The sequence below is a fragment of the Phlebotomus papatasi genome, chromosome 3 (genome assembly GCF_024763615.1).
Source record: "Phlebotomus papatasi isolate M1 chromosome 3, Ppap_2.1, whole genome shotgun sequence".
In the NCBI taxonomy this organism is placed as follows: Eukaryota; Metazoa; Arthropoda; class Insecta; order Diptera; family Psychodidae; genus Phlebotomus; species Phlebotomus papatasi.
Genome location: NC_077224.1, coordinates 26297594 through 26363635, shown reverse-complemented (window position 1 = coordinate 26363635; position 66042 = coordinate 26297594). Strand labels below are relative to the sequence as shown.

The window sequence follows — 66042 nt, the reverse complement described above, 5'->3', positions numbered from 1 at the left end:
AGTAGAGTCTCGCTATAAGCCATCGCTCTATAGTCCACAATTTATCGACTGTTGATTTCAAGTTACTGATTTTAAGTTAGGTTATGTTTTTTAGTATGCGAAATTCATAATTATTTTAATATTTTTGGCAAACTTTATTAAGTAGTTGTGATAATTGTGATCCACAATGAAGAGAGCAAAGACAAGTACCACAATCGCAAAGAAAGTGGAAGCCGTCGAGCAATTTCAATACTAAAAATCGTTGATAATTTTAAAAAATTACATGGACTATAGTGCGACCCAAGTGTCAAATTTGAAACCAAATATGGACTATAGCGAGACTCTACTGTAGTGAAAATCAGACTACTAGACTAGACGATGACTACGATAGACTTATTTCACCATTCAATCAAAAGCCAGTGATAAGCCTAGATCAGCTTATAGGGGTGCGATTCCTTCATTGCAAATTTAGATTGTGGCAAACCCGAACGATATTTTTATACATAAATAATGCAAATTTCGTTTAATAATTCTTAAACTGTATGAAGCATATTATCGTTATTAATGAGGAAAATTGGATGAAAAATGCATAAATGTAACTGAAAATCTTTAAAGTCGACTATCTTGGAAACTATGAGAGATAGAGGCCTCAAACTTTACATCCTAGAGCCTCTTTCAGGCTTGACATATGCAAAATTTCACTTGAAAGTAAGGAAAATTGGAAGAAAAATGCATAAAATTGTCTAAAAAACTTTAAAATCGATTTTCTCAGAAATTATGAAAGATCAAGCCGCGAAAATTCGCGAAAATTTTCGCAGCTCCCGAAAATTCGCGAAAAATTTCGCGACCCACGAAAATTCGCGAAAAATATGGTGCATGGATATGGCATTTTAGGTGAGATTCTTAACAATCTCACCTACTATAATCCTAACAAAATTTCATGTCGTCCGATCGACCTCAAATTTGGCCAAAATGTGTTTCGCCACTTCCTGATTCCGAATATATTTATGTGGCTAAATTACGTTCCCGGCCGCTCTTTGGAGCTTAATAGCTCCTAAACTAAAAAAGATATCGACTTGCGGTTTTCGGCAAAGGTTATATATCGGGTGAAAATTGCAACTTGGTGCATTGACCCCCCACCCCCCCACCCCTCCTTCCGCCATTTTGAAGACCCCCATTTTTTTTGTTTTCTCAATAGCTCCGCCCCTATGGCATTCAGCGGACTCAAATTTTAGTATGTTATAGCTGGGCCTTAGAGCTTTCCATCAATACCAAACTTAAGGTCCCCCGACCCCCCTGACCCGAGCTATAAGGGTCCAAAAAAAATTTCTTAAAATGGCCATAACTCCGGTTCTAATTGTCAGAATTTAAAAAGTGAGGGCTTTTTGGAAAGCTCTCATGAAATGCCACTTCCCCTTCTAACATCGCAAGTTCATAAAACCACCGCTAGGGGCGCTTTTTTTAAAAAGAAAATTTTTAAATCTTAAAAGTTAAATAACTCAAAAATTCCATTGTGCATCGGGCTGAAAATTTAGTATGTTGTAGCCGTTGATTATACCTATCAAACAAAAAAAACCTTAAGTCGATCTAAAACCCCTGACCCGAGCTATAAGGGGTCAAAGTTCGAACATTGACCGGCCTCTATCTCCGGTTCTAATTAACATAGCGACCTAAATTTTACCTTTTTGGTTTCGTATCGATGAGCACTTTCAGATGGAAGTTCAAAAAGTCACCACAGGTGGCGCTGTGATAGCGTCAAAATTCATCGAAATTCAAAGTCACTTTTCTCAAAAACGGCATTGTGCAAGTTAATGAAATTTTAGTATGTTGTAGTCCAGTCTAGGACGTTTCCAAAATGGTGCGTATGCGCGCTGTGGTTTCAATAGAACCGGAGATATGAGGGGTCAAAGTTCACGAAATTCAAAAAATCATATCTCCGGTTCTATGTGACCGATTTTGATGAATGAGGGCTTAAACGAAAGATCTCACCAAATGCTACAACTTTCTAGAATATTTGAACTTCGTGGGACCAACACCAGGGGCGCCACAGTCGAAAAACCAATTTCAATATCACATAACCTCAATTATCTCGACTGTCGCTGAACCGATTTTGATGATTATTTCAACATAATTGTAGAGCACATTTGTCTCTACATTTCGTCCATACATCATTTTCCACTCAGACTACGCTATCACTCCGATTTTGCCGTTTAAGTGTGAAAAAATTGATTTTTCCAATAATAACGCTTTGAAATCACTCAGATGCCAATTTGGCTGCCTCTACTCCACCAAGACACTTAAAATAGGGGTTTAAATGGAAAGTCCCGCAAAATACAACAATTCTTTGATATAGTTGAAGTTCAACAAATGACTACTTGGGGCACTTTGGATGAAAAAACGAGTTAAGAAACAAAAAACCTCGCTTATCTTGGCTTCTGAGTAATCGATGAGTTCAAGTTTTACGGCAAAATTATAGAGAACATTCTGGTCTACATTTCACCCATATAACACTTTTCTGTCAGTTCATCCAAATCCTTGATATTTTGGTTTAAATACAAAATTTGTATAATTTCACGAATTTGATTCAAGATAACTGAATGGCGTCCCTCAACTTCAGCTCTAAATCAAATTTGCATGCACTCCGAGTTAGCTCACGTTAAGAATCTCACCTACATAAGCCGGTTAGGATTATCTGTCCCTTTCCTGAAACAGCCATCGATACTCAAAGATGCTCACATTCGATCACAACTATTGTAATTGATCGCGAAACTGGATTTTTCTACCTACATATTTAACTTAATTTATGGTAAATAAAGTTGCAGAAGCATTAAAAAATCGTTTTAAAAGATGTGACTCCCCTACTTAGTAAGTTCAATGATGGTTTTAAAAATACTACAAAAAATTCTATTAGAAAAATTTTTATTAGATCAATGCTGTGTTGGTCTAATAAATTTTTGGATTATAAATTTTCTGAGGCGTATTTTTGTGCAAAAAATTACTTTTATTATCGCGGTATAATAGTAAATTAACAAATTATTATTTTTCTTAATACTGCACATGCACATATTCTTTTTTAAATCAAAAATTTATTCGATTTGATGATTTATTTTTTAAATTAAAATGACACGTGTTAATATTTTTTAAAAGAGACATTTTAAATACCTTTAAAGTCAGGAAAATATGCCAATTAGTTGGAAATCATTTTGCGTCGACTATACCATTAAATGAAAATCATATAGGCTCTAACAGCTGAATGTTGAATGGAAGTATAAAGATAATTCGAGGATGATCCACCGTTTTCTAATGTTTGAACAAGAAATAGAATAAATTTAAACAGTGGATTAACGTTTAAGCCAAAAATTAGACCCCCGATTTCGGAGGTATAATTTTTGGCTTAAAGATGGAATAAACCTGTCCACATCTATCCGTAAATTCTTCTCGAAAATACTGTTAAATGATACCAGATTAATATAATCTGCACTTTAGTGGATTTAATGAAAAGAAATAAGGCTTTCACTCTATTTACAGCTTCTTAAAAAGCCAATTTTGCCTGAAATAAAAAGAAACATCCACCATATGCAACTTCAATGAGTCGCCACTGAAGTAGGAGTCGCGGGAGTCGCGCTTTTTTGCACCCAGAAAACATGCACATTCTTTCACATCCACAATATTGATTCCTATTTTATTTTAGAGAATTTTTAGCAAGTCCGGTGGTTCAAGATTACCAAATAACGTAAAAAAAGCCGTGGAATCTTGCTAAATCGAACGAAAACATTGACGAATTGACACTTTCTGGCATGCCAGAAAAGCCAAAATATGGGGTTGCCGTATGAGAAAAACAGCTTACGCCAAAGCACTATTCCACGTTTCTGCATACGAAAAAATATTTAAACCTAGCTTAATTTTAACTCTAGATTAACGCTAATCTGAGGTTCAACTGAAGTTATTCTTCGTTTCAACATTCAGCTGTAAATTTCATATGTTCTTAGTCTTTATTAGGTGAGATTCTTAACAATCTCACCTACTATAATCCTAACAAAATTTCATGTCGTCCGATCGACCTCAAATTTGGCCAAAATGTGTTTCGCCACTTCCTGATTCCGAATATATATGTGGCTAAGTTACGTTCCCGGCCGGCCGGCCGGCCGCTCTTTGGAGCTTAATAGCTCCTAAACTAAAAAAGATATCGACTTGCGGTTTTCGGCAAAGGTTATATATCGGGTGAAAATTGCAACTTGGTGCATAGACCCCCCACCCCCCACCCCTCCTTCCGCCATTTTGAAGACCCCCCTTTTTTGTTTTCTCAATAGCTCCGCCCCTATGGCATTCAGCGGACTCAAATTTTAGTATGTTATAGCTGGGCCTTAGAGCTTTCCATCAATACCAAACTTAAGGTCCCCCGACCCCCCTGACCCGAGCTATAAGGGTCCAAAAAAAATTTCTTAAAATGGCCATAACTCCTGTTCTAATTGTCAGAATTTAAAAAGTGGAGGCTTTTTGGAAAGCTCTCGTGAAATGCCACTTCCCCTTCTAACATCGCAAGTTCATAAAACCACCGCTAGGGGCGCTTTTTTTAAAAAGAAAATTTTTAAATCTTAAAAGTTAAATAACTCAAAAATTCCATTGTGCATCGGGCTGAAAATTTAGTATGTTGTAGCCGTTGATTATACCTATCAAACAAAAAAAACCTTAAGTCGATCCATAACCCCTGACCGGAGCTATAAGGGGTTAAAGTTCGAACATTGACCGGCCTCTATCTCCGGTTCTAATTAACATAGCGGCCTAAATTTTACCTTTTTGGTTTCGTCTCGATGAGCACTTTCAGATGGAAGTTCAAAAAGTCACCACAGGTGGCGCTGTGATAGCGTCAAAATTCATCGAAATTCAAAGTCACTTTTCTCAAAAACGGCATTGTGCAAGTTAATGAAATTTTAGTATGTTGTAGTCCAGTCTAGGACGTTTCCAAAATGGTGCGTATGTGCGCTGTGGTTTCAATAGAACCGGAGATATGAGGGGTCAAAGTTCACGAAATTCAAAAAATCATATCTCCGGTTCTATGTGACCGATTTTGATGAATGAGGGCTTAAACGAAATTTGTATGTGCCGATTTTGATGATTACTTCAACATAATTGTAGAGCACATTTGTCTCTACATTTCGTCCATACATCATTTTCCGCTCAGACTACGCTATCACTCCGATTTTGCCGTTTAAGTGTGAAAAAATTGATTTTTCCAATAATAACGCTTTGAAATCACTCACAGATGCCAATTTGACTGCCTCTACTCCACCAAGACACTTAAAATAGGGGTTTAAATGGAAAGTCCCACAAAATACAACAATTCTTTGATATAGTTGAAGTTCAACAAATAACTACTTGGGGCACTTTGGATGAAAAAACGAGTTAAGAAACAAAAAACCTCGCTTATCTTGGCTTCTGAGTAATCGATGAGTTCATGTTCTACGGCAAAATTATAGAGAACATTATGGTCTACATTTCACCCATATAACACTTTTCTGTCAGTTCATCCAAATCCTTGACATTTTAGTTCAAATACAAAACTTGTATAATTTTACGAATTTGATTCAAGATAACTGAATGGCGTCTCCCTACTTCAGCATCAAATCGAATTTGCATGCACTCCGAGTTAGCTCACGTTAAGAATCTCACCTACATAAGCCGGTTAGGATTATCTGTCCCTTATTTAAATGAGTTTCCGATTTTTTTCACTATTTCTCGATTTTAGAATTCATGAAGTGTTTAAAATATCTTGAAAATTCCCAAGAATTTCTTTGGTTATTAATTTTCTGGAATAAGCGGACAAGAATTCTTGGCAATGCTATTTTAATTTAGGTGTATTATATTTTTTTTTGTAAATGGATTCATAATATTTATTTTTTTTTGATAAAATTAAACAATACCAATATTAAATTGGTCGGAAAAGGTTGAAGAATACATATTATTCAAAATATATTATAAATATAATTTTATTTAATTTTTGCGAATTTTAATTTTTTGCTTTATTTTTTAATGTCAAATGTGGTTATTGTAAGAATCATGGAATTGTAATAATGGAAAGGGTTTACATTTAGCTTTTACTCAATCCCGGCAACTTCAGCAAAGACAAAAACCAAATTCATTAAAGTCTCTCACTCGAATGGGGAAAAAGACTAACTTTGACTAATCGCCGCTGCGATCGGTAGTGTCACTTCAAGAATTGAAATCGCTTAGCATTTGGTGTTCGCTGGGTTCTAACATCGCAAGTTCATAAAATCACCGCTGTAAGCGCTATTATTAAAATCAAAAATTTTCAATTTTCTAAGTCCCGAAGTGAGCGACGTTATTCGGGAACGAAGACGGAATTATGCGATCAGGCTGCAGCAGCACCATAATCCATTGGCAAGAGATCTTTTCAGATCCAGGTCAACTACGGATCTTCTAGACTGAAGAGATCGCGCATACCAAATCTGTGAATCATTTGTGATTTTTACTTCTTCATATTTTATGGCCTCTACACACTAGAGAAATTTATGTCCATATTTAAGCAAATTCCCTACGCTTGTGTAGGAAAAACTCTTCAATATGGACATAAATTTCTCTAGTGTGTAGAGTGTAGAGGCTATAAGTCTTCTTTCACCAATCAATGTCTTCCTTTCAATCTTCATTGTTCCTTCGTTAAAATAGTGATAATAATTTGAATGTATAGATAGAGGTCGTGCCAGAGGGCATGCACACTCTCCAAGACTCTTCTCGTGAAAATATTTGCTGAATGTATATAATTCAATACAGATTGCAATAAACTTTGGGTCGAAACGAAAAAAATTGCATACTAGCGTAAGATGGGGTAATTTGGAACAATATCTATTTTCAATTTTTTGAGATATTTTCCCACTGTTTATGATCGTCAAAGAGAAAAGGGAAGCCAGAATGAAGTACAAGACTTTACATTCTCGAGTGCTTCTTCGTTGTTTTCTTCTTTTTGCCATTTAAAACTTTTAGGAAACCTCAATGTTCCAAATTGGCCATCATTCCAAAATACCCCATTTTACCCTACTTCCTTTAAAAAGCGTTTGTTTTACGAAAGTTGCTCCCAATGTGTAGAGACCTCAATAAACGTAAACTTTTTGATAAGTAAAACTCAATTTTGTTAGAAAAACTGCTCTGCATAATAGGCCACGCCTTCTGTATTTTTTGCACAATTATTGCACAATTACATAGAAAATTAGCCCAGGATTTTCTTTGTAAAGGCGTCTACACATTGAGAGCAATTTTCGTCAAAAATTGCGTTTTTGACAGAAATTTGACGTTTCCCCCTACAAGGCTGCAGGGAAATTCCTTCAAAAAAGCAATTTTTGACAAAAATTGCTCCCAATGTGTAGAGGCCATAAGTCACTTTTTTTCACTTCCCACTTTGGTTTTTGATTTTACCGCAAATGAGCATTAAGCTCGTTCATATATCCGCTCAAAATGAAAACTAAGCCACGCCCATTTCAATAAAATTCTGCGATCAAAATGATGAAAGATAATGTTATATAGGTTAAAATTTTGGTTTATTATAGCACAATTAATACAGTAAATAACATATTTAGGAAAGTATATATTCATCTGAATCGTCTGCCAGATCTATTGTAACAACAGGGTTAGTTGTAGATCTTCCACCTAATGCTTCCTGTGTTACGCTTTCAGGGTAATTGTGCGGGATATGTTGACTTCCAAGCCCATATTTCTCTTCAATTAAGTTATTCTTGATGTTACTCATTGGATTCTTAACATATCTCTTAGAAAAACATCTTCTTTTGTGACGCATCAATTTGTTGTGATGCCCTCGGATTTCTCTTGAACAAAATTCACATTTTGAGAGTTCTTCCTCGGGAAACTTAAAAGTTGAATTGCCTTCATAGTGTTCTTGGTGGGATTTCACATGGTTCACGAAATAATCCTTTGAGGCGTATGTTTTCAAGCAATAAGGACATTGGAATTTCTTGCGTCGATGTTTTGGTTTTGGCCGAACCCGAGAATGCACAAAAAAATGAAAATTCTTCCTGTGAGCAATGCACTCATCCCTGCTGCTAAATTCTTGGTTGCAGTGCCTACATTTGTAGGTTTTCTTGTCCGTTTTCTTATGCGTCAGCAAGTGCTTATTAAGATGGTCACTTGAGATAAAGGACATTCCGCAGAAGCTGCAGATTGAGAGTATCTCAGGAGTATGCATTTCCCTAACGTGAGTCGTTAGATTGAATAATTCATCGAAAGACTGAGAACAGATACTGCAAGTCAGACTTTCATCCTGACAATCCTTAGACCGTGCCACATGGTACGTTAGGGGCTTTTCGTAAACAAATATCCTGCCACACTTATCACAGGGAAAAGATTTTTTGTGTCCCAAGGACTGAATGTTGTTCAATTTCTCACTGAAATGAAAATTTATATTCGTTTTTTTCTTTTCTTTTGAAAATATAGGCCGCATTATCTTATTATACTTATTTAGGAAAGAGGTTAAATCAAAAAGTTTTAGGTTATGTAAGGTCTAACCTTAAAAATTCGTGAAATTTTTATGTTACAGTTTAATCTGCATTTGAAAGAAAATTGATCAGTAAAAACAGTAAAAAACTAAATTTTTAAATGCAATAAATCCTAATCTAAGAAACGTAAAAGGTTTTTGAAATTTAAAATACATTAGAAACAGAAACTATTAAAATAATAATCTTGGTGCAGATTCGTTAACTCATTTAAATCAAATTCGCATTAATGGTACAGTAGAGTCTCGCTATAAGCTATCGCTCTATAGTCCACAATTTATCGACCGTTGATTTCAAAACACTGATTTTAAGTTAGGTTATGTTTTTTAGTACGCGACATGAAATTTTGTCATAATTATTTTAATATTTTTGGCAAACTTTATTAAGTAGATGTGATAATTGTGATCCACAATGAAGAGAGCAAGGACAAGTACCACAATCGCAAAGAAAGTGGAAGCCGTCGAGCAATTTCAATACTAAAAATCGTTGATAATTTTAAAAAATTACATGGACTATAGTGCGACCCAAGTGTCAAATTTGAAACCAAATATGGACTATAGCGAGACTCTACTGTAGTTTGGCAGTGAAATTTGTTTGACTCAACGACTCAACTTTCATAATGTCGGAAATCGGTTTTTTAGTGGTGTTCATTTCTTGTCGATATTAATCCCAGAAAAGTGTGAACCTAGCCACTCTTAAATTCAGGATATATTCTCAAAATCGTAGAGATAATGTTGTACGTTAGTAGAAAGGAACCTGAGTTCGTCGGAAAGTGGAGTCACTCTTAGAAAAACGGCAACTCTTCCCAAAGCTTTCGGCTCGGTCTCCAAGCCTTCATCAGCAAAAGTAATGCTGTATAACAGTTTAAAGGGATTTAATTGCATCCTTTTCGGGATTTTTACTATTCAAGATTTTGGTCCGTTCGGGATTTTGGCCTTTTCGAGATTTTTCTGTCCGGAATTTATCTTTTCGGGATTTTGGCTTTTAGAGATTTTGGATTTTCCGGACTTTGGCTGTTCGAGATTTTGGGTTTTCGGGATTTTAGGTTTTCGAGATTTGGCTTTTCAGAATTTTGCCCCTTTAGAGATTTCAACTGACTCGGAACTTTGGCTTTCGGGGATTTTGGCCCTTTTGAGATTTTGACTTTTCAGTATATATTAGGCTTTTAGGGATTTTTCTGTTCGGGTTCGGAATTTGTCTTTTCGAGATTTTGGGTTTTCGAGATTTTGTCTTTTCGGGGTATTAGCGTTTCGAAATTTGGCTTTTCAGGATTTTGCCATTTTAGAAATTTCGACCCATTCGGGACTTTGGCTTTCAGGGATTTTGACCTTTTTGGGATTTTGGCTTTTGAGTATATTAGCCTTTTACGGATTTTTCTGTTTGGAATTTGTCTTTTCGAGATTTTGGCTTTGTGATTTTGGGTTTTCGGGACTTTGGCTTTTCTAGATTTTGAGTTTTCAGTGTTTTTGGCTTTTCGAGATTAGGCTTTCAGAATTTTGCCCCTTTAGATATTTCAACCCACTCGGGACTTTGGCTTTTGAGGATTTTGAGACCCTTTTGGAATTTTGGCTATTCGGTATTTTGGTCCATTCGACATTTTGAAGTTCGAGATTTTGGATTTTTGGGATTTTGATCTATTTGGGTTAAACACATTCGGGACTTGGCCCCTCTCTTAGATTATGGATTTCGGAATTTAGGCTTTTCGTGATTTTGGAATTCGGGATTTTGAAACATTCGGGACATCGACTTTCGGCATTTTGATCGAGACCTCATTTGACATGTTGATTTTTGAGAAGTCCTGTAAAATCAAAATCTAGAAAGTTGCTTAAAATGCTTTTTTTTAGACAGAGGAAAACGTAGGGTAAATGTAATAAATGTCCTAATTCAAAACCATTTCCAAACGTTTTAACCTTGACAGAAGATTCAACGCATTATGTTCATATTTTTTCTGAAGAAAATTGCATATATTTGCTCCTTGACTTTTCTAGAATGTTACTGTTTAGTGAAAATTCTTTAGATATAATTTGAAAACTTCTTAAATACAAGAAAAATACGCGAGCGTAAAATGTTTCTATTGGAAACAAATGAATCCAAATGGAGACAAGGGAAAGTTTCTAATTGGAGACAAGCAGTGTAACTGAAACCGCGAAATTGTAGAACGATACGTTTCTTATAAGAATTAAGAATGTGCTTAATCTGTTGTTCGGAAGAAGGGCTCTTTTTACTTACATGAAAATGAAAATATGATAAGTTCTTTTGTTCTGATCGTCAATAAGTCTTTCAAGGATTTCGTAAAAAAATCGCTTTGCTAAATTTGATCTGGGATTCTTGGTTTGTGAACTTGTGAAAAAAAAACACTTTTGAAAGGACTGAAAGTTCTGAACTCAAATATACTATTATTGATATTCTTATGAGCTTGGAATACTAACTTATTAATACACTGGTGGAAATAAGTATAATTCCACTCAATAAATCGAGCGCTAGGGTATTTATTTTTGAACAAATTTAGGTTAATATCTTTTAGTAATTTCATTTTTATTTAAAATTAATAAATAAAGTTCCATTTTCTAAACTTTTGCATTAATTTTTGCCGAAATATCATAGGAAAAATGTTTAACAAACAAAAATAAATGAAAAATTAAAGTCTTGGTGGCGATGAATCTTAGAAACTACGAAAAATGACTAGGTCCTGTCAGATAATTGTCAAATTTATCAATATATCCGCCTTACGTGCCTCTTAACTCTTTCGTCTCTTTTGGGACAGCAGTACCCAAAGAAGCATATGAATATTCTATGAAAAACAATGTTTTTTTAATTATTCAGAACTGATAAAAATCCGGATAGCAGTATAGTTCTCTCAATGATGAACTGGCGCAAATGATTTCAGAGAGGTGTTTCCGGTGATTGCCAGTGAGAATTTAGTCTTAGGGTGACCGCAGAATATGCTGCAAGCCAATTTCGCAATTTTTTAATCAAAAATATCTAAGCTCATGTATTAATTGAGGTTCTACAAAAAATATCTCACATTTGGACATCCTTATAGTATGTAATCATCCACAAGAATCGGATTTTTATCTCAGAGAGGTGTCTTCGGTGATTGCCAGTGAGAATTTAGTCACCCTAAGTTGAAAACACTTTTTTGGGTTTTCCCAAAGCTTTCGATCCTGATGTGGATCTTCTTCAGTGGCTGGAAGGGCATTAAATTATTTATTTGCAACGATTTTCTTTTTGACATTTTATAAAGGTCGTTTTTTGGACTATTTTTAGAACTCACTCAACTAAATTATGTTTTCAGAGTCTTTCTCAGGGATCGTGTGGCTCATGGGGTTCCAGATCATCACCAGCAGGTTAAAACACAATTTAGTTGAGTGAGTTTTAAAAATTGTCCAAAAAAACGACCTTTATAAAATGTCAAAAAGAAATTCGTTGCAAATAAATAATTTAATGCCCTTCCAGCCACTGAAGAAGATCCACATCAGGATCGAAAGCTTTGGAAAAAACCAAAAAAGTGTTTTCAACTTAGGGTGACTAAATTCTCACTGGCAATCACCGAAGACACCTCTCTGAGATAAAAATCCGATTCTTGTGGATGATTACATACTATAGGGATGTCCAAATGTGAGATATTTTTTTGTAGGGCCTCAATTAATACCGGAACTTAGATATTTTTGATTGAAAAATTGTGAAATTGGCTTGCAGCATATGCTGCGGTCCGGGAAGAGTTAAGGTACCCCAAGGGTCTAAAACCTTCTGTTATTAGAGGCCAAACGAGCTTTTGGTCTCTAACAGTGTTGCTTTTCAGTCGAAAAAAGATTTTTTCCGCCAAATTCGATTGTAAAACGATGCTTTCTGTTTAGTCTGGTTATGTTCTGATGCCTTTGTCCCAAAATGGCAGGAAAAATGTTCGTTAAACATTTTTCCTATGATATTTTGGCAAAAATTAATGCAAAAGTTTAGAAAATGGAACTTAATTTATTAATTTTAAATAAAAATGAAATTATTAAAAGATATTAGATATTAACCTGAATTTGGTCAAAATTAAATACCTTAGCGCTCGATTTATTGAGTGGAATTATACCTATTTCCAACCTAAAAAACAAAATTCTATTATATTTCTAAAAATACTTAGAATAAAAAATCAAAATGTCGATTTTTTATGTTGGTATGAAAGGACGTTATGGACTACGTATGATTTTTTTTTCAAAACTTCTTTTTTTTATTGAGTTTATTTAAGGATAACGGGGTGGAATTATACTTATTTCCACCACTGTATTAACTCGTCGAGCATACTGAAAAGCTCGAAAGCTTTGCCCTTTTCTTTTTATAATGCGGTTTTTAATGGTACCGTCTTCCCAGAAATTATGTGCACCTGCACCTTTTATCTTTCCCTTTCCCAATATTCATCCCATTCCCAACATTCTTTCAAGGAACACTTTTTTTTTTAGATTTTATCTCACTCAGAATCGGGGAAAGAAATTTCATAAAATTACTTACTTCTTGTGCTCCTGTTCGATGTGAGAAGCCTTTTCTAGTTTTGTTTTAAACATTAAATTGCACACATGACACTCATGGCATGCTTTTAGATGAGCTTGAAGACGTGTCTTCTTCTTGAGACCCTTCTTGCAGTAAGGACAATAGGATGATCCCTTCTTTTTGGAATGTGTTTCCATGTGAGTCTTGAGAGTGTAACGATTTGCATAGAATTTTCCACAAATACTGCATTTGCATTCGTTCCTATCAACATTCTTTGATTCTTGTGGCTTATTCTCCAGCAAAATCACATTCTTGACGTCTTCTGGTTCTTCCGGAGGATTCCTAGACAGAGAAAAAAAAAAGAATAGAATGACAAGGATTCCATGAAAATCTGAATTAAACTTACTCTTTCCATTGATTCTGTTCTATATTCTCTGGTATATCTTCCACGGTGTATTCCTCCTTCACAATAACATCGAGAAAACTATTTTCTGGCCTTTCTAAATCCATTTTTTCCACAATATAAATCACATCAATAAAAGAGAAATTTATCGGCAAAAAACAGCTGATTTTCTTCCTTTTCCAGCGGGTGTCAAATCAAGTCGCCGGCGAAAAAATAAAAGATTCGCCGGCAGAGGCGAATTTCAGCGGCTTTCAGTTTTGTCAACTATTGAAAGAAGAAGAAGATAATAAAATTCAGTGGAGTTGTGCAGGCGTCTTTTTTCTGATAAAAATAAGTGAAAATTGTGTGGAGAATGGATGTAAAAACGGAAAAAATGGACTTTATAGATGCTGTAGTGAAGGAGGAATATGAAATAGAGGAAATGCCAGAAGAAGCAGAGAGTAGGGAATGGGAAACATTGGACGCGTAAGTTAGAATCATCCATATTGACGGCGAAAAATTTGTCTCACCGTCTGTGTTTTTTTTCTTTTTAACAGGAATGCCCTTCCTGCAGAGGCAATCAAAGCTGAACCAGAGGAACCAGAAGATGTAAAGAATGTGATGTTGCTCGATACGAAACCGCAAGGTTTGGATTGCGTTTCGGATCTTGAGCAGAATGGCACACATCAATGTGGCATTTGTGGAAGATCCTTCAAGAATCGATACACACTGAAGAGTCACATGGTCAAGCACCAGAAGAAGAAGGGATTTCCTTGTCCCTATTGCACAAGAGTCATCTTGCAGAAGAAGCGTCTGATGCATCATGTGAAGACCAATCATGAGTGCAGTGTCTGCGGCGCCATGTTCCGGATGAATATTGAACGGACCACTCACATACAGCAAGTTCACTACGGCAGTAGCAGTAGGTAAGTCGATATCGATCCTTTTTAATGATTAAATGAGATTTAATATCGAGGGGTAACTCATTGAAAGAAAATCAAAACCTTTGACCCAGAAACGATTTTCAGAGCCTGAGAGAAAAATTTCTAGAAACGCGAACGCCCATCTAAAAGACATAGAAACACTTTTACGGCGTTATCACACACATTAAAATTTTAATGTGATTCACATTTATTGTCGCTTGTGAGTGTCCAAATATATTATTTGTGTCTTTGAGTCACTTAATATTTGGGGTTTTTCTATTTATTGATAAAGAAGTGGACTTGGCCTGCAAAAATAAGTTTAAATTTACTTAAAGCATATATATTTTTCACATTAAAAAATTAAAGAGAAAATCCCATTAATTTTTCGCATTAATACTATAAATTAATTTATATCAAATTTTGCGGGCCAAGTCTACCTTTTTATCAACAAATAGATCAAATGTTGAATATAAAATGATTCAAACACACAAATTACACATTTGGACTCTCACCAGCGACAATTAACGTGAATCATATTAAATTCTTAATGTGCAAGTGTGATAACACAGTTAGAATCCTGGGAACTTGTTAAAAAAACAGCAACTTTGATAAAACACGAAAACTTTCTAAATGGGAGGGGCCGGATCTGAGAAGAAACACAGGATTCAGTCTAGAATATCCCATTAAAAAAAACACAAAAATATTTATTAATTCGCAGAAACATCTAAGACACGGTGAAATATTTTTTTTTATAAAAAGGAAAATGCATTTATGAGGCATGGAACCTTTTCTCAAAGCGCATTATGTTTCTCAGTCAGAACACGAAATCTTTCTCTAAAAGCATAGAAACATCCGCGAAACACGAAAATGTTTCTAGATTATGCAGAAATATTGCTATGAAATTATAGGGTGGAATCGCCACTTCTCGTCACTGCCCCAGTTTTCGCCACTTATACATATTGCAATCGCTATTTTTTGCGATTTATGAAATAAATGAGCGGCAAAGTTACTCGTATTTTTACTGCTGATACGTATAGAGTCAGGGGGGTGACATTAGCTCTGAAAAACGCGACCAGTTTTAGTATAAATTTTTTCCTGTTTTCGTACGCATTTCACAAGATATCTTCAAAACTACGTAGGTTGTCAATTTAGGGTTTTCGGTTGCCTCTTCTTTATTAAATTGGCTTTTATTTTGTATTAGTATTTTTTGCTAATTCATTCTACAATGACAGAAAACAGCTAATAAACTCAAAAGTTTTTTCGGCTCGCTAGAAACATATGGGAAACATAGGACATGTCATGCCCCTGTATAGAGTCGAAAAACAGTAATTATTCGTTTTTACGATTTTGAGCATTTTTTAGAGCAATATTTTAAGCAAGTGCATCGAATCCAACATTTTTCACCCAATAATATTAAGTGCCATCAAATTTTCATCTAGTCAAATAAGAAAAGAACACCACGGATCGGAATTTTGAGAGACATGCCCCATATTTAATTGAAAATATATGCCCCGAAACATCTTTTTGGTATTTTTGTTTTTGCTAATTAATCTATGAATTATTCATTTAATTTATATCTGTGCATTTGATTTTTAAACATTTACAATAAAGTATTGAAAAATAGGAGTACTCGCAAACTTTCACTCTGTACCTCGGATCGTCACGAATTTAACCAGGTGAACTAATGCATTGTATTCTTGTGAGAGTTAAATGGTAAAAAAGTAGCTAATAATTTTTAAAAAAATAATTTTATTTGAAGCAACGATACGGTATTAATCTGGCGATCCGAGAAACACTGCCGATCGCTGGTACTCTTCCCTTATACCTTTTTGGATAAATAATTTGTCCATTGAATATTTAATTAGACTTGTGGAATAGATAAAATTTGTATTTAGTTAATTAATATTTCATTTTATTTTATTTTTATATAAAAATGAAGCATGGCGAAAAGATGGTAATATTCTGGAATTGATTTTACCACCTGTAGCCATCTCTTATCAATAGGCGACGCTAACTTCACTTTGTAGATTCTCAGTTGTCATATCTGCATGTTTATGCAATATAACTCAAAAAACGCGAAATTCAATAATAAAGTGAGGTGGGGCTCCTTTGAAGTGTGGGGCTAGATTGTTATACGACTTTTTCGCCTATTTCTAAATGAAGCTGGGGTCCTTACCGTGCTGTCACACTAGGATTTTTTCAATTTGTAAATTCAATTTAATTTTCAGATGAATTGTTTCTATGAGTTACTTTGCATTCAAAATCAATTAAATTGATAGATCTTCACTTGCTTGTTTATAAAAGCTAATACTTGGTCCACAAAAATCTGTTTAAATATGTGAAAATATCATAAATGTGGTTGCTCAAATTAATTTAAATTCAGCAAATTAAAATGTTAAAATTGCTCACTAGTTTCAATTTTATTGCAGTTTGGTGTTATCACACTAGAAAATTTTACATTAAGAGTAAAATCACACTGACAACAAAATGCTCGCCATAGCCTCACCGTATGTCGTTAACCCTTTAAGGACGATTGGGTCACCGGTAACCCAAAAATGAAACTTTTCCTACGGTCATCTAAAGTTGTGTTTTGCTCTAAAAAGTCAGAAAAAGTTATTTTTTCTGACCCTCGATTTTTGACCTTCTCGTCCTTAAAGGGTTAATTTACGCATTTTCATTGCAATTTTTACGCAAATTTTCCATTATCGTATTACCTTATCTCATACACGTTGCCACTAGGTGAATATAATATGAGAAAATTGAAGAAATAAAACGAAAATGCGATAAACGATTAATTTATCGTACAGTTTTTTTTTCTTAATGTTTATTGAATTTTCGTTCCATTTCCAAGTGGCGATTTTTTTGAAAAAATAATAATTTTCTCCGGATGACTTCGGAGTAATTTAAAGAGCTGCTTTAAATCGTAGGGCCTTATTTACAAAAGAAGACTACGAAAATGAGAGAGCCAATATTAGGTGAGATTCTTAACAATCTCACCTACTATAATCCTACCAAAATTTCATGTCATCCGATCGAGCTCAAACTTGGCCAAAAATGTGTTTCATCTCTTCCTGTTCACGAATATATATGTGGCTAATTTACGTTCCCGGCCGTCCGGCCGGCCGCTCTTTGGAGCTTAATAGCTTCCGATCTATGAAAGGTATCGACTTGCGGCTTCCGCCAAAGAGTATATATCGGCTGAAAATTGTAACTTGGTGCATTGACCCCTAAATCCCCCCCCCATCCCGCCTTCCGCCATTTTGAATTCCCCCATTTCTTTGTTTTCTCAATAGCTCCGCCCGTGTGGCATCGATCGGGCTCAAATTTTAGTATGTTATAGTTGGGCCTTAGAGCTTTCGATCAATACCAAAATTAAGGACCTCCCTGACCCGAGCTATAGGGGAAACTGGGGTACCATCAAACACGGGGTAGCACCAAACACTATTTTTTATTTCTAAACTACTTGGACTATCTCGACCGTTTCTTCCATGGACAAGCATCCCTATAGTGCCTATAAATTCCTATAGGCCTTGCCCTCAGAAGTCGAATGTCTGATTGAAAAATCGCAGTGTTTGGTGCTACCCCGTGTTTGGTGGTGCCCCAGTTTCCCCTAAGGGTAAAAAAAATTCTTACAATGGCCATAACTCCGGTTCTAATTGTCAGAATTTAAAAAGTGAAGGCGTTTTGGAAAGCTCTCGTGAAATGCCACTTCCCGTTCTAACATCACAAGTTCATAAAACCACCGCTAGGGGTGCTATTATTAAAATGAACATTTTTCAATTTTCTAAATTAAATAACTCAAAAATTCCTTTGTATTTTGAAATTTTAGTATGTTTTAGCCGTTGATTATACCTATCAAACAAAAAAAATACTTAAGTCAATCGATAACCCCTGACCCGAGTTATAAGGGGTCAAATTTCGAATATTGACCGGCCTCTATCTCCGGTTCTAATTAACATAGCGGCCTAAATTTTACCTTTTTGGTTTCGTCTCGATGAGCACTTTCAGATGGAAGTTCAAAAAGTCACCACAGGTGGCGCTGTGATAGCGTCAAAATTCATCGAAATTCAAAGTCACTTTTCTCAAAAACGGCATTGTGCAAGTTAATGAAATTTTAGTATGTTGTATTCCAGTCTAGGACGTTTCCAAAATGGTGCGTATGTGCGCTGTGGTTTCAATAGAACCGGAGATATGAGGGGTCAAATTTCACGAAATTCAAAAAATCATATCTCCGGTTCTATGTGACCGATTTTGATGAATGAGGGCTTAAACGAAAGATCTCACCAAATGCTACAACTTTCTAGAATATTTGAACTTCGTGGGACCAACACCAGGGGCGCCACAGTCGAAAAACCAGTTTCAATATCACATAACCTCAATTATCTCGACACGTGCTTAACCGATTTTGATGATTACTTCGACATAATTGTAGAGAACATTTGTCTCTATATTTCGTCTATACATCATTTTTCGATCAGATAATGCTATCTCTCCGATTTTGTCGTTTAAGTGTGAAAAAATTGATTTTTTCCATAATAACGCTTTGAAACCACTTAGATGCCAATTTGACTGCTTCTACTCGACCAAGATACTTAAAAGAGGTTTTAAATGGAAAGTCTCACAAAATACAACAATTCTTTCATATAGTTGAAGTCGTTGAAGTTCATCAAATGAACTCTTGTGGCGCTCTGGTCGAAAAAACGAGTTCAGAATTCAGACACAATCAACCTCGATTATCTCGGCTTCTGATTAATCGATGAGATCAAGTTCTATGGCAATATTATAGAGAACATTCTGGTCTACATTTCACCCATATATCACTTTTCTGTCAGTTCATCCAAATCCTTGATATTTTGGTTTAAATACAAAATTTGTGTGAAGAATTTCGGTCCGATGGGGTGTAGCAAGAATTGACGGAAACACTAGACCTTTCTTGACTTTCGTAATTTTATTCTTTACGACGTTTCGAGGATGAATGTCCTCTTCATCACGTATCGAATTTCTGTGTCGATCAGTCGAATGGTGAACTTTAAAGTGCAATCTGTGATCCAAGTCCAAAAAAGTGTAACCATTTCCCGCCTGTACGTGATTTTCCCAACAAAATTCGATACTTGATGAAGAGGACATTCATCCTCGAAACGTCGTAAAGAATAAAATTGCGAAAGTCAAGAAAGGTCTAGTGTTTCCGTCAATTCTTGCTACAAAATTTGTATAATTTCACGAATTTGATTCAAGATAACTGAATGGCGTCCCCAACTTCAGCTCTAAATCGAATTTGCATGCATTCCGAGTTAGCTCATGTTAAGAATCTCACCCACATAAACCGGTTAGGATTATCTGTCCCTTTTTGTATTCCCGGCATTTTGTAGTCCGAAATGACAGGATGAACAGCCTCAATTAATTCGGTCACCATTTCATTTGACCACGAAATCTTAGAAGTTTATGAAGGAATATATTAAATGCAGATCGAATACATTTTTGTTTAGCTTTTTTTCTTACTTATCCTCTTCACCGATTTTTTTTAATGTCTTTTATCCTTTCTCGATCGCAATTATAGGTACTGGCACTACTTTTTATCACAATTTATTCACGAATGAACTGGTGGGAAAATTGTGAAGTAGAAACTACCCAAATGACTGCTATAAAGTAGTACCCAGTGTAAATGTATTAAGCAAATTTTACTCATTAATTTGCTCAACCTAGCAGCGAACAAATGCTTTACATAGTGGCGGAAGCATTTTTAGGGATTTTAAAGAGGCCCTATAATACACATGTAAAGCATTTGTTAGCAAATTCTGTAAAACTATAGTAATAAATTCATGTTAACCACAAGAAGTGCATTCATGTAAAGCAGAGGTGTGCAAGAACCGTATGAAATCGAAGAAACGTCAAAAGAAGTTTGTTCTGGTAGCGTTTTGACCATTGACGTACATTTCTCATTAATTTGCTCTTATCAATCGTATTTATCGCTATTTTAATCTATTTAAACCAATTTTTGTGACTCGAATCCACTTTTTTATCACTACATGAATCGATTTCTAAAAGCTCTTGACAAAAAATGCACATTAGGACACATATCACCAACAATTAATGTGAATCACATTAAAATTTTAATGTGAAATTCTCTAGTGCGATAGCACGGTAACGAGTAGCCTTTTGAACCAAATTGTTTTTAAAATTTTATGTGATTTTATAAAATTACGTGAATTGATAAGAAAAACGTGAATTCCTGAGTGAATAACATGCCAAAAGGGAAGAAAAAAAGACCTGAGAAAACTTTTGAAGAGGATAAGTAAGATAATTTAGAAAAAGTGACTCTTTATTTAGGGGATCTAATTTCATTCTTAACTTTATAGAATTTCCTGGTCGCATGAGATGGTGAATGGTCTTATCAAAGCCGTTCGTGGAGAACCAGCGATCTGGGATTATAAGTGCAAAGCCTATAAGGAAAGATCATGCCGATACGATGGGTTTAGAACCATTTGCGAAAAACTGTCCCATCTTTCTCCTGAATTGACTACAGATCTTTGTCGTATTAAGTGGCACAATCTGAAGAGCTATTACCAAGTAATTGTGAATAATGAACAAAAACAGAGTGGAAGTCCATACAAAAAAACCCCAGCATGGATCTATTACAAAGCCATGAGTTTTCTCAAACCAACTCTAGCAATAACTGACACTGAGGAAAATTTCCACTTGACTTCCGAAAATGGCAAGAAACTCCAAGCTCGTTGTATTTCTACTGATACCCAATCGGTGGAACAGCCAGAGGAACAGACAAAGGACCATCCAGTGGGACAGCCAGAGGAACAACCAAAGAAACAGTCAGAGGAACAGACAGAAGAGCATCCAGAGGAACAGCCAGTGAAGCAGCCTGATGGGATTATTAATGAACAAAGCGGGAGTCAAACGGATTCCAGAAGTATTCCAGAATCTTCAAAACAGCAGGCAAATATTAATTATGTACCCCATATTAATCATAATGCCAAGAAGAAGTTTATAGAGGAAAAGAGAGCTCGCCCTGATTGCAATAAACAGATGACTCTATGCGAGAAACGAGCAATGATTTGGGCACAGGAGTTGAATGAGATACAAGATGTCCAATTACGCGGGCAATGCATTATTAAAATCACAGGAATTATCCAGGAGGCACTAATGAAGGATCAAGAGAAGAGACAAAATATTTCGTAAAGGGAGTTTTAGAAAAAGAAAGAAAGAAATTTGATTACTGAATTCTTATTTTAAATTAATTTTCTGTTTTTTTTTTTTTTTTTTAATAAACTTGTTAAAATTGAAAAATAAATAAAATAAATAAACTGCAATATAATCCTCATAGTTATAATAATTTATCAATGAGTCTCTTATTTCTCTTGAATTTTGGGTGTCTTGATTGTTATTATTTAGGGTAAGTGTGCCAAATTCCGGCCAGCTTGCAATTTCGGCCACCTTTTTTGTTCCTCGAATTTCCATTAACTTTTAGATTTTACGTACTCTAGAAGAGATTATACAATGCAAAAGAATAACAAGAAATGTAGCTTCAACAAACTAGATGACGTGAAAAAGATATTGGAAGAATTCCCGAAGGGCAAGGAACTATGAGAATGAAGGTGGCCGAAATAAGGCACCAAAGCTATGTCTATATTTTTATTCATTTTAAAATGTATTAAAAATGATTTTAGAGTAAATAAAGACGGTAAACTCTTTACAAGGTTTCATGAAACACTCTTTAAGAAGAAAGAATAAAAAAAATCAATTTGAATTTAAAATATTACATTTCAAACTTTAGACTTTGACGCTTGCATGCAACTATGCCGAAATTTGGCACACTTACCCTATGTGGTACCAAAATCAATTTTTTTCACACTAAAACGACAAAATCGGACAGATGGCGTTGTCTGAGAAAAAAAATGATGTTTGTACAAAATATGGATAGAAATGTCCTCTATAATTATGCCGAAGTAATCATCAAGATCGGTTAAGCAGGTGTCGAGATAATTGAGGTTATGTGTTATGAAAATTGTTTTTTTTTCGACTGTAGCGCCCCTAGCGTTGGGCCTACGAAGTTCAAATGTTCTAAAAAGTTGTAGCGCTTTGCGAGATCTTAAATTTGCGCGCCCTCACTCATCAAATTTGGTCAAATAGTGTACTTTGACCCCTTATCTTGTATGTGAAATACCTATTAATTGGAAGGAATACACCAAATGATTAGAATGGTATACCCCTTGGGAGTCTTCAATGTGAATGATTACCTAAGAGAGAAGGAATAAAAGCCTTAGTATACGGCCGGAGGACAAAACGGCGCGATCCTCTTCTCTGGTGACACCGGCAGCACATTCACGGATCCCTTTCACAACAGAAGAACACTCGGTATTAATTTTAACACTGTTTTTTTTTATTTTTGCACTTTGCACATTTAGGGTGGAGTAAGTACTTTTGGCCACTTTAAGGTTTCATGTGCTTGTAATTTTTATAATCTTTATTTAAGTAAAATGAATTCTTGTAAAAAGATACCTTAAAGTCGTTTCTTTTTAATAATCCAAGAGAATTCCCAAAATTTTTGGATATTTTAGTGAAAAATTCATTTTATGCAACTAAGGTAAAGTACCCTCGAGTCGACCGGTTCCTTAACTCGGCCAGTTGAAATATTAAACCAATTTGTTAACGTTTTATAGTCAATTTCCACGAAATTTTCATTCATTTACGTTATACATAATATAATAGACCTTATATTGTCAGATCGGTAAGACAATAATTATAGCAAATCTAAGTAAATTGAATAAATAGTCAAACTGGCCGAGTTGAGAAACCGGCCGACTACAGGGGACTTTATCTTATGCATGTTTTAGTACTTTTGGCCACTTTGTAAGCACTTTTGGCCACTTGTTTCTAATAGAATTTTAATAAAATAACAGAAGAAATAGCTATCGAAAACTTTCACAAATACACAGCACAAATCCTATTCTTATTTAACACCAAATAAACACACGACTGTTTGCACATTTTCTATTTGATATAAAAATTAGTCAAAATTCACGATTGTTTTTACTGAAATCCGCGAGGTGCGCCACGTGTAAAATGTATGGGAAAATAATTGGCCAAAAGTACTTACACAGCCGAAAAAATTAAGCTCTTTTAGCCATATCCGATTTTCATTTAATTTGTTAGAAAATCTTATTAAGGATGATATCACAATAAAATTTAGTTAATTAAGAAATGGACTTTCATTGAATTAACATCAAATATTTTCATCAAAAATATGAAATAATGCAAAACAATTTCTCTTAACACTAACAATTTTCTTAAGAATCCCATGTTTTTTTTTAGTGATTGTTTACCTTGTCGAGAATTTCTTTCAATAACTTAGAATTAATCAAGTCGATACAAAATCAAATATGGCTTTCTGATTCGCTAGATTAGAGCTCACGAAATAAGATCCATTTTCCTATTCTAAATAAACTTATAATTGCCTTACAATGTGATTTTACTTTAGGTGGCCAAAAGTGCTTACATGGCCAAAAGGGCTGACTACCCAATTCTGCGGTGAGATTTTTTGCGGAAGTAAGTTTGACAATTTGAAAAATGTTAGGGTTCATTTTTCGAACTTGTTTGCGGTATTCGCCGTACGATAGGTTGGCGCTGATGGCGCTCAGGATTGTTGGTGCCAACATATCTCCGATTCTATTTTAACCACAGCGAACCCACGCCACTTTTTGGAAATTTCGTAGCCTAGACTACAACACTCTTAAAATTTGATTACCTCGCATAATGGCGTTTTTGAGAAAAATGAGTTTGAATTTTGACGCTATCGCAGCGCCACCTGTGGAGACTTTTTGAACTTCCATCTGAAACTGCTGAACCGGAGATAGAGGCCGGTCAATTTTCGAATTTTGACCCCTTATAGCTCGGGTCAGGGGTTATCGATCGACTTAAGTTTTTTGTTTGTTTGAATAGGTACAATCTACGGCTACAACATACTATAATTTGAGTCCGATACACAATGATGTTTTTGAGATATTTAGTTATTTATTAACATTGTTTTTAGTAATAGCGCCCCTACCGGTGGTTTTATGAACTTGCGATGTTAAAAGAGGATGTGACATTTTACGAGGTTTTTCCAAAACTGCTCTCCTGCATAAAGGAGGAACACTTCTTCCTCATCACTGGAATCACACATTTTTCGAAAGTAACAAAATTACAAATTTAATAAAATAACACAACTTGCTATCTCTGCCGCACTATTTAAAATTGAGCAAATTTCTTGCAAGATGTGTCATGGCTGTGAGAATTTTCAAGTAAGTTCTAGAAATCTTAATGCTCAATTGACCCAATTGAGTTTAAAATTAAAACGTGAAGAATCGTAGTGTGATAGTACTTTTTCTAGAATTTACTTGAAAATTATCACAGCCAGGATACATTTTTCAAAATATTTGCTCAATTTTAAATAGTATTAAGTCACTTATTTGTTATGCAGAAGGATCCCCAAAACCACAAGAAAGAGTTGTAGTCAAGGGGTTCATGAAGAGACTCTCATACAGTCTTTTTGAAAATCTGTATGAAGTCAACCAAACTGGAGATTTATGGGCAAAACAATTTTCTTTGAATTGCTGTAGAGGAACTCAGCAAATTACTCCCGAAACTGAAACTTCAATCCCGTACAAGTTTATCACTAATCACTCTACTTATTTTTTTTTTTTGGCTACAAATCGTAATTACGAGTGAATAAATTTAATAAGATAGATAGATAGATAGATATGATTTATTTGGTAAATCGGCTATAAGCCATTTCCACCACAGATGGCAATACATTACAGTAACTTTAAATTCAAAAGTAATATAAAAAAGGTAACATTTCATTCTTAAAGTCTAATTTAACTGAATAGTTTGTTTAAAGTAATAATATAATAAGCATATTAAGAAGTGACTTTACTTAATCTATCTATATGAATAGAAAACTGATCAAACTTCAAGGAAAAAAAAAAATATATATATATATATATGTACATTATTTATAAGAAAAAGAAAAAATAATTAAAGGTAATTGATCCAGATCTTATTTAAATTTTAAAATTTAAACTCCTTACTGCTTGAATTATGCACTTTAAAACTTCTGTGTTAGATCCTCCTAAAATAGATGACATTGACCTGTTTCTTATACGTAAATCATTTCTCAAACTGTTTAACAGAGGACATTCTGAGAGTAAATGTCGCACTGTCAAAATAATGTTGCATATTTCACAAAATGGAGGAGAGGAACTATTCATTAAATAACTATGAGAAAAATTACAGTGACCAATTCTCAGTCTGGTAATTTAATAAGAACAATTTGGTTCAAAGGGCTACTAGTTTAACTGAAATAAAATTGAAATTAATGAGCAATTTTAACATTTTAATATGCTGAATTCCAATTTGAGCAACCACATTTATGCTATTTTAACATATTGAAACAGATTTATGTGGACCAAGTATTAGTTTATGTTAATAAATAAGTAAAAATCTATCATTTTAATCGGTTTTTAATACAAAATAATCCGCAGGAACAATTCATCTGAAAATTAAATTGAATTTACAACTTGAGAAAATCCTAGTGTGATAGCACCGTTATGACTATGGATAGCGATTAAGATTAGACTATAATTATTTTATTTATAACAATAAATAAAATAATTTGGTACTGTGAGATTTCCTAACAGTTTTAGATGGCAGAAGGAAAAGAAAACAAGGAAAAAGTACTATCGAACGTAAAGTCTTGTACTTAGTAGTTATCTTTTACTTTTTGACCATCTGAAACAGTGAGAAAATCTCAAAATTCCAAAATAGACATGATTCCCAATTACCCCATCTTACCCTATTCATCATAATAACATATTATATCGCGAACTACAGTCCCTTCTGAGGTTAACGTGTAGTGGCATAACGCGATTAGTGACAAAAAATTACAGATTTTTGTTTATTATTGCAAGCTGATTTTTTAAAAATCTTTTGTATATCGAGAAAATATTTACAATATTTTCACATTAATCCTTAAAATATTTTTAACACTGATATTGATTTTGCATATATACGGAGAATTGAGGGAGTATTGTGAGTACAGTAGAGCCCCGCTATAGGACATCGCTCTATAGTCCACAATTTATCGACCGTTGATTTCAAAACACTGATTTTAAGTGAGGTTATGTTTTTTAGTACGCGACATGCAATGTTGTCATAATTATTTTAATTATTTTGGCAAACTTTTTTGAGTAGTTGTGATAATTGTGATCGATAATGAAGAGAGCGAGGACAAGTACCACAATCGCAAAGAAAGTGGAAGCCGTCGAGCAAGTTCAATACTAAAAGTCGTTGATAATTTAAAAAAAAAATGACATGGACTATAGTGTGCGACCCAAGTGTCAAATCTGGAACCAAATATGGGCTATAGCGGAGATCTACTGTATAGTAAACGAGGGGTTGTTCTAAACATTAATTTTTATGTCCACACTACTTAGACTTATGTCTACCACATCTTCACTTAGCAAGGACACCTTAATATATAATAGAAGTGTTTATTACTGCCCGAGTTTTCTAATCCTTTCATTCAGTACCTTCTAGATTTGAGAGCTCTCTCCGGTCGAGGTTTTTCCTTTACCGATTCGAAGGTAAATCTGATAGAACTTACCTCAAAACTCGTTCGAAGTTCGAACATTTAAACTGACGAGTTACACAAAAATGAGTAGGTGCATGAAAAGGACATTTATCTTAATAAAATTGCAATTCAAACTTTCTGCAAAAATTCCACAAAACTACACAAAAATTCACTTTTTGCAGCAAACTTTGCACACTGCGTTGTTAACGTTGTTGACGATTGAAGTGTCAAAAATATCGAAATTCGAAATGGAAGAAGAATCAGAGCTAAAGCAGCGAGTATGTGAACTTGTACTTTAGGCTTTCGGTAAATTTTCAAATAGGTTTGGCTTGGCTTTAGTGTGGCTTTGTCTCTTCGAAAGGTTATTACTAAACGGAGCGGAGCCATTATGGATATAAATTTCTCTAGAATGTAGGGGCCATAACTTTACTCTGTATGATAGGCTAGAGACGCTGTAGACAATTTAAATAATCTATTTCTGCGGTATAGAGGCAAATTGTTTCAGTATAGACATAAATTTCTCTAGTGGGTAGACGCCCAAGACACATTTTGACATTGCGTCAATTTTGCGATGTTTACCCTCAGATGTCAAGTGTCGTAAAAAAAGGTTTCAGTGAATTTTAAGTAAATTCCAGTTAAAAAATCTTAGAAAAGTGAAAAAAAAAGATTATTGTGTAGTAGACTCCTGCTTATCCGTTTTTTTTCTGACCAGAAAGCTTACTTTATCTGGATTTTGGATGGTAACTTCATTTAGAAAAGTTGTCGAAATATTTAACGTTTGGTTATGTTTGTTGTATAATGTATGGATCAAATGTGTTTTAGTGGTTTTTTATTTTTTTTTGGCTTTTTGTAAAGTTCATAATGATTGATGCAACTTAGAGAATAACAACTAGGGAAGAGGCAGTTAAAAAGGCAGTTGTGTACGTAAAGTTTTGTTAACAATTATTTGGGTCATGATTAACTTTTTTCTCAAGAAACGAAATAATGTTTAGTGATGAAGTGAAGTGTTAGTGTATGCAAAGATTAATTTTTATTATGAGTGATAAGATAAGTGACTCAATGATTGAATGTCTTAGATACCGATATGAGTGCGAGTGTGACTAGAAAACCCAGGTCCATCTACACGTAGTACCCCAGTGTTTTTAGTGTAAGAAAAAATCATTTTATTATGAAAAGTGATTTTAGATTTTTGACCGAGTGTCCTTAGTCACTGGAAAAAATTAAAGGATAAAATTGATCCAATTTGATCCTTTTGCAAAGGATGTATCAAATAAATATATTCTAAAGCGTGTCCACGACAAAATTGTTCCCAAGAATAATGCTTTTGAAGTCTCCTTTTACGTACATGTTTCATCATTCATCAAGATGCACCCACTAAAGCCAGGCATCATCTTATCGTGAAGCCTTCGAGCTCGTGTTTTTTGGGTGACTGATTTTGTGCATCTGTGCGATGAGGGGCTGCTTGGGCCTTAAAAGTCTTCAGTCCATTCCTCTGTTTGATTTTGTGCACAAGACTGGGAGAACATTTAAGTTTTTTAGCCATATCCCTCACAGATGTCGAAAGACTGTTCTTGTAGCGCATGATCACCTTTTTCTCCAAATCTCGATCTTCAATACCCCGATTTTTTCCACATCCAGGTTTCTAGGCAGTGGTTTTACTGTCGAGGAATCGAAGAATCACCCTCCGGACGGTCTCGCGTGAGGTATTTAGAATTTTCCAAGGTCCGCGTAATTGATTCCAGGATTTTTTATAAACGTGTACACGATCAGTTCCCTTCTCTTTTCCATTATTATTTCGTATCTCAGTGAAAAATGAACAGAATTTGATAAGAGTTTCACCAGAAGAAAGGTAAAAACACGTCTTACAATGTTTACATACAACGAAAATGCGGAGCTAGTGACATGTGTCATAAAAAATATCAAATCATTTGATACAATCTTGATAAGGGGCCTCAGTGGATTAGTGGATAGAGTAGTGGCTCTATGACTGTGAGTTCTTGGGTTCGAGACTAGGCAGCTGCAGAATTTTCAGCTGTTGTATTAGTCTCGAACTCGTCCAGTGAATGAATGAATGCAAAAGTAATGACAATGCATTGACAATGAACCACCTAAAAAGAGAGGTTGGTATAGGAAACAAGTTTCGACATATTCGACAGAGTACAGTCGAAGGTTCTATCCTGGGTCCTTTAATCTTTTCGCTTTTCATTAATGATCTCCCATCTGTACTGCAGGGGTGTTCGTATCACCTTTATGCGGATGACCTGCAGATTTATGTCGCGGGTGATCCCTCAAACCCCTCACAAGCCTTTGAACTTCTGAATTTAAATCTGTCTAAAATTGAGCACTGGTCGTCCACCAACGGACTTCTCTTGAATCCTAAAAAATCACAAGCCTTGATCATTTCTAAAAGGTCTTCCACCATTCCTTACTATCCCTTAGTCCTTCACGGACAAATCATTCCATATGCTGATCAGGTGAAAAACCTTGGGATTGTTTTTAATAAAACACTGTCTCGGTCTGATCATGCTACTTCAATTTGCCGTAAAGTTAATTACTCCCTATACACCCTTCGACGCTACCGGGACATCACCCCCTATGGCACTCGCCTGCTCCTCTCACGAGCGCTGCTTCTCCCTTTTTTCTCTTATGGAGCTGAGCTGTTCTTTTTGGCGGATAGTGAGACGATCCATAGACTGATAATTGCCTTTAATAACTGCATAAGGTACATTTGTGCTCTGGGTCCCCGTGATCACATTACTCCGCATAGGGACGTGTTTGTCGGATGCGACTTGCCATCCTTCCTTCAGATGCGTGCCCTTGTTTACTTGCATCGCCTAATATCGACGGGATCCCCGGAATACCTGGCTCCCCTTTTGATGAGGGGGGGGGGGGGGGGTTCGGCGAGCGTTCGGGGGTTCATTGTGCCAAGGGCGGAGCAGGACACATTTTATAAAACGTTATTCGTCAGGGGAGTTTCATTATATAACTCTCTTCCTCGTGAGGCTCGTATGGCACCACGGGGTATCCAGAGGCACTTCCAGACTGGGCTTGACCAGTGACATTTTTTTTTCTTTCTTAATTCTTTGATTTTCTATCTTTTCTTTTGTTCTTTTTTTCTTTTTTTTGTTTAAAAAATCCTTTATTTTCTATATTTGCTTGCCACGCATTTGTAAGAGGGTTGTACCCTGTTTGTAGTAGTTTTTAAATAAATTGAAATTGAAATTGAATACTACAAATACACATTCACTGCCCAGATCCGCAAACCGAGGCTGGTAGACCGTGATATATAAAGCGGTACTGTGTGTATCAGAACGCACACAGAGCACTGTGATATAGAGCAGGTTTACGGCCTCGAAGGTTAAGATAGAACAGGAGAATGGGGAGTGCATAATGGGCCCAAATAAGTGGGCTGGTTGCAGCGGTTCCGAAAGGAATATAACCGACCCATAGACAAATCTTAATCTGGTACAATCTTAACGTGGACACGCTTTATTATGATAAATGTGCGTTCAAATTTCGAAATTTGATCCATCTTTTACAAAAGGATCAAATTTCGAACAATTTGATCCTTAGTGGCCTAGTTTTTACCCTATAGTTAGATCCTTCGTTTGAACGTATAAAAAAAGTGATTTTGGATGGAAAGGGAAGGTCTGCTGGAAAATGAAAATCATGTCAACGGTCATTAGGCACAGAAGAATTTCGGTTCGACAGAATGTAGCAGGAAATAGACGGAGACACTGAACCTTTCTTGATTTTCACAATTTTATTCTCTACGACGTTTCGAGGATGGATGTCCTCTTCATCAGGTATCGAATATGGCAGGGAAAATCACGTACAGGTGGGAGTTGTTACACTGCACTTGAACTTTGATCACAAATTGATCTGTGATGTTTACCATTCGACTGACCGACACAGAATCAGAATTCTCTACGACGTTTCGAGGATGGATGTCCTCTTCATCAGGTATCGAATATGGCAGGGAAAATCACGTACAGGTGGGAGTTGTTACACTGCACTTGAACTTTGATCACAAATTGATCTGTGATGTTTACCATTCGACTGACCGACACAGAATCAGAATTCTGTGTCGGTCAGTCGAATGGTGAACATCACAGATCAATTTGTGATCAAAGTTCAAGTGCAGTGTAACAACTCCCACCTGTACGTGATTTTCCCTGCCATATTCGATACCTGATGAAGAGGACATCCATCCTCGAAACGTCGTAGAGAATAAAATTGTGAAAATCAAGAAAGGTTCAGTGTCTCCGTCTATTTCCTGTCATTAGGCACGCTTATAGGGGGCCATCCGAAGGTCTCAAGTGTCTCTCTCTGACCGTTTGGCCTTTAGCTCTGGTATCAGCCGGACGGACAAACAGCGTGACACTGGAAAACATGATACGTTTTTGTGAAGTTCCAGCCGTTCTAGCACTAAAAATCGTTAGATTTCAAACGGTCTGACGTTCGTATTTCGGACGACATTTCGGTATAAAATATACTCGGATAAGCAAGAGCCTACTGTAATTCACTATTATTCTTGGTGAAAAATGAGCAAATTTTCTTTCAGATACAGTGATGTAGAAGATTTCTACTACTGGCTTCTATCTCAAGGGGAATCTGCTGAGGATGATATTCCTTCTGCTGATGCAGAAGCACTACGCAGTGCTTCACACTTTCAGGTTGTCCTTCTTCCGCCTGATGATGGAATGGACAGTGACAAGAATACGGATGATAGTGACGAAGAGGGTAATTTCGGTCAATTGGACCGAGGATTATTCAAACAAAACGGAGAACTCTTGATTGCAACTGATCAGGGCAAAATGCAGATTCAGCCTGACAAGCCAAATGATCCAATGGAAGATTGTGGGTATGATCAGGGTAATACATCAAAGGTTTGGAGTAGGAAGGAGTTGCACCGAGAATGGCAGAATTCTTCAATCACAAAAGAGACGCCAAATATTGTGAAAGAAATGATGGAGAAGGATACAACTCCGTTGGAGGTGTTCAAGATGATCTTTGACAGTGAAATTGTGGACAAAATTTGTCATGAGACAGGTAAGAGTGCCAGGCAGTCGGGAGATTTGGCATTTACTGTGTCCCGAGAAGAAATGTACCACTATTTTGGGATTCTGTTGGTTTCTGGCTATGTGAAGGTTCCGGCACACAAGATGTACTTCGAAACGCAGGAGGACACATTGAATCTACTCGTTTCCGGTGCTATGAGTCGCTGTAAGTTCGAAAAAATACATCGACATCTTCATTTCAATGATAACAAAAAAATTGACAAGGAAGATAAGTTACATAAAGTGCGTCCACTAGTGGATCACCTCAATAAGAAGTTTCCGGAGTTGCGAGAACCTTTTGGGAAAGACTTTACCATAGATGAGGCTATAGAACCGTATTATGGAACCAATTCAATGAAACAGTTTATTAATGGAAAGCCAATCTACTATGGATTTAGATTTTGGTGTCTAACTACTTCGGACGGCTATCTTCTACGCTTTGATCCTTACCAAGGAAGATCACATCGTTTCAAGGACGCTTCGTTTGAAACAATGGTGGCGATGCAGTTAGTGAAAGACATTGTGCCAGAACACTCCACAATTTACATGAATAACTTCTTTAGCTCTTTCGAGCTTGCGGAAGTCTTGAACAAGAAGAATATCAACGTCGTTGGTAGTATCCGCGACAACAGATTGAAGGATGCTCCTCTGAAGGATCTGAAGAACGATCCTCCTGGGACTTATGATGTTCTTCAAGATGACGAAGGCATGACATTGATAAGATGGAAGGAACACAGCCAGGTCACTTTGATGTCAAATCTTCAGACTAGTGATACGCTGAGCCTCATCAAATGGAACAGATACTCTCCGAAGGACAAGAGGAAAGTACCTGTTCTACAACCAATGCTCGTCAAAATGTACAATCGGGGCATAAAGGGCGTAGAGATATTTGATAGGCAAAGGGAAGAATACCGGATAACTATGAAAGCTACGAGATGGCATTTCCCAATTTTTCGATTCTGCCTGAATGCAGCAGTAGTCAATGCGTGGCAGATATATCGCTTCAAGGATTCAAAAGTGACTCTTCTCCAATTTATTAGATCGATTACATCAGGAATCCTTATAACCGGAAACCCAATCAAACATTCATTGTATATTCCTAAAACCATGACTTCGAAGGAAATACGTCACGACGGAGCAGGACACATCGTAAAATTTATTGATAAACCAAGGCGATGCAAATTGTGTGGAAAATGTGCGAAATTCGTTTGCATCAAGTGCAACGTTGGACTTCATCCAAAGGATTGTTTCTTGAATTATCACACGCAGTGATGTCTTATTTTGAATTATGTTCCTGAGATTAAATAAAGAGTTTTTTAAAAACTGTTCTGTTGTTTTTGACGCTTGTTAGACAAAGGGTATATCCCTTTAAAAGAATTAAAAGAAAGTCCACTAATCTGCACGGAACATACCAAAATATGTAATTTCCAATATTCCAATCACATTGCTGAAATTTGTTAACTCGAAACTGTATCAAGAAATGCGGAAACGTTTCTGAAATTTAGGAAACTGTTTTCTAAACAGTTGCTAAAGAACAGTTGTTCTTTATTAAGAAAGTGTTGCTATATAAACAAGAAATCACATTCAAGAAACGAGAAAATGCTTATAATTATGCAGAAACGTGTCTAAGACATAGTCAAATGTTCCTATTAAAGCGAAAAACATACTCAAGACATATGAAGGCATTTTATGCCAGAAACTCAGAAACATTTCAATTACCTAGGAATTGTGTAAAAGAAGTATCGAAACGTTTCTATAAACGAGAATAATGTATGAAAGAACACTCGCATCACTCGCATCCAATGATTGTTGAAACGTTGTAATGTTTCTAAAAGCATGAAAACGCATCAAAGAAACACGGAAACGTTTATAGAAACGCGGAAATTATTCTAGAAACGGGGGTGGTAATGTGTTACCTGAATAAAATTATACAAAGATGAGTTATTCGACCTGTCCGGAAGGTTAGAGTACTGCCTCAAATACCTAGATTAAATAATACAAAGAAATGTGATTAGACCTATCCAGAAGGCTTTAGAGGACTGCCTCGAATATCTGGAATAATTAAATATTGAGTACTATCTGGATCGAAAGGCGATTTTTCACTTCACTACTTTTTATTTAACAAATCCAATTCAGAGTCTCTAAATAAATTTCACGGAACAAAACTTTTTCCTTCCTTCTCTCAATCACGGCAAAGAAGAAAAAGAGACTTGTCAAATTTCGCCATACATGAATTCATGATGAATTGATGCGGCGAAATTCGAACATAGAACATCACAAGTGCGATTTAAGTTTCAACTGTGTCGTCCTGCGATGTTCCAGGGGGGATATTTCTAGAAATGCGGAGAAGTTACTGTTTCTAAAACGTGAAAACACACCAAAGGAACGTCTCCGTTTCTAGATGCGTAAACGTTTCTATGTGGAATCGCTTCCAAGAATTGTTGAAATGTTGCTATGTTCCTAAAGTCGCGAAGACGTGCCAAAGAAGCACATACACTTTTCTATTTTATAAGTTAGGATTCCCATCTAAAGACTACAGAAACGTTTATAGAAACGAAGTTACACTTAGAAAAATGGAAGCTGTTTTAGACACTTAGAACGGAATCGCATCTATGAAACATGGAAACATACCCTAAGAACTAGGAACATACCTGAAATGGGGGATATGTATTTCAATGTAATAAAAAACTTTCTTATTTAGGTGGCTACAACATCCTTTCGAGGGACCGGCCTCTTGCACTAACCTCCTCCGGTCCTGGCGATTCTCTGCCAGCTCCGAGGCTCCTTGTGAGTTTTCGTAACAATCCTTTTACGAAAACGGATTTTTAGGGCCCCGGCCAAGTCAATCCTCCTAGAAGTACCAGATCCCTTGTTCGTTAGCCTAAAGCTCGTTACTTTCCACTGGGGTTAGTTACCCAGCCTTCCATCGCAATTGTATCACATTAGAAATAGAAACTTTGGAAGTGCCATCGAATTTCCCATTTATCGTTGTTATTTCTTATTTGGGCTTTTCATTGTTTTTTTTTCGTTTTATTGGTTGCAGAAAATGTTAAGACCATATCTTCTAGTTTATTCTAGTTGATTTTTTTTAGCCTCCTTAGCGGTGGTTGTACGAAGTTGTGATGTTCTGAGGAATTGTTGTACTCTTCGAGACCTTTCACTTGCACTATCCTTGATTATTTTTTGACAATTATAAGCAGAATAACAACAATTTAAATTCTTTTTTGGGCTCAAAGTAATAGAAGCCTATTTCTCGTACTGTAATTGAGTTTAAATTTAAAATACACACAGAAGGATATTTTAGGCACATCCTTTAAGAGCCTTTTTGTTTTGAAATTTATGATCTGGGTGCATCAGCTCCGATTAATAATAGATCGGAAACCGTAATTATTTCGTGTTTTTCTTTCTGTTTATTCGTCGTAAACATTTTTGGGGCGTAAAGGCCACACGGTATGATATATCGACTTCCTGTTATTGTTTAATACCGTTTCTTATGTACATTTTAGTTGCATATGCTAATGACTTTTGGTCACTCTTCTTTATAACGTCTAATATGATTTCACAGTATATGTTTTAATGTTATTTAAATGTAAATATTCAAAGCATTCGAAGCTGTAGACTTATTTATCGTTTTTTTTTTTTTTTGGCATGGTTCTAAATATGTATTATAATTTATTCAACAGTTTAAAACGGTATAGAACAAAAAGCGGTATGATACGAAAATTATCACATGGAGAATACTGTCTTGTAAGTTCGATTACTTTCATCGAGCTCTTTCCGGTATGTTTTCAAAATTCTGGTTCATTGATGGTGTGACACATTTATTTTCCCTTTCTTCCTTCTATTTTTTCAGAACTGATAAGACCGTTTTCATTTTTATTTGAGTAAGAATTTGATTATGTAGGGCTTGAGCCCTTTTTTACTCAAGTACTTTTTTTTTCAAAATTTTCCGGTTTTTTCCAATATACTGTCCGTTGTTCTCGTTAGGATTGGCAATAATTTCAGTGATTAAAAACATATTGTGAATTAGTGTGTATATTTTGATTATATTGGTAAGTAATTTTGAATTAAAATACTTATAATGATTTAAAATAAGATGAATAATTGCACTTTCATTCGAACAATCGAAGTGAGCATATTCAATGCAACCGTATGCATTAAAAACGTATTTACGTGTCCATCCGTCCGAATATTTTCACATTATATGAGATCTTCTAGGGAGAGAACTGTAAAAGATATGGACTTGCGGTTTTTAACGAAGATTGAATATCTGATCAGTGACATCAGTGACATTAGATGGGGATATTAGTTTTTAATCCCACCCTATTTTCTGCAATTTTGGAAGAGATCCAAATAACTCTTATTATGTGGAAATGAAAGGTAGTGCAAATGAAAGGTCTGTGTGAGTTTTATCGGTTTTAGCTATGCCAGATGAAGATGAGTTAATGTTATCATTCATTAAAATAGATTCTTGGTGTTCCTAAAAATCAACTCTGATATCGGAATTGCCGATATTCAGATGACAGCTGTCAAACAGTCGATAAATTCAAAAGATCCCCCGTGACGCATGTCATATTCTGTGTTATTGGTATCCCTAATCATCGTTCTAAACACATCTCATGTCGAGTCTGCATTTAGGTATGATTCTTAAAAAATCACACCTATTTTAAAATAAAAAACAAACTGAGATGAAACTCTCCTCATGAAATTCTACCACTCTTCATAATAACACAACATCATACGATCACTGCAAGAGCAGACAAAATTGAAAAAAATGAAATGTTTTGAGACATTTAACGTTTTATGACCAGTGCACAATAACTTTTATTTGTAAACATGTTTTCAAAATTTCCCATGAGAATGAGCGAGATGACTAGATCTAGATCTCACTCACTCTCATTGAAATGTCAAAAACATGTTACACTAAACAAAAGTTATTGTGCTTTGGGCATTAAGATGGCGGCAGACGCAACCAAGTTACAGATTGGAAATAAAATATCTGTCTATTTCTATGTCGAATATCTCTAAACCAGAAGTGTGCAAGAACTGTTTGATATCGAACAAATGTCAAATGAAATTTGTACGTCAATAGTCAAAACACGCTACCTGGAGCAAACTTATTTTGACGTTTATTTGGTTTCAAACGGTTCTTACACAACCCTGCTCTAAGCATTCATTCTTCTCGCTTAGTAATAACCTTCCCGGTTTGAGAGCTCTCTCCGGACGAGGTTTTTGTTTTACCGATTCGAAGGTATATCAAAGAGAATCCAGTAATGATAGAGTTCCCTGTTCGAGATGACGCGACGATGGCGGCCTCCCAAATGTTCAAAAAGTGGTGGCCACTATGGAGAACTGCGTTCGTTTTTTCCTAGCCCGTAAGGATTTACATTGGACCGAACCCTGTTCCGAACGCGTTTGCTGAACGGTGTTCAAACAGGGAACTTTCGTTGCTGGGAACTTACCTAAAAACCCTTTGGAAGTTCGAACGTTTAATTAAACCAACGAGTTACACAAAAGTGAGCAAGTTCATGAAAAGGACATTTATCTTAATAAAATTGGAATTCAAACGTTCTGCCATCCTGAAATTCTACAAAACTACACAAAAATTCACTTTTTGCAGCAAATTTTTGCGCACTCTTGTTGACGATTGAAGTGTCAAGAATATTGAAATTCGAAATGGCAGAACAATCAGAGCTAAAGCAGCGAGTATATGAACTTATACTTTAGGCTTCCAGTAGATTTTCGAATAGGTTTGGCTTGGCTTTGGCGTGGCTTTGTCTCTTCGAAAGGTTATTACTGAACGGAACCATTATGATCACTCACATCTGAAGTTTGCCGAAGAGGAAAGATATTCGAAGATTAATTTCGAAAACTAAAGAAAAGTAATTTGTACTTCTCGTTTCGTCTGCGTGGTGATTCAAGTACTTCCTATTCGAATTTCGAAGTGTCTCGTGTTACAACTATATTATAACTATATAAATATTATGCCAAGTTCATTGTAATTTCTTTTCAAATCACTGTCAGCCTTGTGTTAAACTTTTGTTTCAAAATTCGAAATTCAATTTGAATTCTTCGAACATCAACGGCATTTTGAGAAAGTAGATTTCCATTTACCCCATTTGCCTTTTTTGGCCAAGGTACAATTGGGAATTCTAACTCCATAATCGTATTTGCGATCTTAATCAAGCTCAATCAAACTAATGATGTCACACTTTTTCTTCACATTGACTGGATACGAGCCATAAACGGTCAAATTAATGAAACATTCCTTTCGACATCTTCGATATTATTTATTAATCTATCTCGTTGATTTTTTAAAGTAATATAGTTTTCCAGTAATTTTGAAATATCTGGGTTTTCTACTCGGAATACGTCGCAAATTGATTAGTTGGTTTTTGGGGATAAAGCAAACTTTAAAAAAATCTTCTCTATAGTTTTCCAAGAAGAGTAAATGGTTCATTTATCAAAATGATCTTTTTTTTCAGCTGTGACGTGTCTGTAATTGAAGAATATCAAAATGATGATGCAGAGATGTCCAATAACTCAGCTGAAGTATCTGAATCTTGCTCCAATGATAATGGTACATAAATTAGAATTTTCTCGTAATAGAATAAGTTTTTATCGTTGTTACTTTCCTTAAATGCAGATGTACGTGTACCGAGTATTCGCCCGAGGCGACCTTGGTTACATAAGAGGAATGTGAGGAAAAAATTGGTTGAAGAGGGTAAAGAGCGCATTTCACTTAAGATAAAAGGGAAAGTAATTCCAGCTAAAAATTTTATACCACAAAATAATTGCTGTTCATACGGATGCTATGCAAAAATCGATGTATCGGATCAACAAAGGATTCATGAGAATTTCTACCAAATGAACTCATCCAGTAAAACTCTTTTCCTTCGAAGTTGTCTTCACCGCAAGAAGCCACTAAGGCAAATTTCGAAAATTATGCCAATAGCTCCTTTGCATGAGAAACAGTTCATTTATGAGTACGCCTTGAAGGATTGGTCTGGTGTATCTCACAGAGTGTGCAAACGTTTTTTCACAACTTGTCTAAGAATTTCTGCACATAAAGCCTACTATGCTCTTAAAAATGAGGAAATCAATCCAATGGCTGAAGAGATGCGAGGAAGGAGACCACCAGCAAACAAAACTCCTGAAGAGTCAGTCAATCTTGCAAAAAGTTTCCTTGAATCGATTCCTTCTTATGAATGCCATTATGGGCGTACCACGACCTCAAAGAGATACTTAGGTCCAGATATAACTTTCAGGCAAATTCACAAGGAATACAGTGCCATAATGGAGTCATTGGGAAAGAAACCAGTATCCCAAACAATTTTGAAGGGAATTTATAACAGCGATTTCAATTTCAGCATAAAAACTCGCCACACAGATACCTGTAAAACGTGTAATGCTTTCAAACTCTCTATTGCTGCTCTACAAAAAGATGACGAGAAAAGACAAGCTGAAGAGACGAAAAAGAATAATCATCAAAAGATGGTTGATAAAGTTAATAGTAATTTCGTCAATGATCTGAAGAGGGCAAGTGATGAAATAAAAGTATTGACCTTTGATTTGCAAGAAGGGCTCCCAACGCCAAAACTGCCAGCGAATATTTCTTTTTGCAAAAGGACGCTATGGACATATAATCTCTGTATATATGACGAAGACGAAAAACAAGGTTAGTGAAAATTTGTATATTACTCAGAGCAAAAGTGGACTATTTTAATAGGGAAATGTGTATACGATAGGCTGATTTTGGTCCTTTAACTTTACAAAAAGAGCACTACATCGACGGTTCCATGTGATACCAAATCTAATCTTACTTAAAAGTAAGGTTGCTTCTATCAGCTTCGTAGCACCACAAAGGTTTTGAGGACAATGCCCATTACAGTCTTTCATATCGTTCGGGGACGCCCTTTCTTCCTCCTATCTGGATTCCGCTCATAGAGTTTCCTGGGGTACCCTTTCCTCTGACATACGGTAAACATATCCAAGTTAGCTTAGTCTTCTCCCTCGGATAGATGAAGCAATGTCAGGTTATTCATGGTTCCTCTAGTTCATGGTTTATCCTTGATCGGGAATCCTAAGTGGTATCATCATGAAAAGGCGCAAATATCCGTTTCAGGCCCCGTTTTTCAGAGATCAGCAGTTTCCTTTCTTCTCTGTAAGTCAACGGTTGTGTTTCCAAACTCTATACGTAACCATTGGTTTCAGTATGGATCTGTAGATTGTGATTTTTGTTGACCGCAAGGCGTTCCTTGATCGAAATATCTATAAAGTACTTGAAGTCTTTGATAACGTCAAAACTCGGCCAGGGTGACATTATGACGAAATCATGGATACTAATAGGCTGTCTCATGAACGTCAAATCATTCCAACGATCTTGATCTCCTAAGTTCATGACTCATTCTTGTTCGAAATTCCCCTGTAGTTGTATTAAAAACATCCCTGAAGATCAGCAGCTTCCTTTCTTCTATGTAAGTCAACGGTATTGTTTCCAAATCTTGCGTAATCACTGGTTGTTTGATCTTTCTTGAGCGTGAGACATTCCTTGATCGGAATATCCACAAGAGTGGAAAGCGCCATTTACTTTCCACTGTAACTCTTTCGTTAACCTCTATCCTGGTTTCGGTTTCCGTTGTCAACATCAAGCCAAGGTACTTGAAGTTTTTGATATCCTTACAACTCGTTCAGAGTGATATTCTATCGAAAACTGGATGCTACTAGGCTGTCTCATGAACTGAAAATCAGTCCAACGATCTTAAACTCCTATCTCAGTTCGGTGGCACTAAGCTCCTTTAAAGAACGGGGCCTCTTTCATCAATTCTGTGTTTGTTTACGGACGTCGGCGTCGTCTACCTCTCCTCCAGTTTCTCCTCTAATTTCAGTCTCCATATTTTTCTGGGTGTTCTCTTTCTTCAGGTATTCGATGTATATGACCGAACCATCTCACACTTCCCGCTTAAATTGTGCTCATAAAGTCGGATTTTCCATGTATCTGCTCCAATTCGTTATTCATTTGACTTTCGGAAAGTCTGTCTGTCATAGATTACTAGGGCTCTCTCTTCTAAGTAAGTCGATGGCACTATCTCAAGACCGTATGTGATTTACAATGTCCCTGTGTTTCTGACACTGGTAGATCAAGAGACGTTTTTCGAACAGAGCACTGATGAGAGTTCGGAATAATACCTATTTTACATCGCGGGTCTCTAGTTCACCCCAACTCTGATATTATTATCCACAGTCAACACATAATCAAGTTATTAGAAGTCTCTCATCAATTCAAAATTCTATTCATGTTGGGTCCAATATTGTTGCTTCTTTGATCTTAAGTCCCTTTTTCTCCGCAACGATTACTTAGAAAAACGTCTCCTTTATCACTTGTATTGAGGAGTGGTCTTGATATCGTCAGCGTCAACAAATATTTGTTTGGGCTTTCAACATTTCGTCATGCATACGTTGGAAGTCATATTTTGTAAATCAGTTCTTTGTGCTTAGCGACAAGTTGTTGAGCTGTTCGTTTTCTGTTGCAAAGGTTTGGTAATATCAGTTATGAGATGCTTTGTTATTCTATTGAATTGGTACCTATCCAATGTTTAAACCTCTGCATTTCAATACTCATTGATCCTGGATTTACATACTGAGATGTACACATTTACGAAATGAATAACTTACAAACTTACTCCTGCCCTTATATGTCAAATCAACTTGGCTGACTATTTTCGGTTAAAGTTTCGTATGTGCTGCTAAATGGGTTGCCATATTGAGGAACAGCCTACCGCGATTACTCTAAAGTTTGTTCTCAATGCACAGTGATGTGTCCTATACGCGGCATGTTTAAAAAAAAACTCACTCCTTTTGGCATGGGTTTTTGAATTTGAATATACTCATTTCCCGTCTGACCAGATAAGCGTGGATTATAGCCTCAATTAACCCCTATCTTTCATACCTTACTTTTAAGAAGCTCCCATACAAAATACCCCTTACTAAATATATGTGAAGGACACTGTTTTGCGTTCATGGTTGTGAAGAGCGGAACTACGAAAATTATGTTGTCGGCCGTGTTGCTCGGCTGTCAGTGACAAGATGGAATAATTTCCAAAACATTTCATTTGTTTTGAAAATTCTCAAAGATTCTCAGTGTTTTTAGTGTTTATTTAATAATAATAAATGTGCGTGAGTGCGTTTCGTGTAGAGAAAAGTGTCGTGGTAACTATAAACAAATTTCCAACCCTGAAATTCGTGTTTTTATTCCATTTTGGGGGTATTTTTTGGGAGGCAATTTTTTTCAGAATAGTTTTTGCTTTTCTAAAGTGTTAAATCGTTCATCCTGATTAAATAAAACATATCCCTATCTTTGTAGCTTCTATCATTTATATAAAATTCGAAGGTGAAATCAGGATGTGCAGTTGACAGTTTCATTCCAGCGCCATTGATGGCCGTGGCAAGATTCAGTCCTTAATTTGTGCCTACCACTCGGATCTTGCCGATGAGGGCTAAAATAGTGCCTAAAGCTGGGTGTTAATTAATGACTAAACGCTGAGTCCCCCTTACCCTGTGTCAGACGGGTTATTCATTTTGTGCCGTTTATCCTAATCGGGGTTATTTGCTTAGGACATCCAGTTTAGCAACCCCCGCCTATAGATCTTCCACTTACTTACTTGCTTAACCGGCGCTACAACCAATTACTGGTCTTGGCCTGACTCAGGACCCGTCGCCACTTGAGCCTGTTACGCGCCACTGTTCTCCAATTCCGCACCCCTAATGAGCTGGCGTCCTAGTTCACGCCGTCGGTCCATCTGAGGCTGGGTCGGCCTCGACTCCTCGTAGCATAGAGTCCGCCTCTAAAGACTTTCCAGGCTGGGTCGTCCTCATTCTTGTGAACCAAATGACCCGCCCACCGGAGTCTATTGAGGCGTATTTGCTTGACGACAGTTACCTCTCGGTAGCGCTCATATACCTCATGGTTGTATAGGCTCCGGAATCGTCCCTCCTCACATATGGGGCCAAAAATCCGTCGTAGTATCCTCCTCTCAAACGCGGCTAAGAGTTCGCAATTCTGTTTGCTGAGGACCCACGTCTCAGACGAATACGTGAGGTCTGGCAGGATCATAGTCCTATACACCAGTAGCTTAGTCTTTATGCTTAGGGTTCTGGACCGGAAAACTCTTGATAGACTGAAATAGGCCTTGTTGGCTTTCAGCAGCCGTGCGCGGACTTCTGTTGAGATGTTGTTGTCGGCTGTGATTGTTGACCCAAGGTACACGAAGGAGTTGACTACTTTGAAGTTGTAATCCCCCATCGGGAACCCTGTTTGACCGATGCACTCCGTGGATGTTGCCGGAGTTGCTGCTGACGATGTCACCATGTACTTTGTTTTGCCTTCGTTTAACTGTAGCCCCAGATTCCGTGCCGCATGTTCAGTCTGGATGAAGGCCTCTTGTACAGCTCTGGGATTGCGCCCCATAATGTCAATATCATCAGCACAGGCTAGGAGCTGCGTGGACTTATTGAGTATGAGTATACGTTGGAATCCTTTGCTATGTAACCTGAGAACTTAATAATGGAAGAAGACCCTTGCTTTTTCTGCTCATTCGGAAGATTTGAAAACATTGTTCTTGGTAAGTCATTAGGATCTTATTTGTTTACGCAATTCGATATGCCTATCTTTCTCTATCTTGTTCCTTTGGGATTTCACTAGGGCTCTTCTTTCTCAACAAACCTAAGAATCGGGGATATACGTAAGACTGTCTAACTGTTTTGTAACTCAGTACTACTCTTGGTTTGAGTTTCCCATTGTTGGTCAATGGTGTTCCTGCTTCGATTGCTGCGTATTCCATCATTGTGTAATATACTATCTTGTGTCCTCTGTTCTCTTACCTTATAATTTGCTGACAAATTCAAAGCACATTCGAAATGGAATACAATTAAATTGAGTGGCTAATCCCAATATTCAAATACCTTGAAACACTTTCAATTCTCATTGTTTTTTAGGCCACATGTATCTTTGGTCCGAAGATACAGCTTCTCGGGGACCAGAAGAGATCGCTTCTTGCCTTCTTTACCATCTTGAAAAGCTTCCTCCTACTGTTACTGAAATCGTTTTGTATTCTGACTCGTGCAGTGGACAGAATCGTAACATTACTGTGTCACTGATGCTCAAGCATTTTCTTTCTCGAAGTCAGAATGTACAAAAGATAACACAAAAATTCTTGGTAACGGGCCATTCATACAACAGCTGCAACAGAAATTTTGGGCTGATTGAGAAAGACAGTAGAAAGCACAAAATTATTGCAACTCTGGATGAATGGGCGTCCATTATTGAGAAATCGAAGAGAAGTCTACCACATTTAAAAGTCACGCAAATGAAAACCACAGATTTTTTGTCTTTCACCGAGCTGGAGGGCATGATTTGCAACTGGAAGGAGGACGTTGGGAAGAATAAAGTTAGCTGGATCAAAATGTGGCAAATTGAATACCTAAAAAATGACATTTTCAAGCTCTACGTTACAAATTACGATGGAGAGAAAATTGAAATTGATATTGAAAAGGCAGGGAAGACAGCAGATGATTTTATGAATCACAATCCAAGTTTGTTGTATCCGAATGGCAGAGAAATATCCGAAGCAAAAAAGAAGGATTTGATGGATCTTATGCCACTTGTAACAGAAGAAAGTCAGGAGCATTTCAAAAAACTAAAAACTTGTTCATATGACAATGATTTTGTGTATGCTAGTTGCGAAGAGGATTAATAAAACGGGTCCCGGTCAAAATCCCGAACGCCAAAATCCCGAAAGCCAAAATCCCGAACGCCAAAATCCCGAAAGCCAAAATCCCGAATGGGTCAAAATCCCGAAAGCCAAAATCCCGAATTCTTAAAAGTGTCATAGCTACTCCCACGATTGCACCCGCGCTTGCTGGAGGCAAAGGGAAATCTTCTGTGTCTTGGAAAATTATTCTAAACATTTTCCTCCATATAATTCCATCTCTTTCAGGATTTGAGAAATTCGGGATTTTGGCTTTCGGGATTTTGGCTTTCGGGATTTTGGCCTTTTCGGGATTTTGGCGTTCGGGATTTTGGCTTTCGGGATTTTGGCTTTCGGGATTATGGCTGCCACCGAATAAAACAACTGTGAACTTAATATTATCTACTTGTTTGTACTTTTTACATGTTTGTTTATTTGAATGAAGCTCATGATAACGAAAAAGAAATAGTAAAACGTCCCAACTTTAAGGTATGTACAAATTCACGAGTTTCTTGACGTCACGCTATTTGTCCGTCTATGCGTCTGTCCGGGCCGTTACCACGATTAGAGTCCAAAGGTTAGATATGACCATAATGACCAGCGCACAATAACTTTTGTTTTGTAAACATGTTTTTGACATTTCAATGAGAGTGAATGAAATGTAGATCTAGTCATCTCGCTTTCTCTCACAGAAAATTTTGGAAACATGTTTACAAACAAAAGTTATTGTGCGCTGGGCATAACTTTTTATTTGTAATTTATTTAAATTGTGAAAAAGAACTTTAAACTTTAACTTTATTGATTTACACTATTAGAGTTGCAATGTATCTCCAAAAAGTGTATTAGGTGAAATTCTTAACAATTTCACCTACTAGGGTAAGTGTGCCAAATTCCGGCCAGCTTGCAATTTCGGCCACCTTTTTTGTTCCTCGAATTTCCATGAACTTTTAGATTTAACGTACTCTACTAGAGATTATACAATGCAAAAGAATAACAAGAAAATGTAGCTTCGACAAATGATATGACGTGAAAAAGATATTGGAAGAATTCCTTCAGGGCATGGAACTATGAGAATGAAGGTGGTCGAAATATGGCACCAAAGCTATGTCTACATTATTATTCATTTTAAAATGTATTAAGAATAATTTTAGAGTAAATAAAGACGGTAAACTCTTTACACTCTTTCAGAAGAAAGAATAAAAAAAATCAATTTGTATTTAAAATATTACATTTCAAATTTGAGACTTTGACGCTTGCATGCAACTATGCCGAAATTTGACACACTTACCTTATATTCCTAACAAAATCTCATATCCTCCGGTCGACCCTAAACTTTGCCAGAATGTGTTTGGCCACTTCCTGATCACGAATATATGAATGGCAAAAAAAGTTCCCGTCCGTCCGTTCGTCCTTTGGCTGCTCTTTGGAGCTAAATATCTCCTAAACTAAGAGATATCGGCTAGCGATTTTTGGCAAAGGTCTATCAGGTGAAAATTGCAACTTGGTGCATTGATACCCCACCCCCCACCCCTCCTTCCGCAATTTTGAAGACCCCTATTTTTTGTTTTCACAATACACTCAGTCCCTGCATTATGCACCTGACGGAATTATGCACTTACAATTATGTAAGTTTGCCTACTTCTGGGAGTCAATTTATGAAATCATTTTTGAAATACGCCTGAATGTATACTATTTTGCGACGACGCGAAAATTTTAAAACACTGTGCTTTTTTCAGAATAAAACTTTAATTTCTTTTATTAAGGTAATTTTTTTAAATATTCTAATCATATATTGAAGAACTCTAGCAAAAAAGTACCGTTTGTTAATGCATTTCTATTGAACAGTTGAATTTTTTTGCTCTGACTACTTTGGTTCCGCGCGAAATTCGTTCTACGGCCGATTTATTCAAAAGAAAGTCTCTGCAGGTATGCAAATTTTCTCGATGCGTAATGCCTTTTCGCGTGTTTTTTTTCGGTCCCGAAAATGTGCTTAATTCCGGGACTGAGTGTAGCTGCACCCCCGTGGCATCGATCGGGCTCAAATTTTAGTATGTTATAGCTGAACCTCGGAGCTTTCGATCAATACCAAACTTATACGGGCTTCATACCTAAGGCTTAGCCACATGGCTTAACTGTTATAATTTCTTATCAGTCAAGATATTTTGGAAAATTTAACTTAGGATTGTATTATTAAGGACAAATGACCTATTAGATTCTGAAAGAGCAATAAAATTGGTTGCCATTTAGGATTCTAATTATTTCATTTGGTACGAACCAAGGTGCATCAATTATCTGTCTTAAGATCTTGTTTTGGAAACAAGATGAAATAATTTGAAATGATTTGGGGGTACCCGAAGTGAAACGCGTCATCCAAGAGCGAAAGCGGACTTATGCAACCAGACTTCGTAATCATCCGAACCCGTTAGTCAGAGATCTTTTAAAAAACGTCCTGTCCACAAGATTGAACAGAAAGCGTCTTCCTAACCTGTAACCCTTTTCTGGGTTGAGTGATAATGATTTTCTATTTGTTATTGTAATTCATGCACTTCATGCACCACTTTTAAGTGTGAAAGAAAAAAAATTAGTTCAATTATTGAATTTTAAGAGGTCTTGCCAAAGGGCATGTACACTCTCTGAAGACTAGTCCTTCCCGCGAAAATAATTGCTGAATGTACTTGCAAATTACAGATTGCAATAAAATGATAGTCTATAAAAAAATAGGATTCTGACAAGGGAGGTCATCGAGTCATCAAATTCAGATTGGCTTCATATTGAGAACATAGACGCGGATAGGGATCATAAGGATCGTGTCATACTCAAAAAGTGCTAATTTTTTTTTTTCCTTTGCAAAAAAAGCAATCAAAGGATTCCATAAAATGTTAATGATAAAGAAAATTCTAGAGAGCCAGCAGAAGCAGTCGTGGTGCAGTGGGCTAGCGGACGGTGTTTACAACGCAAAGGTCTCGAGTTCGATTCTTGCTTTGTGCCGCCTTATTGTTTTTTTTTCTTCTATTATTTTTTATCTGTTTTTTTTTTGTCGGATTTTTTTTTTCATTGACCGTAATTTTTCCTTAGTGTATCTATATTTGCTTTGCACTGTAATATACTCCTAATATGAATGTTTAACTAAAGTAAGTGTCTTAAAAGTTCTTCAACGCGTCTGCTTGTTTTAATTTTTTTTTAAGGAATAGAAATTAAGAATTCATCCATATACGGTCTTATTGGTCCTAGATATACATAGCGTTATTTTTATTTGCTTTTTTAAATCACTTGCCTATAAGCAATGTGTCTTGCAAAATACATCAATAAATCTATGTACAAAGCGATAGAGAATTATTATAATTAGCAATCTGCACAAAATCAAGATATGTTGAATTTTGTTATATTTGAAAATTCAATTCAATATTGTTTTGAAAAAGTTTATTGGGAGCTTTTGCCTAAATTGATTGTGAGTCATACTTTAATTCGGTGTGCTCATTGTCCTCTGTTTTAATCATTTCTTTACAAAAGTCCTCAATGCACAAATTAGTTTAATTACTAATTAGTGCATGTGGATTTCTGTAAAGAAATGATTAAAACAGAATGTACAGTCACAATGTGCACATCGAATAAAAGATATGCTTTCACAATCAGTTTGAGAGCAAGTTTCCAAATCAACTTTTGTAAAACAGTATTGACTTGGATTTTCAAATTTTTAGGGCCTCTCATCAACATATCCTGATTTGTGCCATGCATATTTGAAACTGCATTTAAATCTTTCTGCAGACAATTGATTAAAAATGAGTGAGTGTTTTTTAAATTCTCTATCTCTCCAAGTCAATACTGTTATTAAACTAATTTGTGCATTGAGGACTTTTGTAAAGAAATGATTAAAACAGAGGACAATGTTCACAATGAGCACACCGAATTAAAGTATGACTCACAATCAATTTAGGCAAAAGCTCCCAATAAACTTTTTCAAAACAATATTGAATTGAATTTTCAAATATAACAAAATTCAACATATCTTGATTTTGTGCAGATTGCTAATTATAATAATTCTCTATCGCTTTGTACATAGATTTATTGATGTATTTTGCAAGACACATTGCTTATAGGCAAGTGATTTAAAAAAGCAAATAAAAATAACGCTATGTATATCTAGGACCAATAAGACCGTATATGGATGAATTCTTAATTTCTATTCCTTAAAAAAAAATTAAAACAAGCAGACGCGTTGAAGAACTTTTAAGACACTTACTTTAGTTAAACATTCATATTAGGAGTATATTACAGTGCAAAGCAAATATAGATACACTAAGGAAAAATTACGGTCAATGAAAAAAAAATCCGACAAAAAAAAAACAGATAAAAAATAATAGAAGAAAAAAAAACAATAAGGCGGCACAAAGCAAGAATCGAACTCGAGACCTTTGCGTTGTAAACACCGTCCGCTAGCCCGCTGCACCACGACTGCTCCTGCTGGCTCTCTAGAACTTTCTTTATCATTAACATTTTATGGAATCCTTTGATTGCTTTTTTTGTAAAGGAAAAAAAAATTTAGCACTTTTTGAGTATGACACGATCCTTATGATCCCTATCCGCGTCTATGTTCTCAATATGAAGCCAATCTGAATTTGATGACTCGATGACCTCCCTTGTGAGACCTTCGGGAACAAATCCAAACCTCTAGTCTGAAGACCGTTTTAAGGTCTCCTGATCCACCTGACCCGCGCTGTAAGAGTCCAAAAAAATTCTTAAAATGGCCATAACTCCGGTTCTAATTGTCAATATTTAAAAAGTGAGGGCGTTTTGGAAAGCTCTCGTGAAATGTCACTTTCCCTTCTAACATCGCAAGTCATAAAACTACCGCTAGGGCCGCCATTTTAAAAAAGAAGATTTTTCAATTTCCTAACTTAAATAACTCAAAAATTCCTTTGTGCATCGGGCTGAAATTTTAGTATGTTGTAGCCGCAGATTATGCTTATCAAACAAAAAAATACTTAAGTCGATCGATAACCCCTGACCCGAGCTATGAGAGGTCAAAGTTCGAAAATTGACCGGCCTCTATTTCCGATTCAAATTAACATTTTGGCCTAAATTTTGGGTTTTTGGTTTCGTCTCGATGAGCATTTTCAGATGGAAGTTCAAAAAGTCACCACAGGTGGCGCTGTGATAGCGTCAAAATTCATCAAAATTCAAACTCATTTTTCTCAAAAACGGCATTGTGCAAATTAATCATATTTTAAGAGTGTTGTAGTCTAGGCTATGAGGTTTCCAAAAAGTGACGTGGGTTCGCTTTGGTTAAAGTAGAACAAGTGACACAGGGGTCAAGTTCACTATTTGACCAAATTTGATCTCACAAAGCGCTACAACTTTCTAGAACATTTGAACTTCGTAAGACCAACGCTAGGGGCGCCACAGTCAAAAAACCAATTTTCATAACACATAACCTCAATTATCTCGACTCTGGCTAAACCGATTTTTATAATTACTTCGGCTTAATTGTAGAGGACATTTATATCTATATTTCGTCGAAAAGTCATTGTTTTGCTCAGATTGTGCTATCGTTTTAGTGTTAGAAAATGATTTTCCCACAATAACGCTGCGAAAATACACAGGTGCTGATATGACCGCTCTAACTCGACTACGTTATCTAAAATAAGATTTAAAAGAATTTCTTACCAAATTCAATCATTCTTTGATTTGTTGTTACATGGATAAAATGCCCGCTTTGGTCAAAAAACGTGTTCCATAACAAATAAATTGAATTATCTAGGCTACCGAGCAATCGATAAGATCAAGTTTTGGGGTAATATTATAGAGGAGATTCTGGTCTATATTCCACTATCATCTTTCCGTCAGTTCATTTACATCCTAGATATTTTGATTTAAATAAAGTGTTTGCAATTTATCAGAAATTTGATTCCAAATTGCTGTATAATATCTCTCATCTTTAGTACCAAATCGAATTTGCATGGAATCCGAGTTTTCTCACGTTAAGAATCTCACCTACAATAAACTTGATCTAGGCTTAGCACTAGCTTTTCGATCCCAATACTTTTCGATCAATTTAATTTATCACAAGTGCAGTGAAAACTTGAAGTATTCAGTGAAATCAGTGAAATTTATAGAGTATCTTCAATCTGATCTACATTTTTATTTGGTAAGTTTGAGTGCAAGATTTTTTCTTTAAGCTAAGCAGTCTAACTATAACAAATATAATTGTTAAAACGCATATTAATATTAAAATACTTATAATTGGAATAAAATATTGAAATAAAATGTTTCTCCATTGAACTCAGCTATCAGTATTTTGACTCATTCTTCAAGATAATTTCACTCATTTGTTTAAAACCTGCTTTAAAATTGTTTTATACTTCTTAAAATTTATTGTCTATATTTAATAATAAATATTAAATATTAGAATTCTTGATTAAAGTGTAGTAATTTTAAATTCGGCAATAAAATGATTGATGGAAAACTTAAAATTTGCTTCATTGTGTGAAATTGGCTTTGGCACACCTTTTAGACCAGGAAAATTTCATGAAGTCTAAATTCGAATCCCGGTCTATCCCATCCTTTCGCACTCTAAATTCGATTGAGCTAAATTAAATTTGGAATGATGTTTAAAAAAAGAAGAAGAATGTGAAAGAATGAGATAGACATATTCAAAACATGTGAGAAAAACCAGGGATTAGAATTTGGATTTCATTAAATTTTTCTGGTCTAAAAGGTGTACCGAAACGACCGAAACCATAAATATTGAAATATTTGCCTACGTTCTAGATCTAGACAAATTTCTTTCAATATAAGTCTTACAATATGTCAATATTATCAGTGATATTTTGAAATTTGTAGGCGATTTCTGTCAATAAAATAATATTGATTGAAACTATAGAGACCACAATCTTTCACAATATTTAGTCCGCTTTATTCTCACTGATTTGTGGTTCTGGAAATAAGAATTTTGAAGGATAAACTAAATTAAAATTTCTCGATTAATTTTTTTATCTATCCCTCTATCGATTTTTTAAGTAGTAACACTTATGGCGCTGGTACAACTTTTAGGTCAAGAAAATTTCATGAAATTGAAATTGACAACCTTTTCTTTCTATGATTATTTGCGTAAGTCTACCCTAGTCATTCGTACTCTTCTTCTTCTTTTAAAGATCACATCAAATTCAATTTAGATCGGTCTTATTTAAGATGCAAAAAATGGGATGGATATATTCAAAATGTATGAGAAAGAAAGGGAAGTGAATTTCGATTTCATGAAATTTTCCTGATCTAAAAAGTGTGCCGAAGACATAAGTAACATTTTTGAAGATTTCACTTAAAAAAAAAAAAATAATTTGTTTCAATTTCTTGCAGGAGTGAAATAGACGGCTGTCTTAGTGTAAACTCAAGGCTCTTTACGAACTCTGCACCATCTGATCATACGTATTTTGAGTCAACTACAACATGTACAAACTTTGCCAGTCCCTTGGCTTCTAATCGTCAGATCTTTGCGAATCCTTCAAAATGTACAGCTACTTTTACAGTATCTTCTATCTGTCCTAGTCCTACAATATCAGAGGGCTCTGAAGACTTTGAAAGGCCTACGAGTTCTGCGAGTTCTACCACTTCGACTCTTGACATTCTACTACCCATCTTGATGGGCATGCAACAGACTTTAACGGAAATGAAAAATGATATCGCTTACATTAAAAGATCAATTAGTCAACAAAATCCGGACATGAGCATTCAACAAAATATTTGTAAAATTTTGCCTATCGCTAGCTCAGAAGAATTGGAAGAATTCGACAACAATCTTCTTCAGGTGGATTACAGTGAAGCTTTTGTAAGTAAAGCAAAGAATATCTTGCAAATTTCGTTTTAAGACGACATTTCTCTTTGCTTCAGGCCTGCCTTATAAGGAAAAATCTCAGATTGAAAGATTTCCTTACGGATCATCTTTTGATGGAAATGAATGTAAAAGGGACGCACACGAAAAGAGCGCTGCAAAACTTTAACTTTTTCAGGATCTGGAAAGGTAATGCAAATTGCAAATTATTATTAAGAGTTATTTTAATCACTAATTAATTTTTTTTTTGATTAGATGCATCAGGAATTTCGTCAGTGGAATTCGAAGAGCTCATCCGGAAGCAGGTGAAACAGGCGAAGAATAGGGTTTACGTGGCACAGAGCAAAGCAAAGTTGCAGAATGAACAAACAGAACAACGCTGAGAGCAACCTAGTCATTACTTCAAAAAGGCCAACAATGATTTTTTGTGATTATCTTTGTCATAAGAATTAAAATACACATTTGAAGTATTTTATTTATTTTTTCATTTATACGGGGATCTACTTAAACAGTTCTAGTGGAAGTTTCTGAAGCTCAAAACTACTTTTCATGAGAGCACACAATACGATTTAATTCATGGCACATATGTATTGCTCGCATGAAGTATATGGGTAAATGTAAAAAGTCCTAAATTGTGGCTCTCATTCTGTATTGAGCACCAGTTCAGCTACCCTTCGTCAAGATAATATTTAAAATCCCATTTAAAAAACGTTTTAAGGAATTCATGTGGAAATGATTTCGTTTTTAAAAAATTGGGGAGACTGGGGCAAAAAAGTCACAAATAGGAAAATTCAAAATTCAATATCTTCCAAGATAAAAAAGATAGCGGCTCAAATCTTTTTTTATAGATAGCCTCCATAGACCTTCTTCAATGTCGTAAGTTTTTTAGAAATCAAACAAGGAATTTAGAAAATAAAAAATATCGAAATTTTTAGCCCTATTTTTGAAATATTTTGCTTGCAGAAGATATTAATTAATACCTACTTATTTTCCAAAATTGATGCACTGGTGAATATTTCCGAAATATTTTGAATTCTTTGAATACGAATTCGCTATCTAATTTTGAATTTTACAAAGATTCTTTTCTCCAGAAACACTTTTATTAAAAATGACCACTTGGGTGGGGTAAAAAGTAACAAAAGGTATGGAGCGAAAAATAACAAGAACCGAAGCAATTTCTGATGTCTCACGGCGAAAAGAAACGTCATTGCCATGTCTCGCCGTTTGTTGTTTTCATTGGTCAAACGATTTGCAGTCTTTTGTGTTTTTTTCTAAAATAGCTTGAAAAACGCTTTTCTCGTTCAGATAAAGAAAACCGTGTTTTACAAAGATGTAGATGAATAAATTTTCTATGGAAATATGTCCTCCAGGTATTTTTTTTAATTTACGGAATCCCGTAACAAAGCGATTCAAAATATGATAATATCCCATACTTGATACTATTTGCCCCAGCATTTTTGAGAATGGTCACAAAATTACCTTTTATAAAACGACTCGATAAACGTGTTTCCTTACAAAATAGAGGAAAATGACTTTTACAAAGTTGTAGGACGGTAAATTTCCTTGAAAACTGCGCTAAATAGAAATTTCTGAGGCGCTCGAGTAGCTTGTAAAAAAATTAAATATCCATTTTGTGACTATTTTTGCCCCAGTCTCCCCTAAGTTGAATACAAAATTAATGAGGAAATGGATTTATGATGAATTTTAATCAAAAGGTTTGTAAGGAAAGCAGCATCAATGGAAAATTGAATGAAACTACTTGAGAATTTTTACGAACTTTAGTTCAATGTTATTTGTATTTATGTACAGAGAAATCGTCAATCAGATCAAATGACACTCAAATCATTCAGTTTTTTTTTCAGTGGAGATAGGAAAAATTCCTGCCTCCACTCAGAATCGAACTGGATACCTCTCGTTAACTAGACGAGTGCTCTACCAACTGAGCTATTAGAGGCCACATGCTCTGCTTGACTTGCTACACGACCTTTAGCCAAAATTCATGGACACCATGAGCTGCCGGCTCAATTGTACGCACCACATCGTTTCCAAATCTCGCAACCCCGAGAGTAAGCGATTGAAGTGCATAATGCAATTGGCTAAAGGTCGTGTAGAAAGTCATGCAAAGCATGTGGCCTCTAGCTCAGTTGGTAGAGCACTCGTCTGGTTAACGAGAGGTCTCCAGTTCGATTCTGGGTGGAGGCAGCAATTTTTGTTCATGTTGAATCTCAGTAGGGAGCAGATCCTTTCAAATAGACTCAGGCTGATCCTCAAGAATATTTAGTTACTTACGAAATGCTCGTACATTCTATAGCCCACTAAAAAATCGTAAAATGATATCTTGACGAGCATTTCATAAGTGTGCAGTAGGATTTCAAAAACGTTTACGAACGCTTTTACGAAATATTTTTTTCTGTATAGTAAACCTTAGTAGTCTGAATAGTGGATTCTATCACATGTTTACTACTGCCCCAGTTTTTCCCTTAGACTTCCCAGAACTGATCCTTTACCGCTGAACTTTACGGACTAATTATATTTGAGGGTGATTCTGAAAAAATCTCTGGCGGTCAAGGCGTTGATTTACGCGACTGTCTTAGAAGTTTCGGTCCTAATAGTTCACAAAGAACGGATGAGGAATAATGCCGTTCCTCCGTTGATGAGCTGTTTCCTCGTTTTGAGAGAGATTACAGCAGTGTATAAGTGATTCTCTTGAAACGCTTTGCAATCCATAATAAAAGAGCGTCAACCTCGGGACAGGCCTAGACAAAACTGGATTAAGCAAATTCACAATCTAGCCTAGGAAAGCCTTGAAATCATCTCCTCGGTAGTGAAGAAGAATCGAAACGTATGGACCGCGACCGCTTTAGGAACAAGAGTTTAAAAAATGAATGAACAAATATTATTGTGCGCTGTTCTTGTATTAAATATCATAACATCAGATCTAAATCGAAATTGCACGCCTTGAAAATTGACTTACATGAAGAAGCTCCCCTACAAGAAGCTAAACTAAGAAGCTGAACTAAGACCGAAGAATTGTTCAAGGATCGGTTTTCCTTTTCGGATTTGATGCACCCAGGCAAAGATATCATTAAAAACTCATGTATTTATCCCTTGGACCTCGGTACCTAGGTCTTAATTTAGAAATTAGACTAATAAGATTCCTAAAATATTTATTTTCAGCGCAAAAGCGGATTCTAAACAACCTGTTGAATTGAAAAAGTTCTATCCGTGTCATGGTTGCGGTAGGGTTTTCATTTATGAAAAGACAATGAGGACTCATTTGCTCATGGAGTGCAAGGCTGATCCGCTGACTTGCAGCATCTGTGCCCAGACCTTCACAAAAACGGTTACACTGACCAATCACGTGAGGACTGAGCACACAGTGTCCAAAGCACTTCCAAACTGCAAACTCTGTGCAATGTCCTTCATCTCAGATGGGCACTTTGAAAGGCATATGAAGACACACAAGGAGAACTACAATTGTCCTCTGTGCAGCAAAGAATTTAGCTACAAATTCCAGATTGAGTCTCACATGAGGAAATTTCATTCTTCCAAAAGAACAAAACTTGAATTTCCTAAGAAAACATTCAAAACTGAAATTTCTAATGAGAAATCCATGAAGAAGTTTGAAGCGAAAGATTTCATTATCAAAACTGAGGCAATGTTGAAGACAGAAGTGGAATCCAAGGAGAAGAATGACAAGTTTGAGTGTCCTCATTGTTCGAAAAAATATGTGAATGCCAATATATTTCTGAAGCATCTTTCAACTCACACGGAATATAATGCTGAAAATGTTCAATGTTCTATTTGCTCAAGAAAATTTCATAGCAAGACGAGCTTGAGACGGCATAGGAGTCGCTTCTGCATGGCAAGTAGCTACATCTGTCCAATCTGCAAGACTTGCAGTAGTACTCCAAATGACTTCTTTGAGCATCTCCGTGATCACGATATTAATGTCAATAAACCAACTTCTGTGCAAAAGATTCAACCAAGCGAACTCCAGCAAGACATTGAAATTAAGATAGAGCCACCAGAATCAGAGACTGTGGAGAATTTTAAGAGTGAATTAGAAAATTTATAAAGTGCAATAATTACTGTCAGAAGCGTCACAAGGGCCAAGGTTGATCCACAATCACATTGTAATAATAAATAGAAAATTTAATGCAATAGAACTGTAGAAAATATTCATTCCTGAAGAGATTGTGTTATAATTCTTAATCAACTTATTAATAAAGAAATTGAAGTGTTAATTTTTATGAGTATTTTTTTTTGTATTCTATCCAAAATGTGAAAAAAATGAAGAATTGTTTTGAGAAGTGAAAAGACGCTTATTGAAAACAAGATGGCGATACAACGACTTAAAGTTTGAATATTGAAACGGTATGAAAGAACGGTATGCTGTATCAGCTGATCGCAATATGCGATCAGCTGATACAGGGGGACTCCTTTATGCCCTAAAGCCCAAAATAGACACAGGGATCGGCTTAGGGATCAGCCCGAAAAATGAGGAATCCGTGAGTGTATCGATACCAATCTGGTGTCGATACACTCACGGATCAGCCCATAATTTCCATAATTTGGAGGATCAGACTGATCTTCTAAATTCGTGAGGTCTAGTAAAATTACGGGAATTAGGCGACATCAGCGCCGGTGCTGAAAATAAAAAGCTTCACTTTGGGGGTTTTTGGGTGCTTTTCGAAATGTCAATTGAATGAAAAAACATGGAGAGTAATGGTACGCAATGTCTGAAAATCTTAAAATGCATTAATATTGGAGTAATGGGAAGGTCAGAGTGCTCCTTTCTGTACGAAAAATCCATAACCCTTGACCAGAGCTATAAGGTGTCAAAGTTCGAATATTGATCGACCTCTATCTCCGGTTCTAATTAACATTTTGAGCTAAATTTAGGGTTTTTGGTTTCGTCTCGATGATTCATATGAAAGTTCAAAAAGTCACCACAGGTGGCGCTGGGATAGCGTCAAAATTCATCAAAATTCAAACTCATTTTTCTCAAAAACGGCGTTGTGCAAGTTAATCGAATTTTAGAGTGTTGTAGTCTGGGTTGACGTTTCCAAAAAGTGGCGTGGGCTCGCTGTGGTTATAATAGAACCGGAGATATGAGGAGTCAAAGTTCATATCCCTGGTTCTATTTGACCGATTTTGATGAGTGAGGGCTTAAACGAAAGATCTCACCAAATGCTACAACTTTCTAAAACATTTGAACTTCGTGGGATCAACACCAGGGGCTCCACAGTCGAAAAACCAATTTCAATATCACATAACCTCAATTATCTCGACACGTGTTCAACCGACTTTGATGATTACTTCTACATAATTGTAGAGGACATTTGTGTCTACATTTCGTGCATACATCATTTTCCGTTCAGACTACGCTATCACTCCGATTTTGCCGTTTAAGTGTGAAAAAATTGACTTTTTCCATAATAACGCTTTGAAACCACTCATATGCCAATTTGACTGCTTCTACTCAACTAAGACACTTAAAATAGGGTTTTAAATGGAAAGTGTCACAAAATACAACAATTCTTTGATATAGTTGAAGTCATTGAAGTTCATCTAATGAACTCTTGGGGCGCTCTGGTCGAAAAAACGAGTTCAGAATTCACACACAATCAACCTCGATTATCTCGGCTTCTGATTAATCGATGAGATCAAGTTCTTCGGCAAAATTATAGAGAACATTCTGGTTTACATTTCAGCCATATATCACTATTCTGTCACTCCATCCATATCCTTAATATTTTGGTTTAAATACAAAATTTGTATAATTTAACGAATTTGATTCAAGATAATTGAATGGCGTCCCTCAACTTCAGCTCTAAATCGAAATTGCATGCATTCCGAGTTAGCTCACATTAAGAATCTCACCTACATAAGCCGGTTAGGATTATCTGTCCTTTTCAAAGGACCTTCAAATTATACAAGAAGATAACGTTTTCATATCTAGCCTACGATCTATTAGTTTAAAATCAGTCTTATTGCTATACATTGAGCTTCATTAACGTCTAATTATAAAAATTATAAATGTTTTTTTCCAAAAAAATATCAGTTTTTAGATAATCATACAACATTCATCCATAAAAAACGTTTAAAATTCATTTATTTTACTATTTGTTCACTATTTTTCAATAAAAATATTTCAGTCTTTTGATGCCTTAAACCCCTTAAACCGATATGACCGCCTGGAGGCGGTCTTTTCCTTTTCTCACTTGGCGCCCAAATGGAAAGATATAATGAAGAATGGAGGTTTTTTTTGAGTTCAGTGGACCATTAATTACCCTAGACAAAATTACTTTTTGCATATTAAAGAAAACACTGCTAGAGGGTTAATTATAAAGAATACATATATTGTACGTTAAAAATAAATCTTACTAGAATTTACAAATTCTGGTAATTTTGGGAAGCATCGCATATCAATTCAACATAGTTTGTATTCTGCTGATACTTCTCAACTTCTCTGTTCATTATCAAATACGGTTCATTGGAAGATACAACGTAGTCCCGAATCCTCAAATTCAGCATTTTTCCGAGTATAGTTTCCAATTCTGCAAATGATGGTCTAGCTTTTATATTTTCCATCCAGCATCTTATCATGATCTGATACCTAAGTAATTGAGAAGAAATAAGTCAATAATTTATTAAAATGGCAAAGAAAAATTTAATTACAAATCTTCAGTTGCATATCTTGGTTTTTGCATACGATATCCTTCAAGCAATTTCGTATAAACTTGGCTTAATTCAGTTTCTGGGTAGGGTTCTTCCCCAAGAGAGAAGAGTTCCCAGAGAACGACGCCAAAGGACCAAACATCGGAATATGTGCTAAATATGTTAGCATTGAAGGATTCCAGGGCAATCCATTTCACGGGTATAAGTCCACTGGTTCTCTTCCTGTAGTAATTGCTTTCTTGCTTAAATCGAGCAAGACCAAAATCGCAAATTTTCACAAAATTATCGTGACAGAGAAGAATATTTCTTGCAGCCAAATCTCCGTGAATAACTCTCTTTGATGATAGAAAATCCATTCCTCTTGCAACTTGGAAAGACCAACTGAGGAGATGGGACGTTGTAAGGGTTCTAAAAGGTTAAAATTAAAAAGATTTAATAAAAACTTAATCTACACACAAAAAAATATTTCGTAAAATTGTTTGAAATTTTTGTGCATTCCTACTGGAGACTTACGAAAAAAACTCGGAAATCGTATAGCCCACTAAAAAGTTTGTAAAAGTTTGCACTTTTTTTTACAAACGTTGTTTGTAACATGATCACTTTCTGATCATTTTTTTTTTGTTATTTTAAAGAAATTACAAACAAACACGAAAACACCCAAAAAAGTGTACGCAAATTTTGTCAATCGTTCGTAATATTTTTGCCAAACAATCAAAAATGTACGAACAAATGTTTGTAAAAGAACAAAAAAACGGTCGTGAAGTGTTCAAGTTATGAACATTTTGTGAAAAGTACAAACTTTAACGAATCTCTTAGTGGGTTATACGAATTACGACCATTTCATAAGTGTCCAGTAAAAATTCACATTCACGAACAATTTTACGAAACATTTTTTTCTGTGAAGTAAAAAATTTAGAAGTAGATTTACTTATGATCGATCAAAAATTTTAAAGATGAAAAAGAAAACATTACCTTTGTTCCCTTAAAACAATATGGTGAGATGCAGAATCAATAGAGCCAGTTTCTGGATTGATTTCATTCACAAAATTGTGCCTGTTATTTTTAAGGAATTCACGGATGTTTCCACGTGAGCAATATTCCACCATAATCATAAAGTCTCCTAAAAATAAAGTGCATTAATAACTATTAAAGCTCGAATTAGGGTAAAATTTGAAATGCCGGACAAACGAATTTGGAAGTTGCAATAATTTAGTAATTTAATCATTAAGCAAAAGCATTTGTAAAAAATCGAATTTTGGCAGTAACAAAAATCAATTTTGGACAGTACAATCAATTTTGGTCAGTAGAAATCTATTTTCATGACAAGAAATATCAATTTCGGTCTGTAAAGTAATCAAATTTGTTTAATAAAAAATCGAGTTTTACTATTAATATTTCTGATAGGTTATACCTTGTAGATTAGGAAAATTTCCCAAAATAAAATTCATATCCGTTTCATTCTCATTGGTTTCGCTTATATATTTCCACCTCTTTATGGCTCCGGCACACCTTTTAGGTCAGGAAAATTTCATGAAGTCAAAATTCACATCCCTTTCATTCTCAAAAGTTTTGTCTATGTCTATCCTACTCATTCATATTTTCTTCTTTTGAACACCAAGCCAAATTAAATTTAGTTTAATCCAATTTTGTGTCCAAAAGAGTAGGATAGACCTATGCAAATATTTTAAGAAAGAAAGGGACGTGAATTTTAATTAGCATTTAAAATTGAATTGCACTAAATTGAATTTGGTGTGATGTTAAAAAAAAGATTAGTCCGAAAGTGTGAGATAGACACATGCAAAGTATTTGAGAAAGATAGGGATGTGAATTTTGATTTGTAGAATTTTTTTTTGATCTAAGAGCAACCATAAAAATCGATTTTGGTCTGTCAAAGAATTAATTTTATTTAGGACAAAAAACGATTTTGATAAGTACTTTCTGTTGTCGTTGCTGTTATTTTTTTTATTGAACTTTCAAAAATAAGATTTTGTCAATCCAGCACATATTCAGCGCCCTAATTTCATCTAGTGAAAAATTAAATTTCACTGGATCTGAAAGGAGCACCAGAGCCATGAAATAATCAATTCTGGTCAAGAAAAAAAACTATTTTATACGATAAAATATCTGAGGCAAAGTGCCCTCAAGTCGACCGGTTCCTCAATTCGACCGGTAGAGTTATTTATTCAATTTATTTATATTTGCACTAATATTTGGCGTATGATCTAACATTAATAGGTCAATTATTCCATAAATAAATACGAATCAGTGAAAATTTTATAGAAATTCACCATTAAAACATTCAAATATTGACCACCGGTCAATATTTGAATGTTTGTCGAGGGCACTTTACCTTATTTTGATTATTTCAAAAATTAATTTTGGTCACGAAAAAATCGATTTTGTTTATTTCAAATTTCACCTGTGGACAGAATAATCAATTTTGACCGGCAAACGTTTATTTTGATCAGTCAAAATAAATCAATTTTGGTCTGTTAAAATATTGATTTTAGTCAGGAAAAGAATATTGACATTTGTTGTTTCAAAAATGGAGTGTGTGAAAAAATCGATTTTGTCCAACAAAAAATAAATCGATTTTGATTATCAAAAAAACAATTTTGGTCATCTATTTTGTTCGGTAAAAAATCTGTATTGATCAGTGACAGAAATAAATTGTGGTTCGTTAATCAAGATTTAGATCAAGATAATTTCATGAATTCAAAATTCACTATCCCTTTCATACTCAAACGTTTCGCATAAGTTTCTCTTACCCTTTCGCTCTCAAAATTAGGTCGAACTAAATTGTCTTTGATGTGATGCTTAAAAGAAGAAGAAGAAGAGTGCGAAAGAATGGGACGAACTTATGCAAAAAGTTTGGGAATGAAAGGGGCCTGAATTTCGATTTTATTAAATTTTCTTGGTCTAAAAGGTGTGCCAGAGCCATTAAAGAACAGATTTTGGTCAGCATAAAATGGATTTCGATTGTTCTAAAAATCAATGTTTTCAGAAAAAAAGAGATTTTGATCTATAAAAAATCTACTTTTATATGTAAGAAATCAATTTTGATCTCTAAACTAAAAGAATCGGTTTCAGTCAGCAATATCAATTTTGGTCGATAATAAAATTAATTTTATTCGGTAGAAAATCAATTTTGATCAGTAAAAAAAATCAAATTTGATCTGTAAAAGAATCACAGGAAAAAACAGTTTTAGTTATTAAAAGTTCTATTAATCAACAAAGAAATTTTAAAAAAAAATTGTAAGAGAGTTGATATTGGTCAGCAGAAAAACTTGATCTGGAATATTAAAATAATGAATTTTGGGCAGTAAAAAATCTGGGGTGACATAATAACTTATTTTCGACACTATCGACTGTCGATTCTAAAAAATTTAAACGATAGCTGGACTTCCTGTAATTGATTTAGATATTTATCAATAGTTACATTCTTTTAAGAATGTTACAATGAATGGCTCAACAATGCATAAAAAGTCGACATTCACTTAATCTAACAAATATAGATCTATCGATACTATCGATTCGATAGTGTCTAAAAGTTATCATTCCACCCCTGTTTTGATAAAAGTTGAAAGAATGTGGAAACCTTCTGCCTAACTTTTTTGCATATCCCATATCTCTCCTCTCCGGTTATTCTTAATCAAGTTTTCGTTTTAACCAAGTCAGAGAATGGTCCTAAATTCATAGAACATACCTTTAGAAATGTTTTCTGTAACTATTCCCATGAGATTGACCACATTGAGATGCTGACCAATGTGAACCATTATCTTGATTTCGGACAGAAGAGCATCCTTCCCGTGCTTGTGATTGTTTTTGATACTCTTCACTGCAACTTCAGTTTTCTCCTCATTCGGAACAAGTCCATATGCGAATGCATGTCGTACAATACCAAATGCTCCAACGCCTAGATTTTTGGTAAATTTCAGACTTGTTGCGGGGAATTCGTATTCCTGGCAAATTGCCATGAATTCATCGAGAACTTCACCCTGAAGATGAAAGCTTCGTGCGCGTTTCTTTAAAATCTCAGCTGATCTTCGGATGTACGATAGGGATCGGGGTAGTATGACTTTTCGAATTGGGATGTACTCTTCTTCGGTAGTCTCTTGATTTCCCATTTCCACTGCTTGATCTAGGATTTGGCTAAGCCGAATTAAAGGCGATGATGTAGGGTCTTGATCGGTTTCATATATACCAGTTCGACTTCTTGGCATTTCCAGAGCAGATTGTTCGGGTATCACTGGGAATCGTTCAATAGGAGCGGATCTCTGGGCAGATATGAAATTGGCAAGGAGTGTATTTTCCTCAGATTTGTTTTTGGAAAAGGGATTTTGATGAATCTGAATTATATCTGGTGTTGGAGAGATAAGAGGCCGATATGAAGGATCTGCTGTTCCTTGCTCTGCAAACGATTGCGTTCTTTCGTTGTTCTTTAGAACTTGCATTTCGTAAATTTTATCTTGATTGCGTTTTTGTTGTCTAATCTTCAGACAATAAGCTATAGCTATTGTTATGCACACGATTACGATTCCTAATATGATGCACGCTATTATGATATCTGTAACAGAGTAAACCATACGGATTAGGTCTTCAGTATCGAGAATGGGCTTTTGCTCAAGTTAAATACCAACCAAAATGCGACTTTTCAACGATTTTTTTGATGTCTTCTTCAAATTGTGCAATGAACCTTGGGGAGTTTGCAAATATTTCCACACTTTTTGTATTAAAATTTTCAAATACTTCTTCGTTGATATTTTCAGGAGGACGTTCCCCTACGTCAATATACTTAACTACTCTCTGGATATTAACCATCTTAACTTCATCGGAATCACTAAAGAATGGCGATTTTTCTAGTGCTTGGCACTCGTACATCCCTGTGTCATTCTTTGTAATCCAATTGAATTTTAAAACTCTCATCACTGAATTGTTTGATAAGTTGGTATACACAGTTTTCGTATTATCTGCCTCCAGTAGAACATTATCTTTGTACCAAGCTGTCTCGCTAAAGTTTGCCGAATCCGCAGCACAAATCATTTCGAAGCTTTCTTGTTCCAATGGCTGATCGATAGGAGCAAAGATCTCTACAGGATCATTAAGTTCAGTGACGTAGACGCTTACTATGGAAGTAGCGTAGTCCTTAATACCTTGGCATTCACAAATGATTATCGATGACTCCAGAATTTTGTAATGAGCTTCAAATTCTGTTTCCGTGTCAGATATTCGATGGATTGATTCACTTGTAAGGACCTTAGTTCCATTAGTAATTTTTCCCTTTTTATTCATATACCCCCAGTCAACTGTAATATGAGAGGACCCATTGCACCTGCATGTTACAACAACCTCCTCTCCTTTTTTGAAATTTTGTTTATTTGCTGATACTGTCGCACGGACTTCTTCCAATTCTGGTTTATCTAAAATCAGATACGGAGATTTGGTAAGAAATTCTAAAAAAAAAATATTTAAACTCTAATCAGAAAATCTTTTCACTCGAAAAGATTATTTCAATTTACTTTTCCGCGTTTCGCAAAATTTTATAAATTCTTTTTAGACTGATAATCTTATTGTCACGAGTATATTAGTATAAAGAATTAAAGACGATGAGTATACAACTATTTTATTAAGGTCTATTCAAACTTTGATCGTTGATCAGTTGATTTTATTCAGCAAAACTTTGAATAAAACTAATGTTGATCGGTAATCTTCTACTACGATCATGTCGATCATCGATATTTTCGGAATTACAGAAGTTCGTGCCCCTTATTTCGTTTTTGAATTTTTCGTCTTCGATACTTCGTCTTAGGGTATATTTTATAGTTAGGTGGGATAACTGGATCGTTTTCCGAAGAGTGCTACATAAACGCTTGTTTTTGGACTGATGAAATTCTTTTTTACTTCTTCTAAATCCATAGAATTATTCACTGCTTCATTCAGAAACATTATATAAAAAAAATTATCAAAAATAATAAAGAAAATTTATAAAATAATGTCAGCATGCACTAACTGGGTCGCCTGTTCGCTAATTCACTTTTAATTAAACCTTTGGATTTAAAATACTTTTTTTCACAAGGAAAAACCAATAAATATTTTCAACCAACCAGCTGTCATTAACGAAAATATCCCTGTTTTGTGAAGAACTCAGTTGACACAAGATTGAAATGAGTCGATTACAGTCAAGTGTGCTAATCTGGGCACTCACTAATTTAATGGATAAAAATATTATTTTTGCTTTTTCTCAAACTTGAATAGTTATATTATGTTACTGTAGTGACTATATTACGGAATTAAAAATAAAAATAATATTTTAAGTGGATTAGTCATAAACGATCCAGATAGCAAAGCGCCTGGATTATCACACTTGACTATAACTATTATTCGAGGATATTTTATATTTTAAAAAGACAAAAAAAAAACCTAAAGACAAATTGTAAGAAAGATGAAAAGTCCGAAAAAGAAATGTAAAAAAGACGAAAAGCTCAAGAACTAGGATTAGTAAAAAAACGTATATATAAAGAATACTTTGTCTTAGGGTAAGTGTACCAAATTCCGGCTAGTTTGCAATTCCGGCAACCTTTTGTATTCCTCGAATTTCCATAAATTTTTAGTTTTTGCATACTCTCTAGAGATTATACAATGCAATAAAATAACAAAAAAAATTAGCTTCAATAAACTAGAAGATGTGTAAATGACATTGGAAAAATTTCCAAAGGGCAAAAAACTATGAGAATGAAGATGGCCGAAATAGGCCACAAAAGTTATGTCTACATATTTATTCATTTTAAAATGTATTAAGAATGATTTTGAAGAAAATAAAAATGGTAAA

General features: G+C 35.5%; 4 protein-coding genes across 6 annotated transcripts in view; 2 read left to right on the top strand and 2 right to left on the bottom strand.

The window, feature by feature from the left end:
• Nucleotides 1-7510: 7510 nt before the first annotated feature.
• LOC129807382 (zinc finger protein 157-like) lies at nucleotides 7511-13570 on the bottom strand. Its single transcript, XM_055856602.1, has 3 exons — nucleotides 13378-13570; nucleotides 12993-13313; nucleotides 7511-8390 (listed from the first exon to the last, which is right to left on the bottom strand). The coding sequence occupies exons 1-3, from the start codon at nucleotides 13479-13481 to the stop codon at nucleotides 7565-7567; spliced, it is 1251 nt and encodes a 416-aa protein (XP_055712577.1). The 5' UTR covers nucleotides 13482-13570; the 3' UTR covers nucleotides 7511-7564.
• A 38-nt stretch (nucleotides 13571-13608) lies between these two features.
• LOC129807381 (piggyBac transposable element-derived protein 3-like) lies at nucleotides 13609-52034 on the top strand. Of its 3 annotated transcripts, XM_055856598.1 has the most exons (6): nucleotides 13609-13839; nucleotides 13911-14279; nucleotides 38444-38538; nucleotides 38605-39636; nucleotides 43953-44718; nucleotides 52013-52034. In XM_055856598.1, exons 1-5 carry the CDS (start codon nucleotides 13727-13729, stop codon nucleotides 44708-44710), a joined length of 2367 nt encoding a protein of 788 aa, XP_055712573.1. In that variant the 5' UTR covers nucleotides 13609-13726; the 3' UTR covers nucleotides 44711-44718; nucleotides 52013-52034. The 3 variants fall into 3 exon arrangements, with proteins under 3 accessions (XP_055712573.1, XP_055712574.1, XP_055712575.1); XM_055856599.1 differs by lacking the exon at nucleotides 52013-52034 and having other exon boundaries at nucleotides 43953-45088; XM_055856600.1 differs by lacking the exons at nucleotides 38444-38538; nucleotides 38605-39636; nucleotides 43953-44718; nucleotides 52013-52034 and adding an exon at nucleotides 31463-33281.
• A 3760-nt stretch (nucleotides 52035-55794) lies between these two features.
• LOC129805231 (zinc finger protein 57-like) lies at nucleotides 55795-56607 on the top strand. The gene has a single exon (XM_055853005.1). It carries the CDS (start codon nucleotides 55795-55797, stop codon nucleotides 56605-56607), a length of 813 nt encoding a protein of 270 aa, XP_055708980.1.
• A 2266-nt stretch (nucleotides 56608-58873) lies between these two features.
• LOC129807380 (uncharacterized) overlaps nucleotides 58874-66042 on the bottom strand; it is an 8827-nt gene continuing 1658 nt past the window's right edge. Inside the window, exons 2-6 of the mRNA XM_055856597.1 lie at nucleotides 63854-64633; nucleotides 62920-63780; nucleotides 60186-60333; nucleotides 59214-59621; nucleotides 58874-59151 (exon numbers count right to left, since the gene is read on the bottom strand). Coding sequence (XP_055712572.1) covers nucleotides 58926-59151; nucleotides 59214-59621; nucleotides 60186-60333; nucleotides 62920-63780; nucleotides 63854-64633 — 2423 coding nt within the window. The 3' untranslated portion in view covers nucleotides 58874-58925. The remainder of the gene's footprint in view (nucleotides 59152-59213; nucleotides 59622-60185; nucleotides 60334-62919; nucleotides 63781-63853; nucleotides 64634-66042) is intronic.

Bases quoted from the DNA above. Each gene is read 5' to 3' on its own strand.
- LOC129807382 (XM_055856602.1), bottom strand. From the start codon at position 13,481: ATGGATTTAGAAAGGCCAGAAAATAGTTTTCTCGATGTTATTGTGAAG. The intron at 13,314-13,377 runs GTAAGTTTAATT...TTCTCTGTCTAG, and splicing joins GAACAGAATCAATGGAAAGA to GAATCCTCCGGAAGAACCAG. The intron at 8,391-12,992 runs GTAAGTAATTTT...TTTTCATTTCAG, and splicing joins ATCGAACAGGAGCACAAGAA to TGAGAAATTGAACAACATTC.
- LOC129805231 (XM_055853005.1), top strand. From the start codon at position 55,795: ATGAGGACTCATTTGCTCATGGAGTGCAAGGCTGATCCGCTGACTTGC.
- LOC129807381 (XM_055856598.1), top strand. From the start codon at position 13,727: ATGGATGTAAAAACGGAAAAAATGGACTTTATAGATGCTGTAGTGAAG. The intron at 14,280-38,443 runs GTAAGTCGATAT...CTTTTTTTTCAG, and splicing joins CACTACGGCAGTAGCAGTAG to CTGTGACGTGTCTGTAATTG. The intron at 39,637-43,952 runs GTTAGTGAAAAT...ATTGTTTTTTAG, and splicing joins TGACGAAGACGAAAAACAAG to GCCACATGTATCTTTGGTCC.